We start from the raw sequence: 72089 nt of genomic DNA on the forward strand, positions 1-72089 counted from the left end.
GGCAGAGATGCAGAGGAGGCAGGCTGCCTGAAAGGAAGAATTACAGAAGAGCACTGAGATTTAAACTACGCAGAATGAAGGCTGATTGGCTCAGAGCAGGTAAGAAAAAGATTAGACTAGAGCAATTACATCATTATTGAGTTTGGCAGTGTTGTAAGGGCTTAGCAATGTACACTAAAAAGTAATTAAGTAAAGTTACCTCCAGAAAAGAGTAAAATAAAAAGGAAAATGTGGTGCCATGATAGCTAATAAAAAGCCACAATAAGACACAATAAAATAAAGAGGTGGTTTAAAAAAAACATAAAACTGTACCTTAAGGGTGCCACAGACGGACAGAGGTTCTGTCCCTCTTAGTCTTTAGGCGTGTACAAGGAGCAACTATCAAATTCTGAGCCTGTGAATGAAAACAGCTTTCTTGGTTTATAAGAAAGTAAATAAAAGAATTTTAAAATGAATCCTAAATCTGCAGGGAGTACCTGTTAAGAGTACAACATTGGAGTGATGAGAGCTCACTTGCTAGCAGCCAAACAGCCCGGAAAACAGGCAGATGAGTGATTACAGATCTTGTTTGATGATCTTACACCTAAATTTCATGTGTGAATTTGCTGAACTTGTGCCATCAGTGCATGAAAACTCCATACAGCTCCTTGTCTGCTTTGTACTTTCTTTATTGTCAGTACTGCCATTGTTTCACTGCATAACACAGCACCATGTGAACACCTAGCAGCCATGGTTAGCAAGCACAATACAAAAGAAAATATTGAAGGAATACTAAAATAAAAATGTATAAATAAGCTAGACAAGAAATGTCATATTGTGCACATGAGAAAATACAAAACTGTATCCTCATGAAAAAGTAAATAAATAAAAGATGTAACACACCAGTTACAGGAGTTTACATTTCAGCAACAGTCCATATGGTTTCATGCAATATATGTAAAGGACTGTTTCTGGTATATGAAAGTGTTCAAGTTCTTCTGTTGATCATTATGCTCCTGGGAATGAGGTGAGTCATTGTATTAGGACAGCAAAATCAATATAACAGCACACATTAAACAGAGAAAACATATTAGTCTGAGTGGTATATTATTTCGGTCAATTATTTTTAGCTGGAATTTATTGTTGGTGAGAATACCTAATTATAGAAACATTATCAGAGAACTGATGCCAGATCAGAAACTGCCTTACTGTATCGAGACCTTGAGTGTTTTATTGTGTCCTGAGAAAACAGGCCGGTTGCGAAATATCAAGAGCAAAATGTACAAGCACACACGTTCATGTCTACACACGCACACGAAGTCTTGGTCGTCAGAAATGCTGCACAGGTTCCCTTTCTAGACCCACAAGCAAACAAAAAGAAACACAGGTATACATGAACCCCATATATAACTTGGTTGGTTGGCAGCTCTCAATGTTGAGTGCCTAGTTTTAAAGTGACTGGATCGATACAGGGGAGTGAATTGCCAATTTCAGTTTGTTCTATTGAAATTGGCTGGCACTGCATTCTTGAGGGAGAGCACCAGATATTGGCAGTGACAGAGTGGAATTGGATTTGTAAGGAGAGAAAGACCAAGAGGGAGCATAATGATCAACAGAAGAACTTGAACACTTTCATCCCCCTGCATGTACTACATGCAAGCTAAATATGCTCTTATGTATTTGCTGGGCAGTTAAATTATGGTGACGGGGATAGAAGCCTCACTTACATGAATGATTATACACAGAATGGCTCATTGCATTGTTTATTACCATCAAGCTCTATGTGTCACTACCTGATAAATACCTCATGTTCTTTCTCAGTATTCTGCTTTGCAGTGGTTTAGAATAAATTTATTACTAGTGTACAACATGAAATGGCATAGATTACGTCTTGGACGTCACGTTTGGGATGAGCTGCATCAAGGAAGAACTTCTCTAGGTCTCATGAATACGAGACCAGGGAAACTTCATAGTCATGAAATTATGTTGAAAGGAAGCCCCCTGTCAAAAATGCGACTGCATCTTAACAAGGCAAATCATGAAACTCGTCGACAAGGAGTGCATCATAAAACTCCTTATGATAATACTTTGGATAATACTTAAGAAGTGCTTTTATAATGCCAGGATAAAAATGAGCATTACTGGCAACATGCAGCTCTCTTATTTCAAGCAGAGCTCTGTAGTATGTTGACATAATTCACTAATTCGGGCCCTCGTATGTAAAGATCCACTTGGAGCCAGCTGTGTGGGTTCTCCAAAATGAATTATTGTATTTGTTGACCCTTTATTTGCTAAGCTGATATAACCTGAGAGTAATGTCCTCACATTTACACAAACAATTAGTTACTAATAAATTAAAAACTTTACATAATACTCTATGTTCTAAAAGTCCCTAACAATCCTAAAAGCTTCTTCTTCCTGGTATAAAACCTCAATTTTCTACTACCGACTGAGTGAATTTGAATCTGTACATGTGTTGACTACTGAGTTGAAGTGCTATAGCAACAACGGTGTAAAGATTACTCTTCCTAAGTCACATCTTACGTAAACCACTGAAAATGCACAGTAATCTTTAGTTAAACTATAACCATACAAGCATAAACATGCAGACACACCCATGCAGACTCAGTGAACGTGATAAACGAATGATTTTAACACCCTGATGAGGGGATTTTGGGTTGCACTTCTTCTTTTAAACAGTAGATGGTTTTCAGGCACACGTACACAGCAGAGACACACCCCTACAAACACGCAACCATTCATGGAACAGTAAGGGGGGCTGAGCCTCCATGTCCATGTGCAACACTTCCACATCCTGTGGACTGAAAAGCTGCTATCTCTCTTGAACGGGGAGCACTTTGCCCCAACCTCCAAAGAGAGCCAAGGTAAGATTACAGAGGCAGGCGGTTTCACTCAAAAACTATTAACAATACCTTACAGTGTATATTACAGTATTTTGATCATACTGCAGGAATTATGATTTTGCTGAATAATGATTAATAAATAGAAAAAAAACATTTTACATTCAAAGATCGTTCTTGTTATGACTACATACCAACAAGAAGCTGATGTTCAGTGGGAATTTTCTTAATTTTAAAAAATATTTTGTAGCTTGTAGGTGCTTAAATTATATAATTATACCCACATTAATGTGGACAAAGAAAGACAGCATTAATGATTATGTTGGTTATGTGAAGGTCTTTGCCAGTGGCATAAAAGCATAGCGTAAATTACAATGCGGTTCCATTGAACAGATGTCTTATCAGGGGTCTCTGATGCTGATTTTCTTTTCTTTTTTTTTTCGTTGTTAAGATGCACATCACATACAATATTTTTATGCTAGTCTTAAACTTAATTACAGGTAGCTAACTGCCTCCTGGTCTGTCACAGAGTTTAATAAAAGTTCTATTTAAATATAATATTTTAAACTGGCTGTACTCGGGGAAGCTCAAAAGTGCAGCCGTAAAACCGTGTTGTTACGCATCTAGTTTCAGGATTTCTGTGTTTTGGAAGATTTAGTAAAAGCTACTTTTAGGTATTTAGTGGAAGCTAAATGGAGGAGTAGAGTGCCTAAAGAATTTGTTCTTTGAAACATTCACTATGTTTGTGTATGTTTTTCTCTGTCTTACATTGCATGTTTGCAGGTGCTTTTCAGTGTTTCTCTATGATGTGCAGCTGATTGCTAACACACAGGGGCATGCAGACATTTGGCTCTCTGTCTCTCTCTACGCCCTCACCTGCTCTTCACAGCACATTAAACAGGATAGCTATAAGCTTCTCACACACCCAAACAGACACACAGCCACACACACACACACACCGTCCAGATATTCACCTTGTTTTTGTCTACAAGAGTAGACTACACTGGAGTGAAGCCTAATTGCTTGAGCTGTATGATGGGTGCCTTTGCAGAGAGTAAGCTAAGCCTGTTGGACATCTTCCCTTTTCAGATTCTCTTTTTCAGTCTCACTCCACTCTCCTTCTGTCTTAACTGTATGATTTTATTTCACTGGATTTAATACATATCCCACCTTTGTAAGACTTTTTGCCAAAATTTCAAGGTTAATGGAAGGAAAATGCATGTGTGTGTTAAATATGTTTTTATTTATTTTTATTTTTTGCACGTCTGTGAGTGTGCCTCCTGCCAATGGGCATCATTAAGCAGCTAAAGGTTTTTTTTTACCTCTGAGACCTTGCCTTTAGTAAACTTGCTATCATTAACGAGTGTTAATGATGCTGGCCTTTGTAATCACTGTGTACATATGGATATTTTGTTCTTGTGCATTTCTTCTCTGTTAGATGGTGAAAAAACACTTCTCAAAGTTGGAGGTGATGTTAATGGTGATGTTTGTGATTATGACTGTGATATCAATCGCATTCATAGTTCTGTTTGCCACGGGACAATCTGGTGTGAAAGAAGGTAGGTGGACCACAGAGAAATACACATCTAACTTTGAAGTAATGGTACTTAAGTTTTAAGCAACATAAAATTACTTCTTTCTTTACTCACGTGACTATCATTTCTAAACCAGAGAATAATCGTCACACTAATGTCCCTTTGTAAAGTTACAAGGATTACCCTTTATAATTTAGACTTAGTTGTGTTGTTCTTTTCTCAGAAATTACAGATACATTTGTTCCAACATGTCCCAGCATGCCTCTGGGTGAGAGAGTAGATTGCTTCCCTGATTCTGGAGGTTCACAGGTACAGTCATTTCTTAGATTGTAATGTGTACATTTTGTTTATTTATTACTTTATAAATAAATATTATTTATACAATTTAAGCATTTGCAATTGTGACAAAAACACTTCTAATAGTAACAGTAATGACACTACAGATAATTATGTTGGCAACAATACTCTTAACAGGAGAAATGTCAGGAACGTGGATGTTGTTGGAGTCCACGAGATGAGAGTAATGTTCCCTGGTGTTTCTTCCCCACCAACTATGGATATACTGTGGAATCACAGGAGACACCAAACTCTTATGGTAAAACCTTAAACCCCCTCTGTATTCTTTAATTCAGAGTCATGTGCTCACTAACTGATAAAAATATGCACATAAATAGAAAGACGTACTAATGTCTGCATGTGCTTGGACTGAGCGGAATATTCAAAAACAATCATGTCATGCCCAGCCTGAGATTTTTATGCGTTGGGAATTGAACCTACACATAAAAATGAAAGCATTCCTCTTTTTCTTTTTTTTTATCCATATCTAATTTAAAATGTCATCAAACATTTTGACATCCATTTGGCAAAGGTATTGCTTAAGGATACTATGCAAATTAGTACATCAGAGCCAACTAAGTACTCTGTACCCTTTTATCATGAAGGTAAAAGAAGTTGACAATACATGTTGTTTAAATAAATTTAAATATGTTCACGCGAAGATTTTAATGTGTTGCTACACCTGAGGATCGAACGACTGACCCTGAAGAATGTTTGCTCACACAGTTTCTCTATATAATAGAATATAAGAAAACTAAATTGAAACATTGTTTTGCTGTTTTTTTTAAACATATGTTTCTTACATAACTGATTTGTACATTATGTAAATATTTACATTATGTAAATTGTATAATGTGGATGATATATTAAACTTCTTGCCATCTTACTGTCATCTGTTTATTTTTGCAGCTATCAAGGCAAAACTGACAAGAATGGAATCTCCATCTTTATTTGGTCAACACATAAAAGAACTGGCAATTGATGCAGAAATGCAGACAAAGAATCGACTCAGATTTAAGGTGAACATTGACACTATTCTAGCTTAATATTCTTGTATAGATGTTTGCAGAGCCAGATTTTACCGCAAAGTAAGAACTTGTGAGATATATTTCATTAATTTAAGAAGCAGTTTAATCAAAGGATCTTTAATATAAAAGCTGTTGAGAATGAAGATGAAAGCAGAAATATACACAACTGATTATTACTAAGACAGCAAGAGTTCTGTCTCACTGCCTAAAATCACTGTTTCCTATACCTCAGATCTATGATCCCAACAATAAGAGGTTTGAGGTCCCCCATGAGCACATCCTCAGCCTCAAACCTACCCCATCCAGTCCCATCAACAACACACTGCAAATCACACAGAAACCCTTTGGCCTTACTGTACGCAGAGAGGAGAACCAAAAAGTTGTGTAAGTGCCCATTGTGTGTATATACCATGTATATGTGTTGTTTCAGATTAGATATACAAAAAAGATCAGACTACACAAATTGTGTGTATTCATTAAAAAACACAATATTATAATTTCTTATGTACTTTATACATTTTTATATACTATGGTTTCACTAGTAAAGAGGGATGAGAGCATTCCTGAGTTAAAGCATGTATAGCAGCAGGGGATTGCATAGTGTCGAGGAGATTTTTCATAATAACGTTAAGATGCCATGGTACTGAAATTTTAATATAAGATAAATTGACTTGCTAAATATTTATTTAGAATTACAATTATTACTTCTCAAAACTGTCCCCTTAGACATTTGACGCTGGACATTTGGAACCACAGATTATGTGTATCATTTGAAGCAGATGTGTAAGAAAGCCACAAAGGTGGCCTCAGCAGCACATCAACTCATTGTCATGCAAAAATGGCAGGTGACACCATTACATGTTACAAGACAGCTTCTCAAACAATAAGTCATTATTTTCATATTGATTCAGTACATGCTAAGTTGCCCCTGTGTGACATCACAGTGACCAGCTTCTCCACAGGACAGACAAATACAGATAAATAGAGCAAAACAGCAATTGCATACATTACTCCTAATGGTGTTTTGTACATCATTATTGGCTTTTATGGTGCATGACAAATTTCCCTACTAGGTAAATGTGGATTTATTTACAGGGAAAATGAAAGTTAAATAACCTTTGGAAATGTTTAATTTATAGTAGAGGTTGGAATTGTGTGGATGCTATCAATATAGGTATCACTGCAGCTTATCAGTCTGTCTTGATGTAACGATAATGACATTTATAACCCAGCACCAGTCAATGCGCCCTTTGTACAGTCGTTTGATAACAAATACTGTTTATGGCCTCCTGCTAATTATTAATCATTTGTCTGAAAGGGTTAAAAGGAAGTTTTAATCATTTTGTTCAATGTGGGAATATATTTATTTTAATAAATTCAGTTGGTATGAAAAATAGATGGTAGACAGAGGCCATGTCCACAGTTATTTCATGAAAAAAATAGGTTTATTTTTTTTTCTCATTCAAACTCTCTACAGTGTACAGGGATTGCTTTATTTGACTGCAAATGTTCAATACTTAGAATAATCCCGGTGCTCTAAAATACTGATAACGATAGTTTACACTCCTGTAGTTTATCTTTGCTCTTGGCAGAAACTGGTGAAACTGAAGTTATATTGCCAATAGAGAATTCATATTGCTCAGACATGCCAGCACATTTCAAAATGACAAAACATGTACAACAGTCATTTAATCTAATCCTTTGCTTTCAGTGTTTTGTCTTTTATTGGCTTTATTTCATTGTTGAATCAGTTCACTTATAAGAAAATTATGTTTCTGTCAGAAAAAAGTCAATAAATTATTATGGTTTGACACTCTTTACTTACAAAAAAGAAATAATGAAAGATAATTAAAGTTATAGTCACAGTTACATAAAATTAAAAGGCGTTGGTTTGACCTGCTTATAAAGCCGCATTTGTCGTTCTCAACACTGGACACAACCTTTAGCCGCAGGGCTTTAAATTCTTTTAAAGATACGTTTAAAGATAAGTAGATGAAGGTTATTTGTGATTTAGCAATCAAATTGATCCTTTTGGCACTGTGGGTGAAGCATAGCCACAAAGGCTACCACTCTGGGGTTTTTCAAGCACATGGTATGTTTACCAGGATCTAAACTGTTATAATGTAATTATAGTTTGATAAGAATATGAGAATAAACAGGCCATGACCTGTAAAAAGTCCATAAAATACAGTGATAACAATTTTACTTGTAAATCATAAAAATTGCAACAAGTTACCAAAGGTATTTATTAGGGCATTAAATTCCACTGAGATCTGTTATTTATTTACTTTATAGTGTTAATAGGGTTACTATTAAGGTTAAGATGTCAAATGAAGATGTTAAAGGAAAATAAAATCATATATTTACTTCATTTAAAACCTTTACTTGTAATATCTGACAGCTGTTTGAAAGTTCAGCAGGCTGGGTATTTCATCAACCAGTGTATGTCTTGTTTTGAAGACTACAGAAATGCTACCCAGAGGGCATATTAGAGCTTGATGGGATGGCCTGTCTTCTCTCTGTTTTTTTTTTTTCTGCAACTCAATTCGTCAAAATGTCTCCGTCTCATTCTCACTCTCTTCTTGCTCCATCTCATGCTCATTTTCTTTATTTTTGTGTCTCACACATATTCAGTCTCATCTGCTCTCCCGTATTCCACATCGCAGTGCATCAGTGTGTCTCTTCACTTCCTACTTAACTGCACTTTTTTTTCTGGTTACATTCAGGTTTGACACTAGAATGGCTCCAATTGTGTTTGAAGACCAGTACATACAGCTGTCTGCTAAGCTCCCATCCCATAATATTTATGGCCTGGGGGAGCATGTCCATAGGCAATATCGCCATGACACAAACTGGAGAACCTGGCCAATTTTCACAAGAGATTCTTTTCCTAATGGGGTAAAGACAACACACACACACACACACACACACACACACACACACACACACACACACACACACACACACACAGACATATGTGCTTAAAATTAGGCCTGCTCATATCAGGCCTGCTTGGTTGTGCATGTTTACATGTGTGTCTTACATGTGCATTTGCCTTTGCAAAAGGCTTATAATTGAATGCCTTGTAAGCTGATTATGCCGTGTAGGCACCCCCTTAGTTTCAGTAAGTCTCCCTCATGGTGGTCCCACAAGGCACCAATACCCTATATTTATTTGTCTCCTCCTGTCTTCTCTACAGGGAACACATAACCTCTATGGACACTATCCCTTTTTCCTCTGTCTGGAAGATGAGAGTGGGAAGTCATTTGGGGTCTTTCTCCTGAACAGCAATGCTATGGGTAAAGATACACTAACACAAATGCAAGAACACTTGCTGGTACGTGGATAAAAGCAAATACACGTGGGTTCGAGCATGCAAAGAAATGCACACACACACATAAACACACATTTGAGAAGCACTGTGTTTAAAAACTACAGAATCTATGTGCACAAGCACTCTCATACATACCGCCAAAAAAGTACAAACATACCATATGTTTATACTGATACATGAAACATCAGGACAAGAAAATCATCTCTAAATGGTTCGAGGCCATAAGAACCACCAGTTAATCCTCATCCCCCAACACAAAAGGAGCTACTGTTGCATCAATCAAAGAATTGTGCTGACAAATCAAAGAGAATATTTCATGACTGTTTTATTCTGAGAAGGAGATGACTGAAAGCATTAGTGATGCCCACTGACATGTTTCTGTTGCTTATACTTACAGTTTTTTTAATATATTTATTTCCATAGGAACTGACTGATACGTCCTCCATATACAATTGTGTTTAGATCTAAAGTAATAATTCTCTAAAGAATTAAAACAACAAAAAAGTTGTTTTATCAAAACAGAGGATTGGTGGTACACAATGGCTCACAATAAATTTGGGGTTGTAATTTATTTTTTTAAACTTAATACTGATACTGATACGTTTTGTCTCTGTGTTTTCACCAGACGTGACACTGCAGCCCGCCCCAGCTGTGACCTACAGGACAATTGGAGGGGTGCTTGACTTCTACATTTTCTTTGGTGACACACCAGAGCAAGTGGTGCATGAATTCCTCGAGGTGATTTTCTAAATTCAAAAATATGTCTGGCAGGTTTTCTGGTTAATACTGTTGGGTAAAGTGGTTTTTGTGTTGCCTTGACGTGGTAATCGCAATAAAAGTATTTCCAATCGTGCTTTTCAGCTCATTGGCAAGCCTGTCATTCCTGCCTACTGGTCACTGGGATTCCAGCTTTCTCGGTGGAACTACGGCAACCTCAGTATAGTCAAGGAAACAGTGGAGAGGAACCGTGCTGTGGATCTTCCATATGTAAGATTGTGTCTGCTTGGTTTTTATTCCTTATTTGTCTTTCTTTAACATACATATTTTAGAAAAACATTTTCTTCAGACTATCTAAAATTGCTATCAGAGCTACTGCCGCCCCCATAAACATCTGTGAACATATTTTGATAACATGTTGAACAACTTTGCTTACATATTTTACCTCCATTATATCACAATATCATGCATTATATGTAATAAATGTAGGGTCCATTTACATACCCCTGTTACTGACCATGTGGTCATGATGAACATTCTGGAAACTGAAAACATGTGACTTGGTGTCACTGACATCACCTGGCCTTTTACTTCTTCCTTCTTCTTTGTTTCTTCCTTAGAAAACATGCATTTTAAAACTGTGTGTGAAATGTAGTGGCAATGCGTGCTTTTTACAGAGAGGGATTCCTTTGGCTACTACCACAATTGTAAAGCTTTCAGAGGTGGGGGAATGTGGGGAATCGATACTTCACCTTGTGCACCCCTTGTTAAATTTGAAGCACTCATGCACCACTGTGTGGTTCCGGAGGCAAGAGCCTTAACCACTACACTATCTGTGGAGACGTGATACGAAGGTTGAAACAGGAATTCGGCAGACAGACAGAATGATAGGGATGGCCTTTAGCTTACACAGGGTAATCCAGCTTTCTGTCAAATAATGGCGAGTCTGCTGGGCTGTATAGGTTCAATCCTGGGATCACTATTTTTCAAACGTCACTGAATGTTAGTGGCGATCAAAGATCAATCGATCGACTTCCTTTCATTATCTCATTCACGCTGAACTGAATGCTAAAACTACTCCAGTGCCTATTCCTTTCTGAGACATTTGGTAAATATCAATTCTAGTTGACATTTTCTTTGGAATGAGCCCTACTGCTTATCTTTGTCGAGCCATGAGAGGTAACTGTAAAGTGTCTTTTCGATACCAAGTCTTTTGCAATGCTGTACATTTTTGTCTTTAATTACTACGGTAGACTCCTATCCATGTTCTTTATGTGTCCCAATGAAACATTTTAACTCTATCACAACTCAGCAGTGATGGCAACAGTCGAGGATGTCACTTGAACTCTGTCTTATCTAACGTTCAAATGCAAACAAATTTCCAACCCATCTCAATATTTCACTCTTATAATCTCCAATCTCTTTTTTCATATCCAAAGACATTAGGATGCAGCTGGTTTCTCTCCGGCTGTACTCAGGGACATGTTTGATAACCATTAGATAGACCACAGAGGGTATTATCACATTCTCCCTAATATGTCTGGAGCTGATTACCATTAGAGGAAGGATCTGGCAGAGCCTTCCAAACCATCTGCTCCATCGATATGAAGTAGATTTTGGCAGGCAACAGACAGAGAGCAAGCATAAAGTCACACCCTGGCAAAAAAAAGAAGACTGTGTTAACATTGCTATTGTCCTCCCAAGGTTTAGCAGCACATTAGCAAAGTTGTTTGCACTCACATTAGGTCTCCAAAAGTCCATCAGAGGTCTTTCTGTTAGTAAGACTATGCAGATGTTGAATATTTCTTTTGCTAGCTATGTTAAGATGAAAATATACAGTGTGAAAGACACATTTAAGTAATGCTTTTTTTTTTAGCAGATGTGCCAAAGTTAAGCACAAAAAGAAAAAAAAAAACACGAGTGGGTACATTTAAGAGGCATTATGAGAAATTTGGAATGTATTACACTGCAATCCAAGATGCAAATGTGATTTTAATAAACAGAAGCCATGCCAAAATTTTTGTATTTCAAAAGAAGCTTTGAATATCTAATGCCCATTTCTAAAACCCATTTGAAATTAACTCACAAAGGTTAATGCATTTATAAAACTTGGCAAATTAACTTCATATGCTATTAGATTTACAGCTTTTTGTTAAACACAAAGATTTTGGCTATGCTAGCCTATATAACTTCTGAAGTAAAAGTTACATGCACATAACATACCAATGCAGCATTTTTCTTACCCTATGCAGGACATTCAATATACTGACATAGACTACATGGAGGATAAAAAAGATTTCACCTATGACAAGGTTAAGTTTGCAGAACTTCCACAGTTTGCTGAATACCTCCATGAGAAGGGGCAGAGATATATCCTTATCCTGGTAAGAAATACTTTGCTGTGCACAAAATAATTTGTGTAATGGACATGTTAACAAATATTACAAAATGAACTTATTCTTGTATTACAAGCAATTTTGTGATGTGAGTTCTGTATATAATGTGTAACGATACAATAATACAGTACACAATTTTTGTAACATCAGATACAACAAATATCTGATGTTTCAATTCAAAATCATGCCAGTGGTGCTGTGTAAATTTTTATGCATTTACTGATTTGTTTTCAACTTATATTATTATGACAGGATCCAGCAATAGCCACCAGTAAGAGGGTCGGGGATGCTCCGTATGAGTCCTATGACCGTGGAACTGCGAAGAATGCTTGGGTCACTGAATCAGATGGAGTAACTCCTCTAATAGGAGAGGTGAGCCACATTTGTGCACAAACCTAATTTAATGAATTACATGCACACAACAAACAAGAGGAAACTCACTTAAAAAGAAAATTACTTAATTAACTTTGAAACTTCAACTGTGCTTTCAATCAAAATTAAACACAGGAATGAATGGGAACTATTTTCAAACAGTTTAGAGTCCGCTACTTTTAAGGCTTATGAAATCAGAGGTTAAATATTAGCATATTCTTTCAGTTATCAAACTTGGCTTTTTAAGCTAAAGCCTTTCAAACCTTTCAGCTGCTTAACCCAAAACATAAAAAAGCATAACAGATTTTGATTAAATCAGACAGTCAAACAGTTTGACTGGCATCCAAATGACTCATCATAGTCTGTTATTTATTTAACCTTGGGGGACTCATAAAGGGTTAACTTAATGATAAAATTAACAAAATTATGTGAACTATAACTATATAAACTTTTATTTTACTATATAAACTTTTATGAACAATTTAAAACAGTTGTGAAAAATAAAGGACTTTATGCAGCCATGTGAAAAACTAAATATAAGCACCAGTGGATATACCAATGGGGTTGTGTGTGGTACAGTTCCAACTATATAGATTCAGTCTGGTTTGATTCCTGGAAGGCACGCAATGATGCAAAATAATCCATACCTCCCCTAGAGGTAATGAATCTTTTTTGAAAATGTAAGCAGTACAAATATCTCTACTTCATCTATAGTTTGTAGCTCTGTTGATTAGTAGCACCTTCCTGCTACTTATCCTCTTAATTTCTATTGAAGCAATAATAGCACACATAGCTCTTTATAGGACTGCATATATTACTGACACAATCAGCTGATATTTGATGCAAGGTCACAGCTTTGTTCTCGTGAAAAAATAATATTCCGTAGAGCAATCATAGAACATAAATATATTCATTGAGAGATCCTTTCCCCCGCTGAGGACATTTTTTAAAAAAGAGAGTGGAAGTGGGGAGAAAAATGTGTTGCTCCAATACTTTCTTTAGTGTTGCTTTTGATTATGCACACAGCGAGACCCTGCCCCACTGTTAATAGTTTTTTCATCCTGTTTATAACAGGTCAAACATATGCATTGATTCTGCATTAGTGCTTAATCTTAAAAAGTTCTGCATCACCACATCACACATTAGCCATGGGTCTGTGCGTGTGTGTGCGTGTGTGTGTGTGTGTGTAGGCCTGTGTGTGAATGTGTAATGGCGAGAAAGACAGAGGAAGGTAGAAAGAAAAGACCCATAGTCCCCGTGTTCATTTATGTGCATCCAGCTGTGTGGGTTAAATAAAACTCTTTGTTGTAATTTGTGGTTTGTTTCTGCACACGTGTGGTCATACTTGTTTGCAGGTTATTTACATATGCAGTTCTATGTATTCTCATTGTGAACATTCAAGTGTCTCTGCCAACAAACTCTGCTGTTGCTGCCTCTGTAATCAGGTAGGCACAGAAACAGACCTGGTATATATTCTGCTTTTAAAATAGATAATAATTGCTGAGAAATATGTAGATAAAAGCTTTTCCTGGTGGCACCCATGTTGGAGTGCCTGAGTAAAATCATAGCAGGACCTCATTCAAAAAGGTGGACATTTCTGTTCATACCACAAAAGTAAAGATAGATGAGAGTTAAAAAGGGGCAGTGGGGAGAGCTAAAAGAAACCTATGTGGATTTAAAGGAAGGTTTAACTGTAGACAGAAACATGCACAGAGAAAGGGGTATGTGCAGACAGACAGAGAGACACAAATAATAGATTAGATGAAAATGTAAAGGGAAACAGACTGGCTGTCTTACTGAGTGGCATGGTGACAGAGACATACACAGGAAGCAAAGAGACAGAAGAGACAAAATAGATAGGTTATCAGATACAGACAAAAAGGAGGGGGTAGACGATATGAGAGGTAGAAAGAGACTTTGGAAAGAAGGTAGGCAGAGGGACTGATAGAGGTAGAAGAGAAGAGAGACAGGTGGATAACAACTTCGAGAGACAGACTGACAGACAAAAGACCATAAAAACAGTAAAAGAAACAGTGAGATATGCAGCTACAAATGACAGCACTTTACTTATCCTGTTGTCAGTATTAGTACACAGCTGGAGATGACAAAATCTGGTCTTGAAGGAAGGAAGGGCTCAAAAAAAGATGCAAGGGAAAGCATCTGCAAGGGACTATCAATAAGCTTTGACCTTGGATTTCTGACCATCTGCCAAAAACATCTGCCTATAAATCTTTGTGTGTGTGTGTGTGTGTGTGTGTGTGTGTGTGTGTGTGTGTGTGGGTGTCTGTGTAGGTGTCTGTGTGCGTGTCTGCAAGCACATGAGCGTACATAAGTATGATTCATGTCTTTGCTGAAAACTAGGTTGTAAAGTTATTGCCCATGGAAGTAAAGGTAAAAGATAGCTAGAGTGGAGCAACCTTGAGATTTAATATCTACTGTGCTCTTCAAGAGTGTTCACATACAGACATACAGCCACATACACACACACAAACATACACACACAAACGCACAAAACCTCTGCCTTTCTCAGTGGATTAATCATTTTTCTCAATACATGTCATTAAGGATGACTTCTAACACACAGTCACGTCTGGAGATTTCTATTGCATTATCGATTTCTCCTCTCCTCTCTACTCTTCCTCAACTCATTTGTCTCTTTATCCCTTTTCTCCTTAGCCAGCTCTCTCTCATCAATCCCTCTTCTCCTGTATTTCATCTGTCCTCTATTTTCTGTCATTGCCACATCCCTAAGCTGGTCCCGCAACATCTACATAGGAACATTTATATTTTTCTTGCAGAGCTCATAATTTTGAATGATCGTGCCCTGTTATGTTGACTGGTGATGTTGTGTTATGTTGATATAGATTATTTTGCAGACTAAATTGCTGATTTGTTTCAGCCATGTTTCACATCCATATATGTTAAGTGCATAAAAAATGAGAACATAAATAAAAAAAATTTGTACTTACACCTACACAGAACCAAAATTGAAAACTGTGAGTGATGTTAACTAATGTAGACTAGTCAAGGTTTTTTTTTCTCACATTCTCTCCCTCAAAGGTGTGGCCAGGAGAGGCTGTATTTCCAGATTACACCAGCCAAGCCTGCATAGATTGGTGGGTGGATGAGTATGAGCGATTCTACAGGGAGGTCAAACATGATGCACTTTGGATTGTAAGTCAGTTTTGAATACAGAAAACGAAGGTATGAATAGTTGGGTCCTGACCGAAAATTGTCAAAATGGCCAAGGGCCAAGAAAGAGCACTAATAACAAGAATTTTCTTAACTTAACAAACATAAAAAAAATGACTTCATAACCGTCTTTAAACAAAACAAAAGTCATCTTACTGAAATCTACTGTATGTCCTTGCAGGACATGAATGAGGTCTCTAATTTCAAGCAAGGATCAGCAAAGGGCTGTGCTTCAAACAACCTAAACTACCCTCCATTCATTCCAAGTAAGAGATGTTGTTTTTTATGTTCTGAGCCATGGTCATGCTAAACATTTCACGTACTTAACTGTTCTTATAGCTGCAAATTGTGGCTTTTAAAAGAAAAAAAAAAGAAATCCAGAAGAAGCTGGGCAGTCATTTGAAATATAACTCAAGAAAATGCAAACTGAATATTATGCTACTAAAATACCAAAGAAGAGGCCCTGAACTGTTGATCTGTAGAAATTATATTTCAAGAAAGAGTAGGAAATAATTTACTATGGCAACTAAACTCTGCAGTTATAATTAATTATAATAATTTTAAATTAGTAATCTATTATTATTAGTATTATTATTAATTAAGTCAATTATTTATTTATTTTGTGGCTAACTAATTCAAAATGGGCACATGTCAATAAAAGATGGAGGTTTTAACATTTGGCCTTTGAATGATTTTCATTTTTTCCCCATTTTCTGCCTTTTCTGTGAAAACTAGTCATACTGGCATACATTTAATACAAAGAAACAAAGGATACCATAGAAATGCAGGTCATCGCCCAAATATTGTACACAACTTGATAAATTAGCCACACTAGCACAAATAGTAATAGAAAAGCCCTTTATTGTCATCGTACATGCACAGTGTGTCCTAGATGGTTTTCTAGAAAGCTCATCTAGAATAGTAGATCCCTTAAGAAGAATTTTGAAAATGACTCTTCTGCCATGTCTTTTATTCTGACTGTGTCCCAGATAGGATGATCATAACTGGAAAAGGCACACTCCCCTGATGCCATCCTTGTTATTGCCCTCCTCCTTAGTCATCTTCCTGTATTGCTCTCTTTTCTCTCATTTCCTCATGGCTCTCACATCCTATAGGAGTATACATCAATGTCTATCTCATTCTTTCTGTCCTTTTACTTCATCTCAACACCATCACTGTTTTTTCATATTCTCTTCATGCCTCCTCACCCCTTGTTCCATCTCTTCACTCCTTTATCTTTTTTCTCCCTCAGACATTCTTGACAACTTGATGTACAGTAAGACTCTGTGTATGGATGCCAAGCAGTCTTGGGGAAACCATTATGATGTCCACAGTCTGTACGCCTACTCTATGGTGCTGGCTAGTGAAAAGTGAGTACATCAATAATCAATGACAGGAAGAGTTCAGGTTGTGCTACGAAGGCCAACTTTCTGCCACCCATTCAGTATAGTGAGACTCTGGGAAACTCAAAATACACAGTGTGAAAATAATGTAATATACATAATTTTGTAAATCAAGAGTTGTAGAATCAGATGTTACTGAGCCACTGTGCTAAAGTCCAGAGCAGTTGACTTGATTTCAGTGTGTTAAATCCAAAAACTTGTTTTAATGAGTCTAGCTTACAGTATGTTTGAATGAATTTCTCAATGGAGTCTGGTGCTGAAACAGGTTAATGGCCCATTATGTGCACAAACTTAGAAAGGAGCATTAAGTATATAGTCGGTGCTGGCAATCTGTTGAGGAGGGATAAAAACGTGCTTCGCCATATGCAAGTTTATTAGTCTTAATGTTTTATACTTGCTAGCCAGTTAGCATTTGTCCATCTTATTTCCTTATCTGAATGCTGTTGAAGGGCTCCAATTCCATTGTCTTGAACTACAGTAGTTCTTGTTCTGCTCAGCAACCTTGCTGAATTTGGCATAGATGTGTATGAGCCATTTTTTGGCCTACTGCAATTTCTTACTACAGTGGTCTCTCAGCTCATTGCTGATCCTCCAGAGAGCAGAACAAGGCCTATCATCACTACCTGCAGTCCAACACATTGCAGTAGGAGTTCTTCCTAGAGACAAGATACTCAGTAGACAGAAAAACACTGGGGAAAATAAAATAAAGTGCCCCAGCCAGCCGGCATTTAAAGAACCAAGAGACATGATTCAAAGTTACAGTTTGACAGGTTGGTTTAATACAATTTGTAGACCTAAGACAGCACTGTGGATCAAGAATAATGGTGAAGGAAACTGTTGCTGCTGATCTGTATCAGAAACCTAGATGTCACATTTTCCTAACAATGCAGTCAGTAATATAAAGTAATATAAAACTGTAATATTCTTCTGCTAGTGTATCCTGACTCATCAGTGCATAAGCTATAAGAGCTATGCACTGATGCCAATAAAAATCATTAAAAGAAAAAAAAATCTCATAAAACCATTTTGCAGCCTTGCACGTGATACATTTTCCTCAGTGTGGCAAATATTTTATAACTTTTATTTAATGTTTAAACTCTGCTCATGTCACTTCTCCGAAGTTACATCATTACCCTCGTAACCACATTTACATTCGAAAGAAACAATCTGCCTATATATGGTTACACACACACACACACACACACACACACATACACAGACACAGCCCACTCAAAACCATGAAATACAAGCTCCCTGAAGTGAGCTTGCTGACTCACTGTTTTGGTATTAAAGCTAGCTCATCATTCTTTTGTCATCTTTCCTACTCATTTCTTTTCTTCTTTCTTAGTCTACTAATTAAAATGTATTACTGGCAGGAGACACATTTTGTAAACATCATCAGGGCTTTATATTGTCGTGGAGATTGATAATGCTTCGATTTTGTTTGAATAAAATATTAATGTGTAGTGGTAAATCAATTCTGGCTACGCTCCCTTGCGTTATCTATCTATCTTTCTCTCTGATCACTTGTGTTTGTGCATATGCATGTGATATCTGTTTCTCCCTTGTGCTCTCTCTGACTCTCTTTTTTGTCCCATTGTCCTTTTATCTTATTGACACTGTATCATCTGCTTGTCTTCTTCTTGAATTCTCTCCCACAGAGCTCTGCAGCGTGTTTTTGGAGCAAACCGTAGCCTGTTGCTGACCCGCTCCTCCTTTCCAGGTGTGGGAAAATATTCAGGTCACTGGCTGGGGGACAATGGTGCCAATTGGAATGACATAAAATGGGCTATCCCTGGCATGCTAGAGTTTGGCCTCTTTGGAATACCCTATGTGAGTAGCAAACATTCAGAGAAGGGCATGTAATGGTCATATCATTTTTAAAATAGCTAAAATCATTTGATAAGACAAATAAATGTGACCATTCAAGTTTTTATTTTCACTTTAGCAACGCACAGAAGAATGAAAACATATTATATATATGTATATATATATATATATTTATATTTTAGATTTACCATGTATATATACATATATATATATATATGTGTGTGTATGGTAAATCTAAAAGTTATGTATGTAGGACATTTGTACTCTACAGAGAGCTCCAGAACCAGTCATAGAACTCAATCTGTTAGTTAGCATGTGTTTCTCGCATTTGGATGGTTCTCTCTTTTGCTTTTTTAAAGAAGATTTAGTTGTCATTGGGATGTATGCTCAGACATAATTTCAAACAGCAGACAAGAAGAAGTGTGTCTGGAATAAGATCCATTAAAATGATGTCTGCACCAACAGCAGTTTTCTTTCCTGGAACAACACCACGTTCAGAAAACACACTCCTAGCCAGTAACCGAGTGGACCTTGTACTTGCTTGTGTGTATCGCTAGTGTGCAGATTTCAAACAGCAGTAAGAAAACGACAGGGAGTCCAGTGCACATGCAAATACACGCACGCACATGCCTCCAGCTGTGCACATCAGGTAGTCATATATACATGCCAACTTCTCCTGCTGGGACTGTGTCAAGCAGATTTTGGGTTCCTCAGTAGACACACGCTCACACGAACGCAGAGAGAAAGACGGAGAGAAAGCAGGAGAAAAAGGATTTGGATCGATTCCCTCCCATTGAGGCTGTTGTAAAATGTGGCCGGTAGTAAACAATAGAAAGCAAACAGTCTCTGCAGACTGGCCTTTGACTGAAGTCTCTTTCTTGGACTCCATGAAAGCAATTAATGTAAATAAAGATTACAACCCACATCTACTGTTTGCCAGTAAATCCTCACTAAATGGAGCCAACATGAAGAGAGGCATTTTAGAAGATAAATATGAAGGCAGTTATCACACTGGTGCTACAAGAGATTTGCTAACCTTACAGTTGGACCATTTTTTAACCAGGCCATAATGAAACATTAATAATCTAGAGATCTTTTGTTTTCGAGTTCAAGTTTTCTCAGAGTTTGTCAAACGTTATTCTTGTTTGATTTTTCGGATATAACAATATTAAGGATGTTGTCAGAATTATACTGTAAGTTCTGGCTAAATGTCATTGTAAATGTTTTTCAGATTGGAGCTGACGTCTGTGGTTTCTTTGATGACTCCACTGAAGAGTTGTGTCGTCGCTGGATGCAGGTCGGGGCTTTCTACCCCTTCAGTCGGAACCACAATGCTGAGGGCTACAAGGTACTCCCAGATTTCTTATATTAGATTGTCACTCTATATATTACAACTTTGCTGTTTGGTGTAAAGTACTGCAGGGTATACACATCATTCCATAACATTGTATAGGTGCTATGAAATCCGAGCAGTTAAACACCTTTTGTAGCCGTGGAGATTATCACCTCACTGGTGCAAGTACAGCTGAATCTGTGTTTAACACTGAGGATGCAAGCTGCTGAAAAACACAACATTTGAGTCTGAAATAAAATATTACTCACAATCTCAATGATGCACTGAAATTCAAAGGAATTAATATTGATATACATAAAGTTATTGTAATATGGTTTGTAATGTGATTCTCCACATCAGCTGCAGTATAGCACTGAATGCCTTTCTTAACTTTCTGACTGTTTAGAAAAGAGTCAGTAATCATTTTCAGTGACAATGATTTTCAACAGGTGGTAATATTAACAAAGTAAAAATTATGTTTATATTTAACAAGCAGGCTAAAACGTTAAATGTCACAGGTCAGATCAGTGGCTTAATGTCACTGAGAAACACAGGGAAGGCGCCTGCTGAGCCTAGAAGAGTGCTTATATAGCCACTGAGCTATTTATACAGATGAACACAAATGGCTTATGCGAAAAATCATTCTACACTATTGAAAGCATGAAAACTGATGCTCCCACAACATTTTTCATTTGGGGTGGGGGTTGGTGATAGTATTTACTTGAAGACAGGGACATGATGATGATGAATCTGATGTACAATTTCCACTAAACAAGACAGCTAAAGTGTGACCTTTGCTTTGCCCTAATCATGGCGCTCATCACATCCCATACAGATAGTCCAAACACACACACAGACACACAAATGAGTTTTCATCAGACTGTCAGAGTTGCTGGAGGCATAAATGATTAGCCAGATGAGAGGACCACAGCCTGTAAGCAGCTAATCACCCTCACACTTACCACACTTACCACTGTCATCAAATTAACATCATACCTCTGTTTCTTTCTCTCACTTTTTCATTTATTTTTTTTCTTTAGCTCTTTGTCTTTATAAACTGTACTTTTAGATTGCTCCAATGTAAAGGTAATTTTGTGGTTATTCATTATGAATAAGGTTAACGTGTATTTGCTCATGGTAATTTTCCGCTTTCTCATTCCTTCTCTTTACTGCTTTATTGTCACTCACTTCCTTTAATTTCACTGATTTTTTTCCTCCTCTTGGTCAAACATATTCACTCTTTTGTCATCTGATCTCATTCCAATTTTTTTTCAGTACCTAATAGACAAATATGTATTTTATTTTCTCCATTATTTCTTGTTCATTAACCCCATCCCTTTACTCCATCTTTCTATCTCCAGCCTCAGGATCCAGCTGCATATGGTGCTGACTCAGCACTGGTCCGGAGTTCAAAACATTACCTGAATATACGTTATACACTTCTGCCTTACCTCTACACGCTATTCTACAAAGCCCACACTGCAGGAGAGACTGTTGTACGTCCTGTTGTGCATGAGTAAGTCCCATCTACTATTGAGTTAAGTCGTTATGCTATCAATTCAAACAGAGACACAAACAAACTGCAGTTGCGTCAACTCACTTGTGGACACACTTCACAAATATCTACTCATATTCCTAACCACCAAAACCTTAAATCTTCCAAAAGTATTTCTCATGTACTTCATACTGTGTATTGCTGGAGACCTGAGTAGGTGGAGTGCTAAATCGGGGCGTTCTGATGAGTGGTTGTCTTTTCATCTCAGCTAGGTCACTTTGGCATCATCTGACAGATCACAGATGATGTTACACTGCTGTGACCTCCTAATGACCAGATCACACAACATAGTTGATAAATCAACCTCCAACGACGGTGACATCCATATTTGTTGATGTCCCTGTGATCCCTGTGACAGTGGGCACTGTGCTAGTTGCATACAAGCAAAGTAGTTTATTCAATAATAGGGCATTTGTCTTGGTCGCTACCATCATTCTGATGCCACAGAGGAGTGTGACATTATCATCTGCAAGGTCATAGGTGATGTCACAGTACCTTTGAAGGTGGTATCTAGGAGCAAGGAAAAGACTACCATCAGGTTGTTTGGATAACTAGCTGGTTATCCAAACAACCTGATGCTACTATACCGTAACTCTGTCCACAAATACTCCCACCAAGACTGAAATAGACAGTATAAACAACTGTCAAGACAGGCAAAAACAAAAATTCCTTGATTTCCTTTTTTTCCTAAAAAAAAAAAGTGAGCAATTTTACATAGTGAAAAGTTGTTTCAAGTGCCTGAAAGCTAGTAGCGGAAACCTGGCAACCCTGGCCTATAAACTAAAATGTGATGTCACTGGCAATGAATGAAAGGACAACATGCCAACAGAAACTAAGACCTTGGCAAGACAGCAATTCCAAATCCAGTGAATACACTCCTGTTTGAGTGGTTTTATTTTTATAGCAAGCACAAGAAAATTTAGCCTATGTTTTGGCAATCAGACAACTAGGAAACCACATGAGAAACAGATAGCGAAAAGCACAAAAGTACAACTATTTATCCTTTTCACCATTCAACAAGACATCAAGGGCATTAACAAAACATAATGGCATCCAAGTGACAAGTTGTTGTTGAGTTCAACAGCAAGAAACCGACTGGAGATTAGTAGCCACACAGCTTAAATGAGCCAGCCAGGGTAAAACATGGAAAACGTGATCTAGTAAGACATGAACTAATAAATTAGAAAAATCAAAGGGTGAACATTAATTTAATGTTAATATAAAATTTATAATTGTAACAAAGCATAGACATCCTAAAGCTTTTCTAAAAACAAAGTGGAAAATAAAATGTACAGGCTGTAGTTTACTTACATTTTGGCTGGACACAGTATAATGACTTAGATGCCTAATTTAATATGTATTTTTCCTTGCCCAAGGTTCTATTCTGACAGCGAAACCTGGACTATAGATCGCCAGTTCCTCTGGGGAAAATACCTGCTCATCACACCTGTATTGGATCCAGTAAGTTAAAACACACACACCGAGAGATATCAGAAACAGAATACACATACATATGAAGATACTTTGGTCAAAATGACGTCATACACATTACTTAAAGAAATGTACATAGAAAATGGAGAAACATGTCTTGCAACTGAACAGCTACTCACTCACACAGTCACACACACGCACACACCGTGACCTCCACTGGGAAAACATGACATGGGATTTTCTTTGTTGCCCTCCCCTACTCTCATCCCTCTTTCTTCTCTCTTCCATATCCTCCCTCTTTTCTCTGAGCTCTAATGAGAGCACTGACCTCATTACGAGCAGATTAGAAGTGTAGATAGAAGTGTGTACTCTTGTGTTTGTTTCAGTGTGTGTGTGTGTGTGTGTCTGTGCGCGTGCGTTTTAGCGTGTGTGTGTGTGTGCATGCGTGCAGCTGCCTGCATATGTAAATGTGTGTGCCTGTAGGCACATATGTATGTGTGCATATGCAGTGATTGCGGTCATGTCAAAGTGGCCTGAATAATAAGCAATTTAGTGCGGCCTCTCGTGAATTACAGAATAGTGGAAAGCGAATTGGATTCATTGTCGGGCTGAGGATGAAGTAACTTCAATCAGTGTAATTGTGAAAAAGTTTCTAATACAAGAAGTGTGTGTCTGTGTGTGTGTGTGTGTGGGGGGGGTGCTTTGTGATGCGTCAGAGTTTACGTCTTACAGAATATAGGGAAAGGAAAGGAAGAGGCATGAGGCGACTGTGCAGGATGTTATTTTTGTGAACCAAGACAAATGCACCTATTTGGGATGCCTTCACAGCCAGAGACACAATTCAACTGCTGTTGTGCAGTTGGAAACAGGATAGGATAAAAAGACATCCATTATCAGTGGGTGTGTTGGGGCATCAATTATGACTCACTGCTCATTTCCCTTCTCTTTAAAAGCAATGTGCTTTCCATCAAAGTGCCCTGATAATTGAACAGAGAGAAATGTTTAGAAGTCCTCCAAGGAGGGGAAAATATGACCTTGCTTGTGATGGTGAAGACATGCCCTTGAATAAATTTACAGTAGGTAAAGTTATTCAGGAGTTGGATTAAACATTTGCTTTACAATGTTGTCTTTGTCTGTAGGTGGCATTGGGAAGAACTGCAGGCTTACTTTGGGTAAATAGGGTCATCTTCCAGATCCTGACGTATAGAGGTCATGCGTTTAAGTGTACACTCTATCTCCAAACGTATTTGCTTATCTGGCTTCACATGTATATGAATTTGAGTGACGTCCCATCTTAATCCATAGGGTTTAATATGATGTCGGCCCACCCTTTGCAGCTATAACAGCTTCAACTCTTCTGTGAGGGCTTTCCACAAGGTTTGAGAGCTTAACATTCTTTCTCCCAAAGGTGTTCTATTAGGTTGAGGTCAGGACTCTGTGGAGACCAGTCAAGATCTTCAACACCAAACTTGCTCATCTATGTCTTTATGGACCTTGCTTTGTGCAATGGTGAGCAGTCATGTTGGCACAACGCAGTTAGACAAGTATTGTTCTCTGACAACCACCAAATCCAGACTCAGAAGTCATTCGTCACTCCAGAGAACACTTCTCAATGCTCCCTACTCCAGTGGCAGCATGCATTACACCACCGCATCTGATATGTTGCATGGTGCTTGGTGATATAAGGCTTGGCTGTAGCTGCTCAGCCATGGAAATCCATTCCATGAAGCTCTCTACAAACTGTTCTTTAGATAATCTGATTGCCACATGAAGTCTAGAGGTCGGTAGCGATTTACTCTACAGAAAGCTGGCGACCTCTGCACACTGTGCACCTCAGCATCTGTGATTTTACATGGCCTACCGCTTTGTGGTTGAATTGTTGTAGTTCCCATTTGGTTCCACTTTGTTTTAATACCATTAACAGTTGACTGTGTAATATTTCATAGTGAGTGAAATTTCAGGACTTGCTGTACAGGTGGCATCCTTTCACAGTATGCTGGAATTTACTGAGCTTCTGAGAGCAAAACATCCTTTCACAAATGTTTGTAGAATCAGTCAGCATGCATAGGTGGCCACTTGTGATCATGGAGGGGATTGGAGCACCTGAATTCAGTCATTTGGATGTGTAAGTGAAAACATTTGGCAATATAGTGTTTGATCCTGACCAATCTGCATAGTTATTTATGCATACATACGTTAAAACTTTTGTACTATCATATATGTAAGGTTATGACTTTTACTTAACAAAAGGGTCTAAATTCTCATTTCACCATTTTGGAAAACAATGCCATGCAAATAATGTTCAGGTACACAGCACAGCGCCCTAACGGATGCCCCTGTTTCTGTCTGTTTAGACAAAAACAGTAAATTATCTTTCACCATGAAAATTGTTTTCATGTGATTAATCTGCTTAAGAAGGGTTATATTGCAGTGTAGTCGAAGTGTTTTTGTCCTCTTTATACAATTTCAAAAGGATTCAGGTGGCAAGAGTATGCTCACTGTGACGACTGTGTCATGCTCTGAAGGACAATATAAAGAGATATCATCAATGGTCAAAGGATGATCTTTAATAGCCCTTGATATTCTACACTCACCTTTTTAACTATTCTCTACTATACTCTATCTGTTCTTTATTTATTCCTTTGTCTACCTGCCTATCCCTTTCTCTAATGATGCTTTCTCCATCATGCAGATCAATCAATGCTTTAACCTTGATCTCTGTGATAAACTGAAGAGATCTCCTGCACTCTATCTCTGTCATCCCCTCTGGTCTTCATCCATACTTCTACTCTCATGCCCATTTCTCCCTTTTTCTTTTCAGCTCATCCTTTCATCAAACGTTGGCTCCCTCGTCTCATCTGCATTCTCTTAATCAGCTGCTGTCTACTCACCCTTGTGATCCCATTTCATTTCATCCCACTTCTCTTTCACTCTGTGTCTCATACTCTCCCGCTCTTTCTCTCTCTCTCTGCCGCTCTCATTTAATTCAGCTGCCATCTGATCATTCTGCCAGTATGAATCTTTGGCTCACCTGATCAAATCTTACCTTATAGCTAACTGAGATTCAGTGCTCCAAATAAGGACACAGGCTTCGTGCTGTTTCCCTATCAAACGCAGTTAGCAGCCATGCTAAGTCCTGCAGTCCCTTCCCATTAGTCAGTGGTGTGAGTGATAGGAGCCGCGAGCAAATCAGACACCAGAAAACGAGGTATAGGGGGAGCATCCATTTCCCCAGGCTGTCATCCCACAGGCTGTGCAGCAGTTGTGACTGGTGATTTACGTCAAAGTGTGAATCTGTGGCCCTTAAGGGGGTGTTAAGTCATTTGATTTGGTTAGCAGGCCATTATTTTTATATATTTGATCATATTTTAGTCTTTCTTCTTTTACCATGTCCTGTTTTTTTTCTTTTATTTCTCAAATTTAATAATTTGGTGTTATTTGTCATTGTTTAGATATGCCTCACCACTATTCTTCTTATGTTTCTTGTCCTCCTGAATCCCCTATTTCATGTTCCTAATGACAGACCTTAACAGTCCACAAAAAGGACAGCGTGAGAGAGACAGAGAGAGAGAGGAGGTGAGAGAGTAATTGGAAAGGAGATGCTTTTGCCATCAGTGCCTGTGACAGGCCTTGGCCTGCGCAGTTGTCACACTGTATTTCACAATATAGAATTTTTTTGAGAAGGACCTGTAGTTTGCGCTTTCTTTAGCTGTGCCCCCTGTGTATGTCTCTCTCTCTCTCTCTCTCTCCCCCCTCTGTTCTGCACTGTCACAAAGAACAGGGAAGTGACAATGCTATCAAAGGCTTGGTGCTCGTCTATTGATTGCCCCTGTCTGTCCACCACCTTAAGCCATCAAAGGCTGTCACCTATCAGTTGTTGCTTGATGCCGCCTTTCCCGTCGTCTTCTACATCATAGTATTGTAGACTGAAATGTCACAAGGCCTGTGTGGAAACTTTGTATTGGATGATAGGCAATTTTAGAATATGTTTCCTTGGTGGGGACATTTCATCTTCATTTTTACAATTAAGTTGCAGTTATTTATAGCAGAAAGAGCTATCCTCACTTTCTTCGATGCACTTTATCTGGATATATGTGCAAATAGATAGTCATGTAAGTGTTGTGTTCTTGTTTTTTGTAGGGTGTGGATAAGGTGTCGGCATATCTACCTGATGCTCGGTGGTACGACTACGAGACGGTAAGGATATTTTCTCCTCATTGGAAGTGTTTCCTCTGAAGTAGCACAACTATCCGTTAGATGTATGGGTCTGTAACTGTATTTGTAAAGTAGCACAACTACTGCCTTTAATGGAGTTGTATACATTAATTTACACACTTGCAGAAACCACAATTCTTTAAATTCTTGCTGAAATGTTCACTTTACGTAATAGCAAAGGTAACTAACAGAGGCACACTGGAGGTTGTCCAAGTTAAGTGCACATTCATAAATTGCACTCTTTTTATGGTTTGATGGTCATAAAACTGTGTATAACCCACAATGCAGGAAAGCTGGGTTTTAACTTCAGACATCACACTATAGGCAGTTTTTAAATCCCATTTAGGGAAGCAAAATAATAAAATATCTTCAATATAATACACTCTAAATCAAAAACTGCTTCCTTAAAAATCTCATTGAGCTGAGTTAACATAATAAGCCTTTTAATCATAATAGTTTTAAACAAACAAAATAAATCAGATGGGGGGGGGGGCTTATCACTATCATGTTACATTTGTCACAAAAACATGTAAAACACAACCTGTCACATGAAAGTTGATGCCTCAAGTTCTTTGTTTGAGACTGAGAGACTAAAGCGATAAGACAGAGTAGGAATGAGGACAAAGAGCGAGAGAGGGGACAAGGAAGAGAAGAGAGAGACTATCTCCCTGACAGAGAGATAAAAGAGGTGTTAAGTTCCTTTGGGACCTTATTTAGCCGTCACAGTGGCGATGTAAAGCGCCCACTGATCAGATGAACGATTAGATTGGCTGTCTTGCTGCCGGCCCCTTGTCCTGGTTGGTCCCCTGTGATTATCTGGGTAGGAGGATAGAAGGGTGGGGGAGTAATGATGTAGTGAAAATGACCATGAAAAACAAGTTACAGAGCAAAGAAATACTGGAGAAACACTGGGATGAGAAGAAAACAGATGGGATGGGAGTTGAATGAAAAGGAAGGGGAAAGGATGGGCAGCGCAATTACACAGAGACAGAGAAAAGCATAAACAAAAGAGAGGATGAGAAAGAAGCAAGAGAAATGAAAATTACAGTATGCAGAAAAGAAGAGGATTGCAAGACTAAGAGGAGGAAGAGAAGAGAGGGCTAGTGAAGACCTCCTTAAGGCAGACAATGAGGGGGAGATAAGATCTGAAATTGCTTATAGATGCTCCACTAACTCTAGCCCACACACACGCCCATATTGTACTCCATAAAATGACACACACGCACACACAGAAACAGACATTCATGCACACACATGCACGCCCGAACACACCCGAACCCCAGAGCTCAGTGGGAATGGAGGAAACAGGATAAAAAAAGAATTAGAGCATCACAAGAGAGAAAACAGGACACGGTGAAGGAAGTAAGTAAAAAGGAGAAAAGGAAGAGATTGGGATTTTTTTTTGTTAAATTGTTTTAGGCTGCTCTGAGGATTTAGTCCTCAGGGGATCAAACAGCTGAGCTCTAACTGGACCAGAGATGAATGGAGGGACACATTTAAAACAGAGAGAGAGACAGAGAGAAATTTGAAGTTTATCATTATAATATTTTGAAAGCCACTTTAACATCCAGATTTCATGAAGCCCGTTGACCAGATGTGTCAGTCAGGGGAACACCCTCAAAAAAGGCCCAGTGTTATTTAAAATGAGATTTATGTGCATTTGATCCAGTTTCACAAAACAGACTGAAATAGTTCGTTTTCAAATCAGATTTCCTTTACAAATTACAGTTTGTTTTAAGGTGGACACTTCATAATTGTTGCATGTGTTTACGTACTGATTTGTGAGGTGCGACTGCTTCTGCTTATAATATGAGACTAGAGTTTGATTAACAATTATTGATGATGACTAACTGATTTAAAAGATCGGTGCACTCTGATTAAATATGATGAAGTAAAAAGCTATTAAAAATACATACGTATGTATCACTTCGAAAAGACGTTTTTTAAAGAAAAAAGAAAAAAAGTCTGCATCACATAGATTCTTTTGCCCACAAGAGGGAATTCAGTTAAATTAATATTTTATTCTGCTATCTTTCTGATCAGATGGAACAAGTGGCAGACCGCAAAAGGCATGTTGAAATGTATCTACCAGGAGAGAAGCTTGGATTACACATCAGGGGTGGAGCAATCCTCCCAACACAGAAGCCTAATGTCACCACAACATACAGGTGCACACACACACACACACACACACACACATGTATTCTTACATTTAGTGCATTTGTTTTATTCATGTGAACGCTGTTTGTAATTTTATGTGTGTTTATGTATATTTAACTAGTCGGCGTAATCCCATGGGTTTGATCATTGCTCTTGATGACTACGACAGCGCAGCTGGAGAGCTATTTTGGGATGACGGTGATTCCCGAGGTATTGTCTCCTTTCTTTTTTTTGTCTGTTTGCTAGTATGTTGTGTAATGCTATTACCACTGATTGGATTCTGGATACAAATTTTTCATCAAATGAAAGTTCTTATCTTGTTGAGTACAAAAAAAGGATATTAGCCAGTGTGACTCTTAAATCACTTTCAGTTAGCTCACACATGTTAACAAGCTGAAGCTGTTACAGTTTGCTGTGTAACTGTGCATCATTTGTGTTCAAGTGCTGTGACAAAGATAAAGCTCTCCCTGGCCTTCTCTTTACAGACACAGTTGAGAATAGCAACTACATCCACTACAAGTTCACTGTTACCCAGGTAACTTTCCCTCACGAGTTCATACATCCTTTTTTTTTCAAAGTGAGCCAACATATTTCTTTCAATCTGAGCTTAAGTCCAAAGTTCAAAACCACCCAAGAATTTTTGACTTTTTCATTCCACTTTACCACTCATGGTTTACCAGTGTTGGGATGCTAAAGTGTTGCTGGATCAAACATTTTCATGCTTTAAACTGCACTGAGAACTAAATTGTATGATTAATGTATACATTACTTTAACGTTACTCTGGGGTGGATGGCACAAAAACTTATCTATTTACAGAGGTAAAAAAGAAAAAAAACTTATTGTGTGTTTCAATTTGCAAATCTGGGAGAATTTTTAGAAGGTCAAATTATGTGATTGTGTTATACTCATAGTCTGCTGTCTTGTAGGGAACACTGACGATGCAGGTGACCAACAATGGTTACAGTGACCCAAACAACCTTAAGTTTGACAACATTATTATCCTTGGGGTACCTACTGTTCCCGCATCCGTCTCTGTGACTCATGTTAATGCTACAAACACTACGACAATATTAGATAACAACAACATAGACTACAATGGAGCCAAGAAGGTAAATACAAGCATGTTTACAGACATAATTATGCAAAAAAAGAAGCAACCTTTATTGTTTTTTTTCTTGTTTGTGTTTGTCACACACTCTTTGTTTATGACACACGTGAATGTAGATTTTGTCAGACTATAGGTGATCTGCAGCAGCAGAAGCCATTTTTTCAGTAAAAAAAATAAATACATAAATAATCAAGCAACATATATGACAGATATATTTAGTGACTAGTTAATGGAAACAAGGAAACATTAGGAGGAAGTTACAGAAGTAAATGAAATTTATTGTGTGTACAGTAGGTTTATTAATCAATGAATCAATATAATAATAATATAGCACAGACTCTAGTATTGCAGGACTGATGCAGAATGGATGAGTTCTACAGCAGCCATACCTCTGTCATTTGTTTCAGTTTGACCAGGAACGAAACCATTATTGTTCACTTCAAGGTTACCCTCTAAGTGTAACAAATGATAACAATTTACATCGGGTGAAAATCATAAAAAAAAAAACCATCTGTGAGAGTGTGTGGGGGCACGTCATTATGAGAAAGAGGAAAAAGAGTGAAAATGAACAACTAAGAGCAATGATTCTACAGTAAGTGCCCAGGGTTAGGAGCAAAAGGCAAGAGTCTGTAAAGTGTCGAGAGACTCTTTAAGCAGTACTTTTTAGATTTGTTGTGTGTGTATGTGTGTGTGTGTGTGTGTGTGTGTAAGTAACTGCATGTACATACACTATCAAGTATATGTGGCTGTGGCGGTGTTTGTGCAAATCCTTGAGGTCTCCTTGGCCACGGGCACAACCTTACATTTATCACAAGACACTGAGTTGTAATAATTTCCTGCGGGTTAAAGGTAATTGTGCTGTTAAACCTAAATTCTGGTTTGTCATGTTCATCAGTCTCCGTTTGCCTAGTCTGACCAATGAACATAGCTCACAGCTGCTAAAGATCATTAGTTTCATATACACTAAAATATAAGTCTATATTAAACAAGTCACCCTGGAACCTAAAGTGTGTTTTATTTGATTACATTTTTAAACATTTCATGCTTACTGTATGCTAGGGATGGTCTTGGTGACTAACTTGTTACTGATGTAAAGAAGAGTAAAAAAATTAGACAAACACAGTGTCAGATTAGTTTGGCTAACCTTAGCAGTGCTAGCAGCGGTGATGCTGTCCACATCCTGATGTGCCATAAACATGACACAGTCACATCACCAGGCAGATCTGGGCTTTGTTCTCAATGGCTTCTGTAATCGCTGCACAAACACTTTCCTTCCATAATTTTCATCCAATCCACAGGTGCTGACCCTGCAGAAGCTTGACTTGATCTTGGGGGAGACCTATGTGGTGGAGTGGGAAGTACTACGTATTAACTGTCATCCAGAGGACAATGTGGATCAGGCTAAGTGCGAGGCCAGAGGCTGTATCTGGGATGTAAGTAGCCTACTGAATTTCTCATGTCGTAGGCTAACATACACATATCATTTTATTTTTCTGCCAAATAGTTGGAATTCTGTGTTAAAGGTAAATGATGAAAAGTGCAAATGCTTTCATTATATGAAAAATACTACTATGCAGACCAGCAGAAATCCAAATCAAGCACATTTGGATAAACATTTTGCTTTCAAAACTACAGTAAATGAGCATCGTCAGTGCCCAAACACTTACACTTACCCAGCTTCTTTGAAACCTGTTGCTGGCATCAAATTCAAAGTTAGCACATTAGAAATGCAATGACAATATCTCAGTTTGAACATTTGATTTGTTGCCTTCCTAACAATTCCCACTTAAATATAGCCTTTTGGTGATTTGATGCTGTCAGTCTTGAAACTTTATTTCATAGTGCTCCATTATGTTTTCTTTTTTCCCTACATAGCCAATTTCCATTGAAGGTGCCCCAAATTGCATCTATCCAGAAGACTATGGTTACAATGTCACATCATTAAAGGAAAGTAATGAGGGGATGACAATTGATATCATTCGGAACGCGAAGTACAGGAGCAGTGGTCGCCCACAGTCCCGTGATATTGACACACTACGTGTTGACATTAAATATCACAGCAGTGACATGCTGCAATTCAAGGTGTGTGCCTATTTAATTTTTTTGTTCACGTAGTGGGGCAATAATTGATTCATGATTGATGTGCTTAAATTGATGCAATAACAATTCCTCCACATGCAGATCTATGACCCAAATAATAATCGCTATGAGGTGCCAGTGGAGTTGTCGGTTCCTACAACTCCTGAGACTGATGAGGACAAAAGGCTTTACAGGGTCGCTATTGTCCAGCACCCATTCGGCATCCAGATTATTAGGAAAAGCACCGGGACCATAATGTGAGTAGAGATGGCACAATACCACTTTGTTGTGTCGGATACCGATATCATAAATTTGGATATCTGCCGATACCGAAACAAATCCGATATAGTGTATTTTTTAATCAATAAAACAGTTTTTTAATATCTTGCTGCATTTTGTATAAGTTCATACTCAAGTTTTAAAAAACAAAACACTAAAGCTATTCTGTTATACCCTCCGCCTTGTGATGCTTAATCGACTTAATCAACTTTAATTTAATGCACTTGTAAAAAAAAATGCACAGAAATCAATTATTTTTCAAGAACAATTAAATAGATTCAACATCTTTCTTCAACAGAATTGCAGACGGCAGAGATGGTACCTTCCCAAAGGAAAAAGTACTATAGCTTACTAGGGTATATATTAGACTTAATAGTTACTATATACAGTAATGGACTTCTATACATTTTACATCAGATTAAAAGATTAGGTGTAAGATTCAGATGATTATTTATTAAAAGCTAGAAATTTTAAATGACAATAAGAAAGAAAAGTATTTCTTTGTACCACCCTTTTCCCTGTTAATGCCCTATCGGCCCCCCTGGCTAAACTTTGCTAGATCCGCCCCTGCACAGTTACCAGCCGTCAGCTACGTAGAAAAGGATCCTGGTCTAGAATGTAATATTAAATAAATTCTAACAACAGCTTATCAAGTTTAAACGTGCTGCTGTTGTTCAGCCGCTGGTTTCCTCTTTCTAGTGTAAAATGGGCGATAAACAAACAAGAGAGACGGGAGTCGCGACAGAAAAGCCGATCTGCTGATCATTGATCAGTTTCATGATTGAAGTAGCAGCAGGAGAGGGAGGGGGAGAGAGAGGCAGTCGCTCTATATATCGGTTGTTAAGCTTAACATGGGAACGCTTTACAAACATTCAGAGATGAACTTACACACTTGCTTTACTTCTCTCTGGGATAACTTTCTCGGAGATGAAATGCCGGTTTGGTAGCGAGGCTCCAAATGCTCAACCAGACCACGGACAGGTCTGGCAGCCACAGCTGCTCTATCACGTGACGCATACTGCTCCAACGTGCTAAGGTTATGAGCTGAGTTACGCCATGTCGCAAGTTTTGTGAGGTGCTTTTGTGATATTTAATGGATCGGATTACATTTTTTAACTTCTCTACGATATCCGATCCAGTAATTTAGGTCAGTATCAGACCGATACCGATACGTAATATTGGATCAGTCCATCTCTAAATGTGAGTATCCAAAAGTTTTAGGTATGTTGAGGCTTTTCTTTAATGGAAATGTTTTTTTCATGTGTTAAAATGTGTTTTCAACACATTTTTATTTATTATTTATTTGTTAAATAAAGCATAAATAGAGTTATAGATAGATCGATATTCTCACTTTTTGTTAAATAATAATAAAATGTCTCACCAAGTAATAAAGTCAAAAATGGTTTAAATTTCCATTTCAACTATTTCAACTAGAAACTCTTTTATCCTAAAAGATTAAAGTAACAATGCTGAGTCAAACCCTCTGGTGCAGTTATGCAGTCACATGAGATATGCTCAGGAAAGTTTCTCAGTCCATCAACGCCTGAAGTTGTTTCCTCTTGTTCAGCATTCATGATGATCTCACATGAAGCAGCACAGCTTTGGAGTCTATTCAAAGCATATCTCAAAGCAAGGGTGACATTATTTTGTAGTTAAACCTCCAATGTTTTTTTGGAACTGTCAGCTGAAATTTTACTAATTAAAATTTATGTTGAAGGGATGCCTGCAGTTCCCCATGGGTCTTTATGCCTATTTATTTAAACATAATGTGAACTACTACCTTTGACTACCCCTTACCACAACCACCACACGCCTTCTCTTTTCTTTCTCTCGTCTCTCATTGGTTTAATTCCCTGTCTTTTCTCCTAGTTGGGATTCATCTGTGCCAGGTTTTACCTTCTCAGACATGTTCATCCAAGTGACAACTAAACTGCCATCTCAATATGTTTATGGTTTTGGGGAAACAGAGCATAAAACTTATAAGCACAATCTAAACTATCATACCTGGGGTATGTTCTCCAAGGACCAGCCTCCTGGTGTAAGTATACCATAAACACACATAATGTTTGTTTCATTGTTTCTTTGAAACCAATTTTATGCTTGCTATGACATATGTAAAAGTTATCCCTGCAGTGAGTATCTTTAAATGACTTGTAAAAATTGTGAAGATGATTTGTAAACCACTATATAAAGTTCTCTCTTTTTCTTATTCATGACATTTGTGTTTCTGTTGACATGAACATTTGTCATCAGGTTTGTCATTACAATTTCAAGGTCAGATAGGATATAGTTCACATCACCATTATCAAGGGTAATTGCTGAGCTTTTAAGATTACACCACAGGGTTCAGATAACTGTTATGGGGCTTCTTGGAGAGGAAGAAAATTAAAGATGGGGAGGAGGCCAAATAATTTCAAGATGGATAATGAAACACTTAAAAAATAATAGCTGAATCCTTGGTATTTCAGAGCTAAAATATACTGTGGAGAGGGCATCTTCAGTCATTAAGCATGTAGAAATCCAGAGCATTTGAAGGAAAGGTTTTGTAAGGCACCTGAAAAACTGGTTAACCCAAATGTTGCTTTATTTTGAAGAGTGTCCATGGTTGAACTATTAGAGTCCATGTAAATGTTTCCAGAATGAAAATCTGTGTCTGCACATTTGTTATGACAGAGTAGTCGAGAGAGACCACAAGGCTTCAACACTGTTGTTAGTGAATTATCTAATGACCTTTCTCCCTCTTAAGCCACAGCCATCACACTATGCACCAGGGCCATAAGGACACACTCACACTTATCAAGAAGAGGCACACATCTAAACACAAGTGACACAAAGCCAGAGCAGGTCCTCAGAGACACTGTATTACAATTCAACAACTTCTTATGTACCAGAAGTGCAAGAGGCTGATAGAGTGTAACGTGCCCATGAGTCTCAGGATAGTGACATCTGAAAGTGGCAGATTCCCTGTCCCCCACCACCTTTCTGTCTGTCTTTGCCATGTCTGTCTAGTTCTATTCTAATCTAAGCACTGAAGACAAGAGAACCTCTTGGATTTTTACTAAAGGAACACTAACTTCGCATTGAATAGCATGGTAGCAAACAAGCTACAGTCTTCTCAATATTAACTGGCTCCTTTACTTAGCATGCAAACTTTATATTTAAAACTTTTATTATGTGCACGTTAATTTACATAGAAGATAGCTGTAGGAATATGTTTCTCTTACTCACTCTGGGGAAAACTTCAGAATACAGAGAGTGCTGGGAGCAAGCCCATTATAGCTGGGTTGCTGTCATATCCATAAATAAAATTAGAAATGTACTGTCAGGTGAAAAGAAATGTGCTAAAAAAAACAAAGTTGTGCACAACTCAGCATTAGCACAAACCACACAGGGAAATTCCTTAACCAGCATATACCCATTTCACACTGTGAACTTGATACTTACTTTTTGTCTCTCTCCTACAGTACAAGATGAATTGCTATGGAGTCCATCCCTTCTATATGGGCCTTGAGAATACAGATGATGCTCACGGTGTGCTGCTGCTAAACAGCAATGCTATGGGTGAGAGAAGCACACACACATGCACACACACAGTCCCACGGAACACAAACACTATTGCCAGGTCATGCGTACACACCAGATTTAAGTGCATCCATTCACTTTCACATGTACACACAATCATGCTCAATTACATATGCAAGTAAGCATTTAATAATTAATGATTAGTTCCATCTTATAAGTTTTGAGAACAATTGCTTTGATAGCGAGATATTTGCATAATGTAGTAAGCGCACGTCTGCCTTTGTATATTGTATTCATCCTGTGAAACACAAATGGACATGCATCACACAATATGTCCTCACATTTCTCATGAGGATAGTTATGCTTTCTGTGACAGAGTGCATGTAACCTATTGGATGATTAAACTAAATATAGTCGTCTAAATGTCTTCACTAAAAGTTTTTGTCTGCATTACTATACACTGCTATTTATGCTAGTACACACTGTACCAACACAAAATAAAATGTTTTGTTTTGTTTTTTTTTCTTTTGCATCTTCTCCCTCCTTTCTTGAATGCATGCTTTAAACACTAAAATATATAGTGGAAACACACACACACACACACACACACACCTAGGCTTCATATAAATTTCTAAGTAACATATAAATTTTTAAGTAACAAAAATCTCTTTTATGCTTTGTTTGTAGATGTGACTTTACTGCCTAGTCCAGCCTTAACCTACCGAACTCTGGGAGGCATCCTGGATTTCTACGTGGTCATGGGTCCTACACCTGAGATGGTGGTGCAGGAGTACACTCTAGTAAGTCTTCTTGGACTTGTGGTTTGTTTGTGCCTGTGTGCGCTTGTGTGTTTTGTGCCTGGCCCTGGGCCGCTGTTGATGGACTGCAGCAGCTGTGACTTCTTCGCTTCATTGCGCTCTCTCATTTAGCCAATCTAAACACACATATGCACACACACACACACACACAGTGATACACACACACACACAGACACAAATAGTCAAACAAACACTTTATGGACACTGTCCCGTTTTCCTGCAAAACAACTTTTGCCTGTGCTTAACTGTTTTGGCTTCCTTGTTTGCTTTCTTCTGAACAGTTGATTGGACGACCTGTTCTACCTGCCTATTGGTCCCTTGGGTTCCAACTCTGTCGCTATGGTTACACGAATGACAAGGAAATAGAAACGCTATACACAGAAATGAGGACAGCTGGTATCCCCTATGTAAGTTCCTGGTGAAAGATCTTTTTTTTTTTTTGTTTGAAATCACCATAACAACAGCACCATACCAGCAAACTAAATGCAGTTCTGTGGAAGAAAATATTATTCAGAGAAAGTTCGCACATGTATAGTCTTATATTTGTTTATATTAAACACAAGACTTTTTTTATTTTTCATAACATGTGAGAAAGAGAAAAAGTATGTTTGTATGATCCTTCCAAAGGAAACAAGATAGGTTGACACGTAGAATTTTCTTCAGGCAATAAATTATGAAACACATACAAAATAATAACAAAAAAGCAGAAGAAGGAGAATAAATTAAGAAAGACATTTAAAAAACTGATCTGCTCCAGGTGTACACTAAACAGTAGGCAAAATACCTACATCACTTGAATACTGGAAGCACTGTGGGTTTGCTACACCATAGTATCATTTTACCTCATGTTGGTCCCCTTACATACACCAATGTGGTTCTGTAATTTGGATTTATTGGTAAATAGAACTTCTTTCCAATTATCCACAGTGCAATTTCAGTATGATTTAGTCCATCTCAAGTGTTTGACCTTTTTTCTCTCTTGAGAAATGGTTGGAGATTGCTACTTGTCCTCTGAGACCATTACTAGACTGCGTTCATTTGACAGTACTGTTGCTGATTGAAGTCTTGCCTTCTTTATTTAGCAAATAAATAAAGATGAAGATGGTGTAGATGCTTTTTTGTTTTTTATAGAACAAACCTGCCTAATGCTTTGGACCCAAGTGATCCTGTTTCTTCAAAGAGTGCATTGCCCCTTTCTCTACAGTCAAACTATTATGTTCTGACAATATTTGACAATATATTCTGAAAACTAAGACAGTCCCATATCTATTTATTTATATTGGTGAACAATAGTTGTAAGTTTCTTAACTTCTTTCTCTGATAAATTAAAAAATTCACCTGCCAACCAAACACCTCCTTCTGAGCAAGTGAAACAACTTAAGGAACTCTGTCTGCAGGACACAATGCTGATACTGCCTATAAAACATGTGCAGTATATTTATCTGCTTTTTGTCTGATTTCATTCAGTCAGTGCAACTACACAAGGAATTATTTCATTGGTTTCATCTGGACAAATGCAACCTGAAAGCTTATCCACTGTAGGTTGTACAGTGCAGAGCCATACACTCAGTGGAATAGACAGAACTAAACCCAACACAGTATCTAGCTATGTTTTTGCAGTATAATGATTGTATGTGGCCTGTAACTGAATTACATGAAATTGGGTTTTCGGGAGAAGAAAAATGGAGACGTGGACTTTGTGGATTACATTGGGTACATCCAGTTTAACCTAATCAAATGTGACCTATAATTTTATTTGAAATTCAATCAATTGTATGTTTCACAGCCTCTAGACATTTCCAGTTTGTACTACACATTTCCTCACAGTGAAAACTGAAGTGCATATTAGGGTAACATTTTGGCCAAAGATGTCCTATGAGGAAACAGGCCAGAACCAAATCCTCTTCATTACGCAGAGCAGAACACAAGACTTTCCATCAGTAATCAAGTGATCCCCAGAATATGCTTTCACAAAGCCCTAACCTGCAAGAAGCTGACACCAACCAAAAAGATTCCTGCATCATTAGGTGGAATGAAGGATTGCAGAAAATTCAGATACTTAAAAATGCTACACATTAGCTAGCTTTATACACGAGCCAACCTTAATCTTCCACAGACATTTTATCAACCAAAGCAGATCAAGTGTTATTTTCATTGTAAGAAATGAGACCCAGAAGCAAATAAAACTCTCATGTCCCCTACATCCCATGTGTAGCATGCATTATAAGATTAGCGCAGCTGATTTGACATATTTATCCACTACAGCCCAGGATGTGACACCTCTGTTATTAACATTATTTATTGATTATTACTACTTCATTTATTTTAAAAGTACTTTAGCTGTTTAGAGGTTTAGTAAAAAATGTGTTTTAAAAAACAACTTTAATTTAAACGTGATTGTATCTACTAACTCTGTGCACAAAGATGAACATGCAACAAAATGTTAGTTTAACATGTCATTTAAACTTCAACTTAAATGACAACTGGGGCGATCGTGGCTCAAGAGTTGGGAGTTCGCCTTGTAATCGGAAGGTTGCCGGTTCGAGCCCCGGCTCGGACGCCAGTGTCCGGCAGCCTCGCCTCTGTCAGTGCGCCCCAGGGTGGCTGTGGCTACAATGTAGCTTGCCATCACCAGTGTGTGAATGTGTGCGTGAATGACTGGATATGTAAAGCGCTTTGGGGTCCTTAGGGACTAGCAAAGCGCTATATAAATACAGGCCATTTACCATTCAACTGGCATCTTTTGCAGGATGTACAGTATGCAGACATTGACTACATGGAGCGTCAGCTTGACTTTGTCCTGGACAAAGAGTTCCAAGGACTGCCTGCCCTGGTTGATAGCATGAGAAACGAGGGGATGAGGTTCATCTTCATTCTGGTAACGAGATTTTGAGATCTTTACATTGAAGTAACGCTTAATCATTAGAAACCACAAGGAAGATGTAAATACAACAACAACAAAAAATGATGGGCTATAATGTCAAATGTAATGTAATTTCCATTTTTATAAAGGATACATGTCACTAAAAATCTACCCTTTGTCATGTACTGATTACACAAGACTTGTGCATTTCCAATTCCAGGATCCCGCCATCTCAGGTAATGAGACCCAGCCCTACCCAGCTTTTGAAAGAGGGATAGCAGCGGATGTTTTCATCAAATGGCCCCAAACCATCAGTGATGAAATTGTGTGGGGGAAGGTAAGAAGGAATGAATGTTCACAAAAAGTTAAACAATATATACTTAAGGATTTACTGTGTTGAAAAAGACAGATTTTAAAAATACAGGTTTTTGCATATAGTGTAGCAATCATTTGTGTTATCATTATTATAATATTTATATTATTTGTAACTGTTACAGGTGTGGCCTGATTATCCCAATGTCACTGTAGATGAAAGTCTGGACTGGGATACCCAAGTAGAGGTACAATATTTTCCATATTCACCTAGTCAAAATATCAATATAATATAATATAATATAATATACATGATAAATATCAATAGACATTGATCATTACTGGGCTATTTCAGTTTTCATAATTTCATTTTCTTCTCATCTCCAGCTCTATAGGTCATACACCACATTTCCAGACTTTTTCCGTAACCAAACGGCAGATTGGTGGCACACAGAAATCAAAGATTTCTATGAGAATACCATGAAGTTTGATGGCATTTGGATTGTGAGTGTCCTGAAATAGAAAATCCAATAAAGGCACCTTGTTTCTGTTTACCACTCATTCTACCTGGTTTTCTTTTTAGTTTCGTCATTTATACTTTATGTTTTTTGAAGGACATGAATGAGCCTGCAAGTTTTGTCCATGGCACAGTTGGAGGAAAGTGTCTTGGTGATCCACTCCTGGAAAACCCACCATATATGCCACGTAAGGCAGACTACTGTATTTGTTTACCTTGAGAAACAATTAGGGTATTTAACAATATCAACATAAGCAGAATACATTAAAAAATCTTTATTATTTTTGTTTTTATGTGTGTGTGTGTGTGTGTGTGTGTGCATTTTGCAGCCTTGGAGTCAAAACATCTTGGCTTAAACCATAAGACTCTGTGCATGAACAGTGAACAGATACTCAGCGATGGAACAAGAGTCAGACACTATGATGTCCATAGCCTCTACGGCTGGTCCCACTCCAAGCCTACCTATGAGTAAGTATATTTGCATTTGTATGTGTGCCGTATGTGCCTGTTTGTGTGTGTTTTTATGTGTATTTTTTATACGTGTGTTTGTGAATTGCTGTTTTCTTTCCTGCTAGCTTCAGTAGCGTCTATACGGTGTTGTTTTATATTAGTGCTGTCAGCGTTAATCTCGTTAAAATGACATTAACGCCATAACCGCATTAACGCTGCAAATATCTGTTAGCGTGGATCAATCCATGCGTGGGGCTGCACGGCGTCAACACGTTAGCGCGGTTAGTTCGTTAACGTGTTAGCGCCATGCAGCCCCACGCACAGGGCGCACCAATGTTCCCTCTAATTTTTCATGTGTCTGAGCGAACACACAAACTCCCTGAGCATCCCCTGGACCACTGTGAGCGACATCAGACGTGTGCACTGTGGTCACGCCAGCATCGAATCCATCCAAGTTACATGGTTTATTAAAATAATCAAATTACAGCATTTACATTTATGTTAGACTACTTTTAATTAACTGCTTTAGCCCACAATGAAAATGTAAAAAAATCTAGTCATTGACCTGTGTAGTATGTTAACACTACTGGAAGTAAAAATGACTCGAACTTTTTAACTTTATATATATATATATATATATATATATATGAAGCTCTGACTTGTATTATGAGTATGAGTATGTCGTCTGGTAGCTGCAAAGTTTTTTGCAGCTACTATTTTTTTTTTTAAATGCAGCCAATGCGCTTTTAAACAAATATTTCAAACTATTTACAGAACAATCAGGTGTTCTGCATTAAATTTGATGCCACACAAATTATTTGTGCCACTCCAAAAAATAATTTCTGTCCACTATGAGATAAAGGAGAACAACAGCCTGATACCTGCAGGCCTGACAGCAGGAGATGTATCACTCCTGTAACACCTGTAACATTCAGCAGTCGCCTCATTTTTCTGACACACCCAACAAAACTATTGACTACACTACACACTAACTACACACTAACTACACAAGATTTGCGCTAAACGTCTCAAATCTCTCACATCTCAAAACACCGCCGTCACAGATTTTCTGTGCGCAGAGACCGTGCCAGAAGTGCGCAGCTTAGAGGGAACATTGGGGCGCACTATTTGCGTTAATGTGGTTATGGCGTTAATGTCATTTTAACGAGATTAACGCTGACAGCACTATTTTATATATAACAAGTGTATTTATCACCTACAGAAGCGCAGTGCTTTTCATTTTAATTTTAATGTGAAAGCATAATCTATCCATGTAAATCAACAAATATGAGGGCTGCTCAGGTTTTTATGACATAATAATCACAACATCCAGGCCAATTCATCTAAGAAATGTAAATCATCCCAAAGAAAAGTTGATGATGTTCTATGAACCAGAAGAAGATCATTAGAATCTAAATAAGAAACCCAGACATGGAAGGTAAAACACTGATATCTTAAAGCTAGAAAAGCATTTAAACAGACATTATTAATTTACATGTAAATACATATTAGCCATCTAGCCTAATCATTTCTAGTGATTAAGGACCATTTTTTTGGATCACTAGTGGCTTTTTGTCTTTAAATATATTATCACCCCCTGCTGGTAATGCAGCTTCTGCAGAGGCAACGTGTGAAATGGACATGGTGGATTGGCATTTCCATCACACGTTTGTGATATTGGGTTGTTTATTTCCATATCCATTTATTTTCAAATTTCTGTGTCCTTCTTCTTTCCACAGTGCCCTTCTGGATGTGACAGGTAAAAGAGGCATAGTGGTCACCAGGTCCACCTACCCCTCTAGTGGAAAATGGGTTGGACACTGGCTTGGAGACAACTATTCTGGTTGGGATCAGCTTTATAAATCCATTATAGGTACATATAGATATACATTTTAATTTTTTTCTTTAAGTTATTCATAATTAATGGTATTCAACAATAATTATTTGGGTCTTTTTTACTTAGAGAAAAGAGTGACAAAAAACAAAACAAAAGAAAAAACACAAATCCACAACTTTCCATATTCCTTTCCTCTACAGGTATGATGGAGTTCAGTCTGTTTGGCATCTCTTACGTAAGTATCATCATCTGTCCGGCTTTTGACAAGATGTAATCTTATAGAGCGATCTTGCCCTCGCTAAATAGATTACAGTAGCTTGAATTATGTTATTTTGTTTGCTTGACCCATTTGATCAAAGGACATCGTGAAATATAACGTGAAGCATGCCACTAGAAGCCCGACCTCAATAAAATGCCCTTGTATTACTCCGTCATGACATGTTATTAAATTAGCAGTCCTGAGTGAATCTTACATTTTATATTATTGTCCTGGCTCTCTCTGTCTTTACTTGTTTGCTTCTTTCTCTTTGCGCCTCTTCTCCCCTCGCATATTATCTTTTGGTCTTCTCTCCCTTCTGTGCGTCCAATAATAGTTATAAACTGGCACCTTATTGATCCTTAATTGAAGAATCATTTGCATGTGTCCAGCCCAGCTGCAAGGTTATTACATGGAAAGACATCTCAGAAACACGATGACTGCAAAATAAATAGACTAAAATACCATGACCCCAGTTCCTGTAGATCAGAAGTTGTTCTTTGTAGATACACCTGCTCTTTGATATACGTTTCTTCTTTCTGTCCATCTCCATCTCTTCACACACACATTGATAAACTCAGACTCTTTGTCTCTTTCAGACCGGGGCAGACATATGTGGGTTCTTTAATCCAGCTGAATATGAGATGTGTCTTCGTTGGTCACACCTGGGTGCCTTCTATCCGTACTCACGCAACCACAATGGCAAGGGTAACCCGGTGAGTGAATTAAAAATAAACTTTTGTAGACTCAAGAGAATATTAAAAAAAAAGGTTATATATGGACTTGGTGTCTTTCTTACGGAAGAGGATTAGGGCCACAGAAAAAAAAAATGGGGGAAATCTTTTTTCTTCTTTTCCAGAATTCTGAGTAAAAAGTCAGAATTCTCACTTTAATCTCAGAACTTTGACTTTTTTTCTCAGAATTCTGGAAAAGAAGAAAAACAAAGACGTACCCACTTTTTTTTCAGAAGAGGCCCTAATCCTCTTCCGTACTTTCTTCCCCACTGTCTTTTTTTTTAAATCATACTTTTCATTTCGTAAAGTGAAGTCATGCCCAGGAGTCCAGGAACAACACATACCAGCTTTTGTGCAAACTAAGTTACTTCCTATTTCCTTTGCCATTTCTTTCTTAATCTCTGTTTGACATACGTGCACACCCACACAAACACACAGAAGGATAGACCTGTTTGGCGGTGTAGTGTTGGTGGCATTCATTCAAGCGCTGACCTTTAAAAGCGTTGGAACACATCTGAGAAATCCAATAACGCCCGTCCGAAGATCGATCCCACCAGGCGAAATTTCTCTGCACTACAGTCTGCAATACTAGACAGGACACAGTTGTGTATGTATATGTGGGCGTGTGTTTGTGTGTGTGTGTGGGTCAGTGCCTGTGCTTTTTAACAACATGGAGTGGGGATATAATTGAATTCTCAAGGTGATCTGGGCACCACTGCACACCACCTAACCTCCACGCACACATGCACGCCATGATACCAATCGTTTAATAATGGGTTGCAAATGGATGTTTAAACATGGGTAAAACTGACAGAAAAAAGTACTCACACGACAGGAGAGGGTAGCTCAAAATGACAATTTCAGAGGAAGCTGTAAAGTCAGAGAGAGAAAAAGTCAGAGGTATTAGGAGAGAACTGATGAGTATGCACACTGTGTATTTATAGCAACCTGGAGGAAAAAAAAAACAGAAGACCTGTCAGGGAAAATACTGACATGCAAAAAAAAAAACCAGAAGGAAGAGCAGAGGAGGTCATATGCTTTGAGAGAAAGAAAGAAAAACTAGGGATAAATCGGTGGCGATGTACACAAGATGACAATTGAGTAAGTTAAATGGCCTTGACACAGGCTAGTAATAATGATGTGAGAGGTGGAAAAAGATAAAAAAAGAAACTATTTACCACTTTTGAAGCACAAATGTGAAAAGGAATGTATTGAATGAGAGTAAAATGTGGCTTTTATCTAGCACAGCCAGATAAAAGCCATGCAATCATCAGGCAGTTAGTGACTGCAACATCTAGTCTGCTTAACAAGCCGTTTGACAACGAAGTATGTAACACCACAAACCAGACTGGAGGGTATCCAAGGTCAGAAACAGGGGAGACAGAAAGAGAGAGGAGAGTTTTTGCAGAGTCATTCCCAGAGCTCCGTCACGCCTAGTGTCTCTTTGCCCTCAGACAACTTTCAGTGTTGACCTCTAGATAATTTCACCACACTAGCAATATACTGCCGTGTCCACGGTGATATCAGAACAAAATTAATTAAACAAGATACATTCTCCACCAAGCCTTGCTTCAGCAGGACAGTTATATTGGAGTCATGTATATTGTTATTCACCCAAAGGGACATATTACTCTTCATCCAAATATATTTTCTTTTTCTGATATGAGCTATGCAAAACAGAAACTCAGATGTTTATTAGATAAGGTGAGGGGGTAGATTCCAGACAGATAAAATGAAAAGAATGACCAAGTACTGAGGAGGATATAAGAATGGATAATGTAGCCAAACAGACAGCCTGTTTTTTTTTTTTTTCCTTGAAGGGGAGCATGTAAGTATGCAGACGCACACATACATATCTGCAACCATAGTGTCACAAAGCCTTTTGCTACTATAAATTATATGAATTCATAACATGTGTGTCCCTCACACTTTTCTTGCACATCTCCATCAATTCCATCTCTCGCTTTCTATAAATGAAAGTCTACCTTGAAGGTTCAGCAGAAAGTGGTATAACTGTCAGGCCATGCAATATATGTGTGACGTGATGTTAAAATGTATGAAATGTATGAAAAGTTTGGGGATATTTTTATGTTGGTAATTGTAATTCTTATGTGCTTTTGTTTAAAATTGTCTGGCCTTTTTTATACATTGTGTTTCAATATTTGCATCCCCTAAATTCATTATCAGTGACTAGGGATGGGTACCGGTATCTGGTGCCATAATGGCATCGGTTCTGACATAAACGGTAGTAACCAGACCGAAAAGCAGCGCACATTTCGGTGCTTTATTTCGGTGCTTTTTTTTTCCTGAGATGTCATACACTTTGGATTCTAGCCAATCATTTTACGTTTCCGAGGATAGTAGGCGGGCCCAGGTATGTACGTTCTTTTAGAGCAGAGCTACAGATTAAAAACACCCAAGGCGAAGCGGTCAAAAGTCTGGCTGTACTTCACAGCAAAAGATGCAAACTCAGCAGCCTGCAACAAGTGCTTTAAGGTGATACTGTGCAAACGAGGTAACTCCTCGAATCTGATGAAACACCTGGCGAGGTATAGCGTTTTGTTAAAAGCCGAGAAATGCAGCGTATTTGATAGCTTGCTGCGAGACCTCACACCGTGCACATCTACTGCGGGTGTGGTGCCTGTTATCGGACCCGGAGTTAGTAACATCCCCCAAGAACCCGAAGAGTAGAGTCCTGGCCCCTAGCCCTGTCAGCATAGCAGAAATGATGACGGATGATGATGGCAGCAGCAGCAGCCATTCTTCTCTGTGTGAGTAGCTTAATGTTGTTCGTGTGTAATTAACGTTGAATACGCTAACCATGTTATTAAATTCATGCATGTAAGGTGAACTAGCAAACACCGTCGTAGTTACATGCGGCTGTCTTCTTGTTTGATGGCAGATACTCCCTTCACCCTGGCCAAAAAGGCTAAAATGACCAAAGAAAAAGTGGGAAACAGCTAAACATGAGAGGCTTTTGGACAAAGTTTGTGTTTTTTCCATTGTTTAAGCACTGCTTCCAGCCAAGAGTGATGCCATAAATCCCCTATAGCTGCAGAAAAGGCTAACATTGTTATCTTTTTACAAAAAAACAGCTAAACATGAGAGGTTTTTGGACCAATTTTGTGTTCGCCATTCTTTAAGCATCGGTTCGAGCACCGTTTAAGCACCGGCACCGTTTCAAAAGTACCGGTTTGGTACTGGTATCAGATAAAACCTAAACGATACCCATCCCTATCAGTGACTGAGTTTGGGTTGCTTTAGGTACAAGTGTAAGAGCTTTAGAAAAAGATGACTGAACCAAGTTTGCATCCTAGAGGCTTCTTCAGTTCTAAAACCAAAAGGTGGAGAGTCTCAGGTATTTAAACCCAAAATAGGGTTTAAATGGCTAGGGCTGCTAGTTGGTAACTGTTAACCTAAAAAAAGATATTGTGATGATGTTTAGACAGATTAACACATCGTGATAAGCTTCTAAAGTAATATAGTAATAAAATGTAAACATATATACACACACACATACACAGCACATAGTAACAGCACACTGCAACAGAGAGCAGGAAAACAGCATAAGAATCACTAACCAAAATAAGTTTCTGTATCTTTTTGAGTCTTCCAGTGCATGAGCCAGTCACACAGCCATATAAGCTTCTATATAATCCAGATAACAAAAATCCACACAACTGTGAAACACTGTAGCCAGTGATTGATGGGGTGCTGTGTCTCTTTGTCAATGTTTGCCAGTGGTTAACAACTCATTGCTGTACTAGATCAATAGGCTAATTCAACACTGCATTTGTGTTTTTAATTTCCTTCAAAAGGCGACGCGTATCGACTTGCTAAGCGCAAAAACAATATATTTGTCTGTTTGTCATAGACAAACATAGACACAGGCTGTTAAATTTAAGAAAATGAAAAAAAAATCAGATCAGATCCAACTTGATCCTAATAGTTTATAAAAAAAGGGAAAAAATGCTTTGAAAATGTGGTAAATGGTGAATGGTGTATTCCTTCATGAGCTAATACGTTCTGTATTTAGTTACCACTGTCCAACAGCTTTTTCAGAAAACAAATTTCGTTAATATTATGTTTAATGTTTTTTTTTCTTTTAGAGGCAAGATCCTGTTGCTTGGGATGCGGAATTTGCCAGTGCAACCCGGGACGTTCTGAACATCCGTTACACCCTCCTGCCCTATCTGTACACTCTGATGTTTGAGGCACATACGAAAGGAAGCACAGTGATCAGACCACTTTTACACGAGTAAGTGTAAACGGAAAAAACACGTGGCTCTTATCTTTGATGATAATTTTTGGGGCGGTTTAGCATTACATTTAGTCACTTTATCAAATAATTGAGTTATTACCAGCATGGATCTTTCATCCTGATCACTGGCAAGATGACCTGATTTTATACTACACTGCTTCTCATTAGAGAGCAGTGTGCAACGTAACATGAAGAAGTTTCTGGATTTAAAAAAAAGGAACTTTCTCTTTAGTGTACAACATGTTTTCAACCCCAGTATATTTTAATGACCAAGAAACATAAGTTACATCATGTTTCTAAAAGAAGGCTTTTACTACTGGCTACAAATGCTAAGTTAAATGGGAGATAAAACTGACTTTAACTGCATGTCCATGAATTTTGTAGTGAGGTAAGGTTACTTTGAGAAATGTGCTCTTGAGAATAACTTGAACTGGTAAGAAAATTAGAGTTGTATTTCTTGCCACAACAGCTGCCTTTAAAAAGCCCTCTGAGCAAGGCAATGTGACTGTGTAGTGTAGAGGCCAAGCATAGATGACTGTGGCTGCACTTGGCAACTCCCAAATGTGAATGTGTGAAATTGTTTGAAAAAGAAGACATATTTATTCATTTTAAGAGACTCTTATAAAGTCACAGATGGTATTTAAGGAGCTGGCACGGTGAGTCTGCAGGGTTAATTGGCTTGCATCTGCAAACCGTTGAATTCTGAATGAGTACTTGAATAGTCATCTGGGTTGAGGACGCATAAGAGAGCAGTGGTAACATTTCTTTCAGTCATGTTTAATGGCCTCTGTGATTGTATGTTGTAGGTTTGTGGATGATAAAACTACATGGGAAATCTACAGACAGTTCCTGTGGGGACCTGCCCTGCTCATCAGCCCTGCACTGGACCCTGTATGGTGTAACATGTGCACATGTTTTGTATTGTTTTTATTTTTATACCTTTAAGGTTGGCTCTGATTTTCTTTAACTGATTTTTTGACAGGGAGTCACAACTGTGAGAGGATATATTCCTAAAGGCCGCTGGTATGACTTTCACACTGTAAGTACTTGTTCGTAACAACAGTAAAATATTTGGTGTCAAAGTTCTTGCAGAATGCTGTGAACTAAAAGGTGCCTCTGTTTTACGGACTTAACAGTTTTAACAGGCTAAAATAAAAACTATAACATTCAGCTGACAGTATTAAATGAGGGAAATACAGTATGACAACACCATCACGGAGCTACAGCTTAGCCACTACAGGGAGCACCTTAATGACAAAAACCTGCTCTGTGGGGCTAAGGGAGTCCCATCTGTTAAACAGCATTACAACCCCTCGTCACTATGCGCACATACTAACACATTTCCACATAGGCTAGTCTGTGCTTTTAGTCTCTACCCTACTGACGCAAAGGACCTGTTGAATTAAATTAATCAAAGATAATCACCTGTAGTATTTCTAGTACTTTAATAGTATGTAATTATTTCTTTCATCAGGCCAAAGATGTTGGAGTGAGTGGCGCAATGTTTGACATGCCAACACCCTTGAATCATATTAACCTTCACGTCAGAGGAGGATATATCTTACCCTGGCAGAAACCAGAGAACACTACATATTACAGGTAAGTGAGCATACATTATGACTGATACATCTTGAGAGTGTGCAGCTACAGGTCAGCATCCTGTGTGTAGTACTACTTGTGTGTGTGCGCGCGTGTGTGTGTGTGTGGGGCTTAGTGCCTGTGCAGAAATGCAGAACGGAGCACATATCACTTGTGTGTTTGAATGAGAATGAAAGAGAGAGAGACAGTCAGAGGGCGATGACTGTTCCAGCAGGAAAGAGGTCAGATGGATCCCCTCAGCAGGAATATATTTGTTCTCAGCAGCAGGTAAAAATAGACATTGTCCTTTAGAAATCTATTACAACCCTTTCTGCCCCTTTTGTTTTAGTCGGAAGAATCCTTTAGGACTGATCGTTGCCCTGAATGACACTGGAACTGCCAAGGGATCATTCTTCTGGGACGATGGTGAAGGAATAGGTAAGCGAAAGGTCACTTTTGAACACCTACACCACCAAGACAGCAAATACTGTATGTGTTCATGGAGTGATTATTCATGACAGAATAACATAGTAAAATGACTCACTAGGATTCAATTTTTTTTCTCTCCTGCTTCCTTTTGTTTTTTTGTGGAGTTACCATTAATAATAGCCATAAATAGGAGTTAGCATAAGAAATGCAATCAGTAGCATTTTTTTTCTAGGCATTAATAGCTTCACTGTCTAGTGAGGCTGTGGCTGGCATGAAGTGAGCCCAAATGCAGAAACTCGTGCACGGAAAAATAAACTTTATTAGCAGCTTTATTAGCAGCTTTTTCCTTCATAGTATAACTTACAGAAAACAAACTAAAAACCTAGAACATAAAACTATGAACAAAACACTGGGAAACTAGAAGCATGGAAAAACCAAAACTAGAAACACAGGGAGACTTACAACACATGAGGGGGTACGATACGACAAAGGGCAAAGGAAAACACAGGGCTTAAATATACAAGGGAGTAATGCAGGAATGAGAAACAGGTGGGAAATACAGCTAGGACTAATACGACATAAGGAGACAAGGGGATGCAAAGGTAGATACAGTGACATAGGACATGGGACCGTCAAAATAAAACAGGAAATGACATGAACATTGAACCTGGACACAAAACACTACACCAGGAACACAAGGCAGGCACAGAGACTAAACATCACAGAGGTGCTAAAGAATAACTAAGGAACACGAAATACAAACGACTAAACTAGGAAAAGCCCATAAAATCCCAGAACATAGAATAAACAAAACTTAAACAGACACCCGACTCCAGACCATGACATTCACATGAATGTCATGGTACAGGAAGAACAGTAGAACATTTTAGGTATTTGTATCACAGTTTCTAATCTTACTTACAACCCCGTAACCAGATACGTTTTCAAACAGGAAAATCCTCTTTCATTCTTATCTTGAAATTTACATTTTCTGTTTTTTATTTATGGGTTTAAATCACCTATTTCAAAGACTGACATTAATACTACAAAAGACAGAAGTGGATCAACGGCCAGTACTTGATACTTTTTAGTGGACGAAAGCTGCTAAGTTGGTGTGAAAACAAAAAAGATCGAGCTTGTCGACGTTGTATGATAAGAATAACAGGCTTGTTGTTTAAATTAAAAGATGTGCACTGATTAATGACAGATACAGAACATTTTGGAAAATTAGAAAATCAGAATCCACATAATGGCTTTTCATCCCAGTGTGTGTTAAACTCCTGCGCAGTTAGTTATTCAGTGAAAGTAATTCTGCTACTTTCACTGAATATGAAATTCAGTATGGATTTTATCAGAAAGACACAGTGAGCTACAACATAGTCTATCTCTACTTCCTCGCTTGTTCTCAGACATGCATATTTACACATACACGAACAGAATCAGTCTCAGAAGTGCTTCTGTGAGAAGATGCACTCCTCTGTGCACGGTCTGTTTGTGTTGGGACAAAGGAGAGAAAGGCAGATAGTAAGCAAGTGAGGAATGCATAGAAGGGGAGTGACAGAAACCATTACAGTAATTCCCTGTGTCGCAGCCTAGAGATATGCTCTCCATCACTCCTCTTTTATCTGGTCCCTTGCTTCTCTCTTCTGCGTCTCCCGGTCTGTCTGCCACGTAGCCTTCCTATGTCTTTCTTGCTTGCTTTGCCTCTCAGCGTATCGCTTGCTTACCTGTACTATCTACTTTTCTGCTTGTTTCGGCTTCTGCATTTTTAAGTTTTACCTCAGAGGTTTAGCTATTCACTCCGCTGTCTGTCAGGTCCAGCTGCAGCACTCATTGTGCTACTCTCTCATTCACTGGTGTTCTCTCGTGTATTCAACTGGTTTTACATTCAAGCATTAATACCACCTATGTATATTTAAGTGGCATAGCCAACTGTTTGTTTTACTTAATTATTGGGTTTTCTCAGGTGATTATTTACTTGCCCTTTAAGTAATATTAATGTGAACTTAAACCTTGATCAACACAAATTTTTATGCATCCCTTATTTGTCGCTGCGTCACTCATTGTATAGTCACATACTCCTTTGCATACCCTCCATGCCTCTGCTCTGAATGTAATTCACTCCTGTTTCTCTCCTCAGACACAGTGGAGAACAACAAATATCTTCATATCACATTTTCAGTGGAGTCGGTGAGTTCAAAGGCCAAATACAAGCCATACTTCTTTTTTTTCCCCTATTATCATCATTATTACTATTAATGCAACAAGACAAGCAGATCAGCTGATACCTTAGCATTTAAAAAGGCTGTGGTGGGCGGATGTCAAAGGCTAACTGCTGGAAACCATTAGCAAAGAATCTATGTCTAATTTGGAGGTGGTGGTTTGAAATAAGCTTTTCCTGAAACAAATTCTCCTTAAAGAGAAAATCTTTTGAAACCTGTATCAAAATAAATAGACACAATTTTTTAAGTGATTTCATCTCTTAGTATTAGCTTTTGAAATACTAAACAATAACCATTTCAGTTTTTAATACAACTTGCATGCTTAAGTGGTGAAAAAGAATAAGACACTCTTCTCTTTGCTATTGATGTATAATTTATGTCACAGTGACTATAATATAAAATAATTAATAACACATTACAACACAATAGATAACGTAGGTTTTGCTGAGCTTATATACAAGCTCATTGCCAAGTCACTAGCTTTAATGAAGTCACAACGTAATTTTGATCAGGTGCAAGGCTTTTGTTGTGCATGAAGCCTCATTAGAATTTCGTGACCTAAAATTAACATGCTTAGACAGAAGAGCCTGAAGTTGAGTGGATATGTTAATGCAGATTTCGGTGTGTTTCTGGCATTACAAATGATTTAATAATCCTGCCTTCTCAAGGCAACCTCTAATGTAGAACAAAACATTTTTTTAGGGATTTATGTGGAAAGAAACAAACTAACTAACAGAAACAAACAAACAAAAAATCCCAAATAATCAGACAAATAGTTCCCAAAGGTATTATGACTAACCTACCCAGTATAAAACCTCTAACCAGTAACTACTCTGTCTCCAGCCTCACAAATCAGAATTATGATGAAATGCAAACCTTCTGACTCACAACTCAATCCAGTTTTGAAGTGCATTTTAAACAGGTTTTCTGACTCTCTATTAACTCTCATGTTTCTTGAGACTTTCTGTTTTGAAGTCTATATGCTGATGAACATGAACAGCTATATGCTTTCTGTTTGATTTCCTCTTGCTGTTTTGGGGAAATCAGAAAGGAAAATGGAATACTCCAGAAAGGTCACATACATTCATACAGTCCTTTAGTTTATACACTTTAAATACTTTGTCTACCTAATGTCCTGGAAGGATAACAGAGTAAAGCCATGCAGGCGCAGGAAGAGCATGCATGCCTTGAATCTTGGTCTGAGACAACAGTGCCAACCCTTGCAACACCATGCCACCATGTATAAACAACTATCGAGCTTTATGAGTGAAGTGGATGAAAGAGTTTTGTCCACTGACATGAACACTTTCTTAAATCGAAACATAACCCTAAAGGATGTGTTATCTATAAGGAACAAGATAGCAAAGGATTCACTTGTAATTCTAATGAAGTTTAACAAAACTGAATTCAAATTTGGCACCGGCAACAGAGTTGCCTCATTGGTGTCTTTTGGGGTAAATTTTAATGTAAGGGTCATATCCTTCTGCAAAAGATATTTCAGTTAGTTGAAAAAAAAAAGACAGGTAACCTATGTGTTATGGCAAAGTTTGTTTGGTAACAACTTGATAGAAGTTCAGGTCGGACATGTTAAAAACTCCCTAATAGCTCGGACCAATGGGAATAACCCAGCCACATTTGCTTCTTCGCCAGGCAAAGACCCAAAGGCACACATTAATACACACATCTAAACCCAAACACACACATATATGCAAAACCCTACAGTATACACTTGAAGCTACCGTGGCCAAACATCTGTGGCTGTCCTCTGCCTACAATCAGGCTCAATTCAAAGCAATTTCACACAGCGATAAAACAGGCACTGCCTGACAGCCAAAGAGGGAGAGAGAGGAAGTGTGTGTGTGTGTGTGTGTGTGTGTGTGTGTGTGTGTGTGTGTGTGTGTGTGTGTGTGCAGGATTTTGTGTGTGCACACATGTGTATGTAAGTGACTGTGGGGATGGCTGTATGTGCGAACAGGCAGATGTGAGAAGATGAGGATAAGTTGAGCAATGAGGCCAGAAGCAGCCTGGCAGATTAGCAGATCGTATGCCATTTTGGATGTCTATCTGAATGTAGATGTGTATGTGTGTGTATTCGTATATGTGTGTTCTCTTAGCTCTGTATGAGGGTTGGACCTCAGTACAGCCAAAAGGAATCAGAGTAAACAACATTACCTGTTGGATATAAAACTATAGGACTAAAAATAGAACTATATAAGGAAGAAATTCAAATAGTAAATTTCACTCACTGAAAAGATGAAGCAAAAAATAAACAATAATGAATTACTGGGTAAACTTCATGACTCAGCTTAAACACATTTCCAGCAAAGTGAATATGAAGTTCATGATTGTTGTTATCTATCCTGTCATGCAATTCCTATAACAATACATATATTGTTATAACCCCACCAAATGATATTGTGCTTTGTACATATATATATATATATACATATATATATATATATATATATATGTATATGATTCCCCTTAACGCCTCCTCTTTGTCTTCATCACTTTTAATTTTAGAACACCTTGACCAATGACGTGGCATTAAATGGCCTGGATGCTGCAGATTATTTGAAGCTGGGTGTGGTGAGGATTTGGGGCGTGGGACCTGAGATCACAGAGGTTTCCATAACTACAAATACAGAGACTTACCCACTAACCCCACAGCACAACCTTGAATCACAGGTCAGTACATTTCTGGAATACTTAATTCAGTTATGGTTAATGCCAATGTCTAAATATTTTGTATATCTACAATAAAATAAATTATTCATTAAGCTACAGATGACCGTATAAAATCTAAAATGCATATAGGAAATGGTCTATCACCGCAAAAGCTCCTAACATAAATGAAATGTTGAAATGAATGTTGTGATGTTCATAAATGAGCGTTGGTGCTCTGTAGGCAAGCCAGAGGTTCATGGTCAATAAAGTTGACATGTACAAAAATATGACATGAAACACAGATTTTCTAAACCCTTAAGATACTCAAAATAAAAGTATAAATAATAGCAAATTGTACCCAAATTGTAAATAAGAAAGAAGAGATTAGGTCATGTGTAAAGATCTAAAGCTGTTTTGCAGTGCTACATTGGTTTGAGGTGGGAAATGAAAAAAAGGAATTAATAGTCCAAGAGGATAGCATGTATTCCCTCTCCTCATTTGGCTTTTGATAAAATATTCCTGTCAAGGTTGTGTACTGTACTCAGTGCACTTATCAGAAGCATGAAAATGATAGCTACTGCAGCTCCATAAATAATCGTAGATGAAAAAGCTTTACATTTATACTGTTCTTGAGAAGATGGACAGGGAGAAGCCAGACGAGAGGGCAAGAATTGCAGATGAAGAAAGTCAGAATGACAGAGGACTCAGTGTGTGTGTGTTGGGGATGCAAGGATGGGTTACGAATACTGAAAAGACAGAAAGACAGTTCATCTGTAGAAAGAAGGGAAGGACAGGCAAGACTGGTGGAGAGAGGGAGAATGCATCACTGTAACCAGATGGAGGGGAAAAAATAGAGGTGAAAGAGATAAACGTGAAGAATGAAGGATGTGTGTGTGTGGGGGGGGGCAGGAGGAACAAGAGAAACGGAATGAGGATGACACAGTATGTGCATGGTAATAAGTAGTTTTTCAGCGTGAGACAATCCATTTATCTTCTTAAGTATTGTCTGATGGGGTAACAACTTGAAAGAAATAGTAAGCAGCTGGTGCTGTGTCAGTTAAATACAGTGAGGTGGGAGAGCTATTTCTGTCTGGCACAGGACGAGATGTTTCATCCTGAAGACGTATAGGCCTGTTCTTACTGTCATGTACAAAACACGTCTCAGCGTCAGCTTGTTTAACTTTACTGGAAAGGTGTGCTGTGTATATATTTGCAAAATTGAATTATTAGCCTTTAGATCAGATCCAATTTATAGAACAGAACAGAAGGGAAGTGCTGTACATTCAACTCTTAAGTCCTGGATGACGTTTATTTACAAAATAAAAAGTGTCAACTTCCAACCATCTGTCTGAATATTTTTTCCTGATCAAGTTTTCAGCATTACAGAGAGCTAAAGACTTTTCAGAAAATGATTTCCCCATCATCATCATCATCATCATTATTACTAGTAATATTAATAGTAAACATGAGCCACCAATGAAGAAGTAAAACTGATGTTCTCCTCTTGCTTTTACAGGAGCTGACCGTAGATATTACTGATCTGAATGTGAATGTGCATCAGAATTTTCAGTTAACATGGAAGACCAAGGCTTGAAGGCAGTATTTGTGTTCACTTTAAAAAAATAAGATATCTTTAAATAAGGGTCCATTAATTTAAACAAAGATGTGAAGAATACATATTGTTTTTGAACATGAAATGTGAAACCTCAATGCCTCCCATCAACCTATAAAACTGAATAACGTTTTCCTTTTTACCATTACACTCTGCCTTTAAAATAAATGTTTGATTTACTCTAAATAACTTCAGAACTTTATTGTCATTCAATATCCCAAAATGTGTGATACCATAGAAAAAATAATGACTGCCAATCATGTCTATGGTAGGAATGTTTTTTCTTGCAATCATGTATACAGGATCCAACTGCAATGAACTGCATCATATGCATGTCTGTTACTGCAAATAAGATATGAATAAATCAGTGAATTAAAAAATGTGTTTGGTGTTCTTCTCCAGTTATATGTGTCTCTGTTTTCATATTGGTCTTTTAATCCAGTTAATAATCCTGTTAAGAGAAAGTGTAATCCAGTTATAATGACCCATATAATCAAACCTGCACAAAATCTTAAGAAGGATGACTTTGATAGGTGCAAATGTGATGTATCATTGATGTTTTGTCTCACTCTAGGTACTAAGAATTTAGTAATAGTAAAATAAGTTTCATTAACTCCAGTTTGTACTTTGCACTTGTGTTATTGCCATTTAGTGCTGTGCTTTTGCCACTATTTTTCACAGTAGATGTGCGCACACTTGTGCATGTATGGGTGTTTGTGTGGGTGTGCCAGCATCTATTTATAGCTCTCACCTGCAGCAAGCTGTCTACCTGTGCTTTGTCTCATCCCATTATTTTCCCATATAATGATACAGCCATCCATTATTCAGCCTGCAGTAAACCTAATGATGTCAATTTAGCCATGGGCACCTCAAATTGATTTCCACTCTAATCGCCACTCCACGGGAAGCAATGTGTTTGGGGGTTGCTGTAGAACGTTGTGTTTATGCGCTCGTGTCCAAAAAGTTTAGAACTGTGATGATTCATTCTAAGCCCTGTATTCAGGTTAGCTATTGTTTTGAAAAGAGAATTTTTACACTTTGACTGTGAAAACATCCTTACCTTCGGTGCCTCTGGGACTAATTGAGCTGATGATCTGAAGAGGCATTCTTCCTGGATTCATACTAAAGTCATTACTGGTGTAAGAAAAAGAGATAAAGACTGTAGACTGTGAATGAGTTTGGAGTTTTGTATTCTTCACATTCCTAGTGGTTACTGGTTCCTTTTTTACACATTTTTCTCTCTTATTTTGTCAAGGAAAGAAAGTTAATAATGAATTGCCCCTGACACCACCATCTTTTGAATTTGTTGTGAATGAGACTTAAATGCTTTCTTCTTGTCAAAAATTCGTAAAAATTGACAACAGCATTAGCTCAGATTTTTCTTTACATCATTTCTGCTTTCCTGTAATTTCCAGCTCAATTTTGTTCTCATCATTCTGGTCAAAACTCTTGCCTGTCTTTTGTGAATCAATCAGCCTCATTCCAGTTCTACATAGATGTAGCCCAAACTACATGTTCTGGGAGGGTGACTGGTTTGCAATTAGTTGGCCACCAAATTTTTCTGCTCTGTACCACACAGAGGCTTGTTGAATCAGTGTAGGTTAGAAAGATTTGGGGTTTTTTTGTCTCTATTGCTCAATGTTAAAACTTCTAATGCTCAGAGAAAATCACTGCTCTCGCTTTTCTTTTGTTTTAATATAGTCCCTATAGTCAACCCATGTCAAATACGGGTTTATACAATACTTTAAAGAAGTGTTCCTTAGGCTTGAACTTCTCTCTCTGGGCCTGACCCGCTAGATAAACACGGCAGGTTTCCTGTTCTCAATTATATCATCATCCCTCTGGCCCAATCATTTTTTTGCCCATCTTCTGTGAGCCAATCACCCTCTGTTCTGTGCTCTTTAAATCTCAGTGCTCAATGCTGTATTTATGCAATATGCAATATACTCCAATAAAATCCTAGTAGAATGTTCCAGATTCCTGAAAGTTGAAAAAAGAAAGGGGAAATCTGATAAAAATTCAAGATACCTAAATTTATCTTTAAAAAAAGCTATTGAAAGAGAGCTGTAACATAAGAAAATGTGAATAATCATGTTCATTTATTCCTCATTGTTGGAGTTAGTCGATACAGCTAACCACGAGCCTGCTATAAGAGCAGTTAGTTATTAAGGTAACTGCAAGCCAAGATTAGGCTTGAGGGTCCTAAAAATGATAGTTTCCCTGTAATAAATAGTTGGATTACATTCACATTCAGACTTAATTCAGTAATCGCTCAAGTCTGACAATATTAGATGCCCTTCAGAGAAAGTTTAAGTAACACTGCCAAAACAGCAGTGCTTACACCACCAACAGAAAACTTCAGGATATCTTTGACAGCTCACCTGAATATCACTGCCATCAGTCATAAGTGAGCTTCACTGACTTATCGACCCGTATTGGAGTCCTTTCACAAATTTCTACATCTTCCTCTGGAGTAAATAGACAATGAATACTTCAGACACCCAGCATTTTGAGAGCTGAGGTAAACAGTGGACTGACAAGCTACACTTACTACAGATGAAAAGTTATCCAGAAAGTTGGAAGTGACTCGGATGAAAACACTAAATATTTATTTGACACGTATCTGGGTTTTTTTGTTGTTGTTGTTGTTGTTGTTATTTTTTATCCCTGCGTTATTTCTATATAAATATGGTGTGTAAAAAGTGTTTTTCTTATTTTATACACAAACAGTAAAAGAAACTTGCTGGCTGTCTATGGGTGTAGGGGTCTCCAACTCCAGACCTCGAGGGCCGGTGTCAAGCAGATGTTAGGTAAACAAAAAACTAGAGCTTAGAATATATGTATTTTATGAACCACGAGGATTTAGATTTAAGGAAGAGGAAATAAAAAAAATCCTACATACAAAAAATAAAATAATTAAAATGCACTGCAATAAAGCTGAATCTTGAAAATATATACAAAAAATATATACATAATTTTACATATATTTTTAACAAAAAACATAAATAGCATTCTCCATCAGTGTTCAGATAATTCAATTCTAGTTCCAGATTGTCAAAGCATGATTTTCACATGATTTTGTGTTCATTTCTTTCTGAAAACTAAATTAATGAGGCCCAACACTTCTTATGGATCATTGTCTTTTTCTCTGACTTTCTAAAAGAGAAGCCATCTTAGCAGAAAGCATGCCTTCAAGTAAGTTGCAGTAACAGTAATGTGTCTTTGTTCCTGGGGTGAATGACAGATACAACAGTGGCACAGATGGGTGATGGGGGTGGGGAGATGAAACAGCATAAAAGACAGAGAAAAAAACACTGTGGCAAAAATCAAAGTCTGTCAAACATGACAGGCGCGTGGGTGCGTACACGTGTGCTATTAACATGTTTGCAAGATGGTGTGAATTACATATTTCATATCTTTATGCATATGCCATACTTGAACTATTAAGAGCACGACAAAATCACCTGTGAGGTATTACAAAACCAGTAATAATGAAAGTCAAATCCATGAGCACATTTCTGTGGCATTCACATCAGAAAAACAGCAAGGTGCGTAAAATGTCACCTGTCACAATAAATTCATATGCTAATTTTTCAGGACAAGCTGTACCTTGAAAATATGCATCTTTAGACAGAGATAAACATTTAAAAATTAGAAATAGTTCATCTCTCATGGATTCATAACGCCTTCCTTCCACAATCATATACACAGGCCTTTAAATGCAAATATAGAATACAGACGTGACCTTGTCCAACTTTTTTCTCCCTTTCTTTCTTTCTTTCTTTCTTTTTTTTCTCCCACGCAGTTTTTTCTGCCATATTTTCATCTCATGAAGACAAATAGTTTAGAGACAATGAAGCAGAACCCTACCGAACCAGATCCTTACAGCCAGGCTCGCCATTTGACACACACAAGCACTCTCACTTACACACAAACACATAAAAATGTCACCTGTTTGACATGAGCAGTTTCACCCATCGCATTCACTGATCTGTTGCTCATTTAGGGAAGTCATCTGCCCAGTGAGAGCTAAGTGTGCAACTTTTATAGGGGCATGAATGGTTCCTGACCCTGTCTGAAACACGCAAGGAAATGCTTTCACAAAACCTTCTGTTGTAAAGTAAATAAATAAATAAAAGGGGGAAAAAAAAACAAAAAAGCAACTCTGGACAGACTCGGTATAACTGAAAAGGGAATGGGGAGGTGGGTTTTTAAGGTTGGGACGCAGGGGGTTGTGAAAACGTTAAAATTAAGTAATGTTTTGATGTTGTCACTCTCATGCTTTTTTTTTTAAAACCTTTATGGTATTCGTTAGTGTAACATATCTTGATTTTTATGCATGTTCTTCTAACAATCTATTATTGAGAAATATCTGTCTAAAATGCCATTTTTGTCTGTGATAAAAACTTTTAAGCTGGCAGTTTTAAAACTGAATGAAGAACCTGCATCTCTTTTTTCCCACTTGTTCCACTTTGCTGATCATTTGAATGTAGTTACAAGTCACATTGAGAATATTGATATTTCACATGGACAGCCTGCTAGCAAGTTGTTGTAGCACTTCTAACACGATTGTCTGTATAAACCAAGTGCAACCAAATAAGAAACAAGAAGAAGAGCTGCGTATTAAATATAGCTAATGCTTCCTTTGATGTTGTGCAGAGACAAAGTAAACATGTTTGTTTTCTTGCTAGAACTGATTTCATTCCATTCACTGATTCTGATTGGCTTGTCAGGGCAAAAATGAGCTGTCCCATTTTATGGCACTGAAAGAGATTATGTTGAAGACAGACAAAAAAACAAGACTGAAGGCTGAAACCTGTTTATGCTTGCTGAAAAACCTGGTAGAAAATGTAATTCAGAGGCGTTAGTTTCTTTTGTACTGGAATGTGAATTGTTTAGTTTTAGACCTACAAACAACATGGCCTGTCAGTCCCACTGTGCTCCAGACTGAAAAATCTGCTACAAAGCTACAACTGTTGAATTGGTTGTGACATTCATGGTATCCATGATGCTCTTCTGACATGTTTTTCCTCTGGTGAATCAGCATGTCAAACTTTCTATTTATTGTGAAAGCATGTCCGAGATGGATAGCCATACAAATCCAGACAATGAATCCTAATGACTTTAAGCCTTTCTTAGATTCTGTCTTAGATTTTTTACATTCTTAGCCATAGAATTTAGCAACTAATGACATGCCTATCATTTCAGTAAACATGGAGGAAACACTACTAAGTAAAAGCCAGCATCTCAAAATAATATTAATTCTGTAGCTGAATTATTGTACATTAAACATGAGGAAAAGTTACTTTATGTTGGATTCTCTAAAAAAGCCACAATAAAATGTTAATTTAAACATATGTGTGACAAACTTTAATCAGTAAAGATAAAAATTTGATGCATAACATTGTTTTTTTTTTTTTCCAACATAAAAATGAGGATTAATTTAAAAACATGAGTGAGGGGACCTTTTCCCTCAACAGGGACCTTTAAATATGAAGCATACAAACTGTGGAGAACACTAGACAGCCATTTCGTTTTAAATAAATAATAAATGTCATTAAAGCACATCTGTCGACACTTGTGCTTCCCCTTCAGGTATCATGGCAATCATAATTGCACCATTACCATCATCATCTTGATCACTATTGTCATTATTCTTAACATGTCTCATTCAAGACAAAAAGCTCATTCCACTACCAAAAGATAAAGGACACTTTTCTTTAAGTGTGGAATTTAATTAGGCATGAAACTAAGTATTAATATTATGTTGAATAAAATCTGTGCATTATACAGTACTGTGACACAGCATTGCTATATAAACATGTTGGGAGACACTGAACAATTTCTAGACAAAGTCTTTTTTTAACTCTTCCTTGTGTGTCTGTTTGCTTAGAACGGACCTACTGATCAGTTGTGCACAAAGATCACTTTAAACCTAAGGTGGACACAAGAGTTCACTGTGTTAAGCTGAGAGAAACTAGAAGGTTAATTATGAGTCAGTGCAAACTGGAACAAAAATATTTCTCTCTTTCACTGGATAGAGCACTGAGAAGAAAAAAAAAGAATTTATTTCTGCAGCTAGTGGATTAAGCACCAAAGGATGGCCACACGCATGCAAATTTATAAATCACATCAAATGGCACAACCGCACACCCACGCACTTACACACTCATATAAACATTCCTTACAAATCAAATCAAAAACAAGGCAAACACAGAGGGGGAACCATTTTTGAACTAGCCAAACCATCCATGCAGAAAAGGATTTAAATATCACTGGAAATTGGGCCAGTGTGATTGCATCACTTCCGGTTCAGCAGAGCTAGTCAAATGCCTCTGGTGGCCAAGTAATTCAGTGCAGCAAAGTGTACACAAAAGCCTGCAAATTATCCAACTTGCATGATCACCAGCAAAGTCAAAATGCAAGTTAAGATCACATGGTAGTGTGTTCAAAGAAACAAAAGAGAAAAAAAATCCCTCAGTTGCTCTCAACACCTGAATATCATTTTATTTATTTATTTAGCAGAGCTTACGTAGCCATCGGTTAATAAAATAAGGACACCACAAAAGACGACCAATAAATGACTAAATAATCCCCGTTCAAACAGACACAGTCAAGGCAGTGAAAAGTCTCCTCTAAGCTTATTCAGTTTATTCTGGGCACTGCCATAGAGACGCGAGGACTGAAGAATCTAACTCTAGCTTCATTGTGGATTGCGATCACCACCTGATTAAGGACACATACGTGAGTTATCCGCATACTTCACACACTTGTGTTGGCTGAGTTAATGAATGTTTGTGGGAGAGACATGTTACATACTCGGCACAAGAGGATGAATATAGGAAAAGATGGCAGTCATGCATGGTAGTGATTGCAAAGCTAAAAACAGGGATGTGTTTTTTTAGTTAGTTTACAAGTAAATGTTGCCATGACAACACGCATTGCCTGATTGACATTTAGAAAGGACATACTGGGATTACGCTCCTCCTTGTGTGTGTCTGGGTGTGTGTGTGTGTGTGTAGGTGTAGGTGTATGTGTTTGCATTTCAAAGCATCTGATTCTTTCAAATTTCAAGAAATCCAGAGCATTTCCATTTCTTAAAAAGCATACTTTTTTTGTAAATGTGATGCTTTTTGCATACAGCTGATGACAGCAAACTTGAGAGTTCCTGGGAAGAAGAGATTACCATCACAGAACAATACAGCGGATGATGACAAATTGAGAGTGATCACTAAAAGTGGATAGGGGAAGATGAGAAAGGAGAGTAGAACACAAGAGAGGGATGATGAGAGATGGAGAGCACTGACATGGTGAGGGATCAGGTCAGGAAGAATAAAGGATGGTGGATGATAGTCATGGAAATACAAAGTAGAAGGGATAGATGGTAGGAAACAGAGAGGGGGGTGTCCTCTTGGTAGAATAGTTCTGATTGAGGTCAGTTTTCCTACCAGATGAGATACCACTTTAATCACCCTCTGTCTGTCTCATCACCATTGAGGGGATGGCCTCATCAGGGAAAGAAGAAAGACACTGCTTAGAGACAGAAAGAGAGAGAGACAGATAGACAGAACGAGACATATCAAGAGAAAGAGAAATTACAAAGGGAGAAAAACATACAAAACATGAATGAGATATGGAGAATAAGAGACTCGGGGCTGATTTCCAGAGAGAGAGAGAAGTAAGAGAAAGAAAACATATACTGCATGAGTTACAATGCTGGAGTCATTTCCAAATGTTGAACTTACATTTAGTAGCTATTCACTAAAACTCTCAATATGAGGTTCAAAGAGATGTCGATGCAAGTGAAGGAGGCCATTATTAAGCTGAAAAACCAAACAGGAGTGGTCCCATCAGCAGTCTGGTGCATGAAAGGCCCAGCACAGATCCAGGAAAAAGAAGGAACAAAAACACTCTTTGGACAGATAAAAACTAGATGAACTTGCTCTAGAAGGATGGGAAAATAAACACTGGAGAATGACAGGAACATGAGTTGTTCTTTTCATTTTCATACCACATGATCTGAGGCATGATGGAGTATATTTTACAACATTGGCATGTACTGCTATCATTGGTTTACCTATGATGTGTTTGCTGATAGAAGCAGTGGGATGAATTTTGAAGTGTACAGGGCTGTACTCTCTGCTCAGATTTAGCCAAATGCTGTAAATCTGATTGAAAAGCACATCTCAGTTCACATGGACACTGATCTAAAGCATATTGCCTGAATTATACTAGAGTCAAACCTCTCTTTATTGCTTTCATTTAGATAGCTGGTCTGCTGTGTTGGCACATGGCATTGAAGAAAACAATGGAATGAATTAATCACGTCCCTAAATTTAATTTAGCACTTTCAGATAGATATCTACAGTAAGGACTTTTCCCTAGTGCTGTGTAGACCATTATGGTAATATAACAAGTTCCAAGAAATGGTCAAGCTAAAGAGAATTTTAAGGAAATATTGGTAAATGTTCAGTTTCTATGCCATATGTCAAGACAAGATTGAGGGTGCCTTAACCGTTTTTTTTTTCTTCTCTCTTTTCCCCTGTCTCGCCAAGTGTTGAGGATTGATTAGAAATGTGAATGGGCTGGTGGTGTGTTGAGGGCTTCTTTTTTTTATTATTATCCCCACAGTCACCCAGCTAGCTTGGCTTCCAGGCTGCTTGGGGAGACCTGCTTGGGGACAACTTATGGGGTCTAAGCTGGCCCCACAAACCTATAAACAGGCTACATTTATTACAGGTAACATTAGCACTAAATGATGCTAAGGATTAATTAAGCCTGTGATATACTAAGCAGGGAGTGTGCAGGAGACCCACGAGCTATGTCTATGTTTTAATAGTTTAGATAGAACTTAAATCAAGCTAGCAGACCTGAAAAGTCTGATGAATGAAAGCTATACCTACAATTTGCAAGTGATTAAACAGAATCAGTGCTTTGATAAGGCATGCATAGTTTATAATATAAAACTGATTGCTATGTAAGAGACTAAGTTATCAAGCTAGAGAGATCAGCTAGCAGAACACGACTCTTTGTTACAACAGACAGAACAGGAAGAGGAAGTGATACAGTAGCACACGAGAGCCAGCACCAAGTGGGAGAACCACCAAGTCGTAGAGCCAGGCAGAATAATCAGCCTGTACGGAGACAAAGATAAAAATAAAGAAACAGGCAAACAGATGAGTGGATAGGATTCTGGTTTCAGCATGAGGTTTCCCATCTGTCTGTAGCCAGAGTGACACCTGCTCAGCTTTGATTCAAAACTGCACACTGAGCTTTAACAGGAGGCACACATCATGAACAAAAAGAGCAGTGTGCACATATGTTTGTTCTCACATATGGCAACAAAAAAACTGAAAATCAGAGTTCACAAGGCCCTCAAAGATACAAAATTCTGAGAAAGCATAAAATATATGGAAACTATAAGAGAACAACACATTTTCTTGGTGAGGAAATAATGCTATGGAAAGTAGAAACTTTAGAAACTATTAGGTAACTATAGTAGTCTATGAATTATTTCCTTCCTTACTTCAAACGATGTAATGATTCCACCCAGCCTGTGGAAAGGGCTCTGAAGAAGGACAAAACATGTTTACAATCACAGGAGTCTTTCTTACACGATCACCCTGAAGGCAGAGAAATATATCACATTTGTTGAATAAATGAGGACTGATGGAAAACCTCTTTGCAATTCTCTTCATTTACAGCTTGTTTGGAATCAGCTTTCCTTTGGTATTAAGGGGGTGATTATCCTAAAGTCTTGGGTGGGAAAAAAAAAAACTGTCAGGAAAAGAGATCAGCATGCCTACTTATACACAAAAGACATGCATCCCTTAGTTTAGACATCATAAAGAAGTACTTGTCAAACAGAGGACTGTTCTTCTTACAACTTGTTACGCACATTTGCTTGGTCTGATCGTCTCTTAGTTTCAGTTGCTCTTCAGTAAGATTTATGCAATAAAAAATGGATTGTAATAATCTGCACCATGCAGCTTCATTTTGTTATGATTGTGGCAGTACAATCATGTGAAAAAGACAGTTTTAAATGGACTCTGCACCCTTAAGAACACCCTTACTGCTTACACAGGAATTAGTCCAACAACTAAAAGGTGACTGAAATGACTAAAAGAGTAATTTTTTTGATACTAAGCACACCAAAAGATCTATAACACGATGGCTGATAAAGAAAAGAAGTTGATGCAATGACACAGGTCCAGACCGCAACCCAATTCAATTTCTCTGGCAAGACCTTAAGAGAGCTACGCCTGTAAGGCGAGAGACTGATTTCTAAAAACACTTACCTACCTACACACAGTCCTTGGGAAGTTTATTGGATATTGCTACAATATCCTACCTAGAGCTGGGCGATAAAACGATAACGATATGTATTGCGAAATAACTTTTTCTCAATAGAAAAATTAAACTATTGCGATAGGCCTCATCTCTCTTGTCCTCTTAAAAAAAAAGAAAAGAACAGCCAATCCAAATTAAGTAGCGCAGGGCCGAACCAATCACAGCCGCAGCGTCACGTCACGTGACTTGTTACGTACAGCACAAGCGCCAAGGCGCACATGTGTATTTGTTTTTGCAGCAGTGCAGCCCGGGTAATGAAGGAAAGGAGTTTGCCGACTACAGAAAAATCAACCGAGAGCGTGAGCGAAGGTTACCGAAGAAAAAACCGATGATGGTTCCAATGCCGGAGAGCTTGTCGAACGGAAGGGCCACAGAAGTTCTGTAGTGTGAAGGTATTTCGGCTATTTCAAGTCTGACAAAAAACAGAGTAGCGCGCACTGTAAATTGTGCCGAAAGCAAGTCTGGAAATACAATAAAGCGGTGCATGCTCAATCTCTGACTGAAAGCGCTAATTCGTCATTCGGCTTTTGTCAGACTAAAGTAACTGTTAAAACTGTTTGAAAAGCTAAGCTATACAACAAGGAGAGATTAAAAATTTCCTTTTAGTTCTCAGTTTATTTGATATTGACAAAAGTGAGTCAATTTTGTCTGTTCTTCTGTAAAACGACCTAAGATTTATTTTTAGAATTAATATTTTCTTTCTAAGTGAAATTGACAATTTAGTGGTGTGTTTTGTTTGTTCTATTTTGAAACTTAAACGCTTTAGCGGCTACCTTTTGTGTAGTTTGCAATATTTGCCTTTATTTATCTGGAACTGAAGTCTGATGTTCCTTAAGTACATCTGCCCTGTTGAACTTATTATGGGAAATAAATATTTTAATTAAAACAAGCTGCTAATTATTTCACATTTTACTTGTGAGCAACTGCACATTTAAATCTTACAAATATAGTTATTTGGCTTATATCGTGATATATATCGTTATCGCCTGAAATGAAAAAAACATATCGTGATATGAAAAAATCTTATATCGCCCAGCTCTAATTTAAAGTATTTATTATTGTATATTTAACTTTCTTATTATATCAACTGATTAACCAAAAAAGTTAAAGGGATAAAAACAGTGTGTGTGTACTGATGATCAAATCTGAGATAAAATATAATACTTTTTTTTATTAAGTCAGTGTTAACTGTATTTTTTTCTGTTAGTATCATTCAATAGCACAAAGCGCGGGTAGGAAGGAAGTGATCATCAATTTCTATCACTTTGTCAAAGGCTGAGCGTAAGGTGTCATCCCGAGACTGTCCCAGTGGAAAATCTTCTGTGGGGCAAATCATCGGAACCGGCAGGGCCTTCTTGTAAGGCCCTAGTGAGTCTCCTCCCACTCGGAGTCAGTGTCGGACAACCCCGCATCACCGCTGAGCGCCACGCAGACACTACACACTGCTAAATATGGTGATCGGAACCCCACATACTGCCCCAAAAGTTTATTAAATCCCACCCAACTGCTGCAACCTCTGCTAGAACCAGGAAATCTGTCAAGACTGGTTGGGGGTTAGGGCAACAGATGCAAGTCTTCAGAGCAGTGGCAGTGTGACTTTCTTTGTATATACCTGAACCTGATTTACCTTTTAATTTTCTTACTTGTCAAAATGCATCGTGGGTAAAATACAATCCTTGAAATAGTAATAACACAGTATCCTCAGCAAAGATGAATTAAACAAGTTTTATTTGAATGAAAGTTTACTTCAAGTCTTCAGATTTTTACTGTTTTTTATTTGATTACTTTAAAGAATATGATTACCTTAAAATAATCAACTAAAGACAGTTTTGATGGAGCTCCTGACCCAGCCCAAGCTCTCTATGAAGACGAGGAAAAACTCCCCTGGGGGGGCCAGATTGACGGGAAGAAACCTCGGGAAAGCCCATTCAAAGAGAGATCCCCTTTCCTGGGATGGCTGGGGGGGTTACAGGAATTCCAAAACACCAAAGTTTAAAATAGGGCAATTAAAAAAATTATTTCCTGTCAAACAGAAAACAAGAAAGTTACCTCATATATCACACATACATGATAACGTCTGAATTGCGTGTGTTTGTGTGTGTGTGTGATGGGTTTATCTCAGCCAAGCGTGATGCTGGAGGTCCTCCAACGTCGGCCGCATCTCTGGGACTCTGGTTAAACACGCGTCCAAGAAATCCCGGCAGTCTGGAAAGAAAGGAAAGAGAAAAAACATGAAGATGATAGTTCCAGTGGTCCAAGCCATCAGTCAATCTTGAAGTGTGACGTTTTCTTACGTTTAGACAGACGGCTTTTGAATTTCAGGCGCTTTTTGAGGAAGCTGGTGGTGTTAAAGTCCCCCACATGAAGCGCTTCGTACAGAACCACTCCCATTTGCCATACCGTGGTGGGTCCACACCTGTAGCAACTGCGCCTGTACCACTCGGGAGGGGAGTAAATGTCTGTACCTAATAAACAGACACAATTGCAATTTCTTCTAAAACAAAAGGTGAAAATTGTTACATCTGTGAAGAGCAAGAGCAGAATATGTTACCATAAAAGAAGCGGTACAGCGACCGCTCCTTAACAAAGCAGCTCAGTCCAAAGTCGATGATACGAACACGCGGTACATCTGAGCCGGTCTCAATTAGAATGTTCTCACTCTTGATGTCCCGGTGAAAGATGTGTTTATCCTCCAGGTGCTTCGCAGCATCAACCAGCTGCTTCAGAATGACCTGGAAACGATGAAAAAGACAATAATCAATTAATGGGTTAATGTTTCTCTAATACTCTGTGCTTTGATTGAATGATGTACAGTCTAAGGCTCTTCTAAGGCAAGTCAACTTGCCTTGGCCTTGTCCTCCGGTAAAAATCCTCCATTTTCTTCTATGTATTTATCCAGGTCCACAGCGGGGACAGGTCTCTCCATCACCAGGATCAGCTCTCTGCCAAAGTCAAACCACTCCAGCAGAGACACTGGGGCTGATGTTCCCACTGATCCATCTGCTTCAGCTGCAAGCTTCAGCATGATGGCAACTTCCACTGACAGATGCTTCCCGTTTTCATCCTGAAATATTTCGACAAAGTGGATGATGAGGAACAGACGTTCCACAGGTGAACGCTGCATGCAATCCACTAATGTAAAAACAATTCAAGTGTTGCACATTTACCGTCACTTTGCAGTACACTTTCCCTTTTGGGATGTGTTTGATGGCCACCTAAAAGACACAGGGCATTGATCAGCATTTCCTCAGTATGACATAATTAAAGGTGTAAAACAGCACACGTCTCAGCTTACGATATTATCCCTTATCTGCGTTACTGCCTGTCTTACTACCACCATCTGAACACTTACTGGAAAATGATCTTTTATGCGGTAGCCAGCAAACACTGCTCCGCAGCCTCCTTCTCCAAGCCGGTGCTCCTCCACGTATCTCGCTTGGAAGTCACCTAAACAGACAAACAAATTGGGTTTTACTACAGCTGTCACACAAATTACTCTCTGCTGTACCCTAAATGTTCATTTTGCTCTTCACCCGAATATAAAAGCCAAGCTGCTTGCTACTTACGTTTCTGTTCGGCCACTGACTTTTTGGCAACATTTTTGGTTTTGTCCTGGTCCACGTTCTTCTTCTTAGGTGGGTCCCTCCTGTCTCCCGCAGCTTTCCTTTTGCCAGCGTTTTGGTTTTTACTGCAGCTCTCTGAAATGTCTATGCTGCAGTCTGCAGATGTGGAAAACACCAAAAGCACATCAGCTTATTAGATAATAGACACAAATATCACCCAAACACTAATATCTTAAACCCAGCAACCAGCTGTACACTTAATCTACCCCTCACTCAACTAATTAGCCTACCTTTACCAGTGTCCAACCAGGAAGATGCTTGCCCCTTGTCACCGCTCATATGGTCAAGAAGTTTACACTTTTTTGCTGTATTGGTTGTCCCCGCTTCATCTTGTTGGACCTTGCGCTTGACTCCTTTGACCACATGAGCATCTGAGCTGGTGGAAGGACCAGCCTGCTCACTGACCCTCCTTCTTTTTATGGGGGTCTTTTTTTCAGGACTGGCCTTTCTTTTTGTCATTCTGGTCTTACAATCTATAAACAACAACAACACATTAGTGAAAAAGAGCGTTCGACATCAGGACTGGAAGCATTTTGATGCCATTGAATTTTAAATTAGTATTGCTTAAAATATAATAACAAGTTTATGCTTTTGATAAAAAACAGACCAACACGAGTCCATACTAGGTCTACTAAGTCTTAGATACTGATGACACTTGTTGCTCTGTTTTCACTGCTCAGTCCAAGAATAAACTTGTCACATTATTTTACCAAAAGACAAAGTGCCCCAGTAACCTTTCTTTGATTAGACATGTTGCATTTACGCTAGTTTCAATCAAACATAGGATTTAAATCCTCTAAAAATGAATCATTTTATACACAGAGTGTCAACGTTTTTAGAAATGTAGATTCTGTTATTTGGGGGATTTGAGCTAGATTTTCCGTTTTTTTACTT

At 38.1% G+C, this 72089-nt stretch overlaps 2 protein-coding genes across 3 annotated transcripts in view; one reads left to right on the forward strand and one right to left on the reverse strand.

Moving 5' to 3' along the window:
- Positions 1 to 2553: 2553 nt before the first annotated feature.
- si (sucrase-isomaltase) lies at positions 2554 to 57604 on the forward strand. The gene is made up of 48 exons (XM_003441717.4): positions 2554 to 2864; positions 4279 to 4399; positions 4599 to 4684; positions 4850 to 4970; positions 5621 to 5730; positions 5972 to 6123; positions 8466 to 8637; positions 8939 to 9038; positions 9699 to 9811; positions 9935 to 10060; positions 12043 to 12174; positions 12439 to 12558; positions 15619 to 15732; positions 15932 to 16016; positions 17003 to 17120; positions 18815 to 18986; positions 20215 to 20331; positions 21678 to 21832; positions 23248 to 23332; positions 27443 to 27499; positions 29561 to 29685; positions 29799 to 29887; positions 30163 to 30212; positions 30605 to 30787; positions 32085 to 32219; positions 32662 to 32868; positions 32968 to 33122; positions 35014 to 35182; positions 36609 to 36705; positions 37354 to 37466; positions 37766 to 37891; positions 40234 to 40362; positions 40568 to 40684; positions 40845 to 40907; positions 41047 to 41163; positions 41274 to 41364; positions 41506 to 41644; positions 43366 to 43499; positions 43664 to 43698; positions 44319 to 44435; positions 48563 to 48711; positions 49521 to 49605; positions 49697 to 49753; positions 50189 to 50313; positions 50642 to 50730; positions 52862 to 52911; positions 55467 to 55631; positions 57127 to 57604. The coding sequence occupies exons 2-48, from the start codon at positions 4279 to 4281 to the stop codon at positions 57202 to 57204; spliced, it is 5445 nt and encodes a 1814-aa protein (XP_003441765.1). The 5' UTR covers positions 2554 to 2864; the 3' UTR covers positions 57205 to 57604.
- An 11722-nt stretch (positions 57605 to 69326) lies between these two features.
- Positions 69327 to 72089, reverse strand: part of LOC109204927 (serine/threonine-protein kinase pim-1-like) — a 2923-nt gene continuing 160 nt past the window's right edge. For both annotated transcript variants that reach the window (XM_019367166.2, XM_019367167.2), the window contains exons 2-8: positions 71426 to 71668; positions 71139 to 71291; positions 70925 to 71019; positions 70740 to 70787; positions 70418 to 70636; positions 69867 to 70304; positions 69327 to 69777 (exon numbers count right to left, since the gene is read on the reverse strand). In XM_019367166.2, the coding sequence (XP_019222711.1) occupies positions 70089 to 70304; positions 70418 to 70636; positions 70740 to 70787; positions 70925 to 71019; positions 71139 to 71291; positions 71426 to 71668 (974 nt within the window). In that variant the 3' untranslated portion in view covers positions 69327 to 69777; positions 69867 to 70088. The remainder of the gene's footprint in view (positions 69778 to 69866; positions 70305 to 70417; positions 70637 to 70739; positions 70788 to 70924; positions 71020 to 71138; positions 71292 to 71425; positions 71669 to 72089) is intronic.

Source organism: Oreochromis niloticus, linkage group LG14, assembly GCF_001858045.2.
Source record: "Oreochromis niloticus isolate F11D_XX linkage group LG14, O_niloticus_UMD_NMBU, whole genome shotgun sequence".
Classification (NCBI taxonomy): Eukaryota; Metazoa; Chordata; class Actinopteri; order Cichliformes; family Cichlidae; genus Oreochromis; species Oreochromis niloticus.

Excerpts from the sequence above, each read along its gene's own strand:
- si (XM_003441717.4), top strand. The coding sequence starts at position 4,279 with ATGGTGAAAAAACACTTCTCAAAGTTGGAGGTGATGTTAATGGTGATG. Across the intron at positions 37,892-40,233 it reads GGACAGCTGGTATCCCCTAT|GATGTACAGTATGCAGACAT; the intron begins GTAAGTTCCTGG and ends CATCTTTTGCAG. Across the intron at positions 43,500-43,663 it reads GCTTTATAAATCCATTATAG|GTATGATGGAGTTCAGTCTG; the intron begins GTACATATAGAT and ends TTTCCTCTACAG.